The 72,089-nt window shown below is 35.4% G+C and overlaps 1 pseudogene; it reads right to left on the bottom strand.

Annotated features, from left to right (window-relative positions):
• Nucleotides 1–33,080: 33,080 nt before the first annotated feature.
• LOC141494739 (isochorismatase domain-containing protein 1 pseudogene) lies at nucleotides 33,081–33,828 on the bottom strand (annotated as a pseudogene).
• Between the last annotated feature and the right edge of the window lie 38,261 nt (nucleotides 33,829–72,089).

The raw sequence follows: 72,089 nt of genomic DNA, 5'->3' as shown, positions 1-72,089 counted from the left end.
TTGTTAGGTCTACATGCTGAAGATATCCAAAAAAGGAAAAAAGAACTCACAAGCTCAAAAATATGCATAGTAATTCTTTTTGTGGTAACTAAGAATTGGAGATCAAAGGGATGCACATCATTGTAGGAATGGCTAAACAAGTTGCGGTCTACAATTGCAATGGGATATTATTGTATGATAGGAAATGACAAGCCTGTAAAGACATATTAATTCATGCATAGCAAAGTAACTAGAAACAGGAGAATGTTGTACACAGTAACAGCAATATTGTTTGACAAATAAACTTAACTTCTTGGCAACACAATGACCGAAAACAATTCCAAAGGACTAATAATGCAGTCTACTATCTACCTCCAGAGAAAGAACTGGTATTGATTGAATACAGCCTGAAATATGCTATTCTTTACTTTCATTTTTTTCCTCTTTTATTTGAGTCTTCTTGCACAAAATGACTAATATGGAAATATTTTACATAATTTCATGAGAATAACGTATCTGATTATTTACTATCTCTGGGAGTGAATTTGGGATAGAATTTGGAACTCAAAACTTTAAATAAAAATGTTTAAAATATTTTAAAAAATAAAGAAAATTTAGAATAGCAACAAAATGAAGGAAAAATGCAAAGAATAAAGCAAAGAAAACTATTTAGGAGCAAAAAAAAAAGGATAACAATACAGAAGCCAAGGGAAACATTAAGTATGAAAAACCAACATTAAAAGAAAATTTATAACTAAAAGAAGTTGTAAGGATGAAGGGAAGTGATGATTTTGAACTAACTTAATTGAGTGGACAAAGAGAATGGATAAAATAGTTATAACTAAGTGATAGAAATTAACTAAATAAAAGAAAGTAAAGGAAATTGATAATTATATATAAATATATATGTATATTATATAATATAAGAATTGTCGAAAGAAAATTAGATAGGGGATGAGGAATGGGACAGAGACTATGGGAATAGATTAGCATGAAGTAGTTTAAGCAAAATTAATTCTGGGGACAAAATTCTGACTTGAAAAAGGTAGAATGTAAAAGGTCAATACTAAATAAGACAAATGGAGGAAACAAACATAACCTCAACAATCAGAATTTTAAAGGCGAATGGATTAAATAATCCTATGAAATTAAAAAGATATCAGATAAGTAAACAAAACCCAACACCATGGATATGAGAAACTCATCTTAAAAAACAAATGCATATAAAATCAAAATGAGTTTAGAACAATGTGTGCCATTTATTAGATGAATCCATACTATCAGATGTAACAAAAATAAAAATCACAATATCAGTAGAGATAAATAAGAAAATTATATTATGCTTAAAATAAAGCACAATTATAAAACTAGTGCTTAGTATAATACCTGGAATTTTTAAAATACTTAAATTGATTGGTTATTATAGTAAATTATATTTATATGACATTTTAAGATTTGCAAAATGTCTTCCTTACCATTACACTGAGAAGCAGTGAAAATACAGATCAGGAAACTGATATTCAGATACTTAGATGTTTTTCCAAAAGTTATACAGCTAGTGTTGAAACTAAGATTTATATGTCAACATCCTGCCTCCAAGACTGCTCTTTCCACTATCCCATGCTGCCAAGTTATGGAGGCCTTAATTTACTATGCTCCCATTAATTTCTTTATCTAAATTTACTCTGTTATCTAGTAATCTATCATTATTTCATATGCAAAATAGCAAAAACAATTGCCTGCCCCATACTTACTTCTTCACAGGGAAGATCTGAAGATTAATTAGTTTAAGTGTTTTTGTGTTTCTTAGATTAAGGCATTGAAATAAGAAAAATGTTAGTATTATTTCTTTTTCTAATTGTCATTATTACAATTGGGTTACTTTGATGTTCTTATGGTGGCATATAAATCATAATGACAGTCCTCAAGACTCATTAACAGCAGGTATTTAATAAATACTTGCACATTTAGCTATCCATGATAGTGTAATTTTGAAATAGGATAAATGACTATTTAAAATAGTTGAACTAGTCAATTCATGTGACTTTATTCTTTTTTTTTTAGGGTTTTTTTTTACAAGGCAAATGGCTTGTCCAAGTCCACAAAATTATGTAATTATTAAGTGTCTGAGATTGGATTTGAACTCAGGTCCTCCTGACTCCAGGGCTGGTGTTCCACTGTGCCACCTAGCTGCCCCCATGTGGCTTTATTCTTAAAATGTAGCAAGTGAGCAAATCATTTAAGTTTCCTTAGATCTATAAATTGTGGAGAAGGTGCCTGTTTATAATCGATAGAGTAAGTTCCTCATGGAAAATCTTTACAGCTCTACACAGACTCTGTCACCTCTATTAGTATTCATGATGTTTTATATGAATACAAAATGCTTTTATTTACATATATGTTCACAAACACATATGTTTATATATGAATGTACATCCATAGACATGTATATGTGTAGCATATATTTATGAATATGTAGAAATACTTACTATAGCTATTATAAATATGTCATATAACACACACATACATATATGATTTTAAGGACACCTTGTTATAAACTTCTATATTTATATGTGCATATGTATATATTCATAAATATAGATAAAGATACATTCACATACACACAGACACACACACACACACACACATATCCTCCTCCCCTATCCTCTACATATTGTATGTGAGAACAAACCCCAAAATCTGAAATAGTTTTAGAAAGAAATTTATTAGGCCATTGGCAGAAGAAAGTGATCTGGGAAGGAGATGTAGCTCTCTCATGTCCAGATTCTGGAAGGTTTATATTATATAGTATTTAAACAAAAGTGTCTGAACATAAGCCATAAGTGCAGAGTTAATCAATTTTACTGAGAAAACAATTTGAAAGCAAGATAGATTGAGATGGATATGAATAGATGTAAATTATTCAAAAAAAATTGTGGCAAAGCCAAAACACAAAGGAATACAAAGCCTAAACTTGGATGGACACCAAACCACATCTGGATGTGGGGATCCAAAACAAGGATGCTTTGAATGGATCCAGGATCTGGGGGAACCCAAATTTTTTTGTAGACAGCATTCCTAGAGAGTCACTGGGGTCAGGTGATAGTTTGGGTGCAGACAACCTTTAATCACATAAGGTTAGATTCAAAATGTATAATAATTTTCCAAACAGTATAACAGATTATTTTTCCTACAACACACACTACATACATGTATATTGATTTAGGGGACATTCTTTGTATTTAGACATCTATAAATACATATACACACATGCACATATATACATCTGTTGTTTAGTTGTTCAGTTATCTGCAAGTCTTCATGACCCCAGTATATATAGCACACCAGCACTGTCTACTGCCCACTGGCAAAGATATTAGAGTTGTTGACCATTTTCTTCTCTAGGTGATTAAGATAAAGAGAGGTTAAAAGTCTTGACCAGGGTCTCACAGCAAATGAGCATCTAAGATTGGACTTGAATCTAAGTCTTATTGACCCCTGGCTTAGTTCTCTGTCTCCTGAGTCACTTAGCTGTTTCTATGTATACACACACACACACACACACACACACACACACACACACATGCACACATATACATATATGTGTATTTATGTGTATATATACACAAGGAATGTCCCAAAAGTCAATGTAGTTTTTAAAGTAGTTTTAAACTATTAAAGCTTAAAATTACTTTTGGGACACTCTCTCCTCCCCCAAATACATATAAATGCATATATGTGTGTGTGGATATGTTTATATATGTATATGAATAGGTATAACTATATATATATATATGTGTATATATATATATATATATATATATATATAAACACAGTTTATTAGCTGAGTTATTAAAAAAAATTTGAAGCTACCTGAAAAAAGAGAACTGTATGAGGACAGTTGTATTTGAAAGGTGTTATATGAAAATGGTCTACAACAGGCTCAGTCTACGGGCCATATAAAGTCCACAAAATCATTGAGTCTGGTGTGCCCAAGGCAATCTCAGGCTAGACTAGAAATTCAATAAATCTCAGAACTTTTTAGGGGTGAATTAATTAACCATTTGACCAACTATAGTAGATTAATTTTATGTTGATAATTTTGTATGGCTTGCAAATGATGTTATAAAAATTCAAAAGACCATTGGTAGAAAAATGGTTCCCCATTGCTGTCTTAGAAGAAGGGAAAAAAATTAGAATTTTTCAAAAAAAGAGATTTGCAATATAATCCCCAATTTTGATTCAAGGGGTTGTATGACTTCCTCTTTTAATTGTGGCCATATTGCATATGGTAGGATTTATAAATGTATGGTGATCTAGGTTTACACTTATATAGATTCTTCTAGAAAATGTTAACTTGCTTCTATTATGTAAATTAGAAACACAGGCACAATGTTGCCTTGGCATGGCCCATGTTGTTCCCTTGGCTCCTGTGCAGACTGATAAATGAAACCTTGAATGCCAAAAGAATGATTACTGAAACGTGATGCTGCCAAGATTAAAAAAAAAAAAACAACAACCTGGATATACTGTTCCTTCCAACAGTAAATATTAGTGAATTTTGCTTAGGGCTACTGCTTTAATAAACTTAGGGTATAGTAGGGTGAAGAGGAGGAAAGTTCCTTGGGTTGACATGTTTTCTTTTAGGACAGTTTGGATAGAACTATTAAAATCAAAATTTTGCTTACAAACACACATGCATAGATGTCTACATACTGAAAATATCCACATGTATGCTTAATTCAGGTTACAGTGTGACTGTATTTCAGCATTCCTGAATACTTCAGGGAGTAGGCCTAGGGTATGTGTAGGAAAGCCACTATACCACAAAGCATTCTATATAGGCTGGCATCATGAAGAACCCTGGACTTGGGTCCTTAGTGGTATGCAGGAAAGCACCAACCTTGCCCTCTGTCTCCTTGTGGATGAATGGAAGGATTTAGACTAAAAGACATCTTTAGCCCCAGTTTAGATATGTGGTCCTATTGTTTAGAGCTAGAGGATCTGAATTCTAATCCCAGTTTTGTCACCAACTACCTATGTGTACCTTGGCAATCTTGCTTAATTTCCCTTTATTTGGTTTTTCTTCTTGGAAAATGAGTGAGATGGATTAGATGATCTCTGAGGTCCCTTGGAACTCTAAATTGATCATTAGTGTCTCAATTTCCTTCTATGAAAGATGATTGTGTTGGACTAAATTATCTCTGAGGTTCCTTATAATGTAAACATGTCTGATTCTATGACATGTAGGATGCTTACATATTAGCATCTCTAAAATCATTTGACATTATAGATAGTATTTCAGATATTCCCAACCTTTATAAGTATGCTCTTAAAGGATCAAATGTGACAATAAACCTGACTCAACTGATGCAAAAATTGTGATATTGCCATTGAAAAAAATGTTGAAATACAATTTCAACAGCCTAACTCCAAAGACTTTCACTAATACATAAAAGGACATAGCTATGCCACCTAAATTGAAAATTGGATAAGAACAAAATAGGTGTATTTCAATGATGTTAAATGGAAATGAAAATTTTCTAGACTTTCGCATCTGGCAACAAGGCTGTGTCCTATTCCAGGAATTGATCTTTCTCTCTTTTGAGATCTCTGACCCTCTATGAAGGTCTTATACAAAGTGACAGGACAGCTACAATAGGAAGCTAGAAGGCAAAGTGGATAGAATGTTTGGTCTGGAGTCAGGAGAACCTGTGTTCAAATTCATTGTCAGACTCTTCCTAGCTCTGTGACCCTGGACAAGTCGTTTAACTTCTGTCTCAACATTCTCCTGTTAAAAAATGGATATTAGTGCTCATCTCTCATGGTCATTGTAAAGATAAAATAAGAATATTTTTAAAGAATTTTGCAAACCTTTTCTTTTGACTTTTTTTAAATTTATTTTTTTTATTCTTATTTTGTACAAATGTTGCTTTACATTAATAAAATATTTTTGTTTACAAGTAAACAAAATACCCCTCCCCCCATGAATATAGATAGACTTGCTTGGACGAAAAAAGTAAAGGTGAGAGAAAAAAACTAACGCTGAAAAAAAAATAATAGTAATAATTACAGGTATGGCCAGGTGGCACAATGGACGAAGCACCAGCCCTGGAGCCACGAGCACCCGAGCCCATATCGAGCCTCGTAAACTCAACAATCACCCAGCATGTCACCTGATCCCCACTGCCCTGCAAAAACCAAAAAAGAGGGAAAAAAAGAAAAAAGAAGAAAAAAGAAAAGAAAAGAAAAATAAAAGACCCAAAATAAAATAAAATAGTAATAATAGTAGGGGTGGCTGGGTCGCAGACAGAGCATTGGCCCTTGAGCCAGGAGCACCTGGGTCCAAATCCGGCCCCAGACACCCAAAGATCACCCTGCTATGTGGCCCCAGGCAGGCCACCCAGCCCCACTTGCCCTGCACCCTCCTCCAAATAATAATAATAATAATAATAATAATAATAAAAATGTGCTTCAGTCTTTGTTCCAACACCAACAACTCTGTCATGGGTGGATCACATTCTTTATGATAAGTCCATCACACAAGTTATTTCCATATTTTTCCAATGTTGCCATTGCTGATCACAACTCCCTCCTTTCTTATTTCTCCACTACCATGTACTATATTTTCTTTCTCCTTTCACTCTGATTCTGCTGTAGGGTCACTGAGTGGCGCAGCAGACAGATCTCTGGTCCTGGGGCCAAGAAGCCCTGAGCCCCCATACCACCCCTTAGGCCCAGAATTCACCTGGCCCCATGGTCCTGGGCAGGCCTTCCAATCCCAGCCCCTTGAAGAAGTAAAAAATAAAATGTGTTATATCTGACCACTCTCCCCCCATAGTCCATCCTCTCCTCCTTTATTCACATCCCCACCCCTTCCCCCTGCTCCCCCCCTCCTTCTTACTCCAGATGCTTATACCCCATTGAGTATATATGCTGTTTCCTCTCCTAGCCACCTCTGATGAGAGCAAAGGTTCCCTCATTCCCCCTTCCCTCCCCCCTTCCATAATCATTGCAATAGGTCATTGTAATAAAAAAAAATCTTATTGTGCGAAATACCTTGGTTTATTCCCCCTACTTTTTCTTTCTCCCATTCCATTTCCCTTTTTTCTATTGACTCCATTTTTTGCACCATATTTTATCTTCGAATTCAGCTTTCTCCTGTGCTTCAACTATAAAAGCTCCCTCAACCTGCTCTATTACCTGAGAAAGTTGATATGGGTATTATCAGTGTCATTTTTCTATGCAGGAATACATGCAGTTCATCCTCATTAAGTCCCTCATATTTCCCCCCCTCTCCTCCAATATCCATGCTTTACCTGAGTCCTGTATCTGAAGATCAAACCTTCTGTTCAGCTCTGGCCATTCCAAAAGGAACATTTGAAATTCCCCTGGTTCATTGAAAGTCCATCTTTTTCCCTGGAAGAGGACATTCAGCCTTGCTGGGTAGTTCATTCTTGGCTGCATTCTAAGCTCTTTTGCCTTCCAGTATATTGTATTCCAAGCCCTATAAGCTTTCAATGTAGTTGCTGCTAAGTCCTATGTGATCCTGACTGCAGCTCCACGATATTTGAACTGTGTCCTTCTGGCTGCTTGTAATATTTTCTCTTTGACTTGGGAGTTCTGGAACTTGGCTATAATATTCCTAGGGGTTGGCTTTTTGGGATCTCTTTCTCAGGGGTGGGGGGATCGGTGGATTCTTTCCATTTCTATTTTGCCCTCTGCTTCTAGAATATCAGGGCAATTTTCCTGTAGTAATTCTTTGAAAATGATGTTAAGGCTCTTTTCCTGATCATGACTTTCAGGTATTCCAATAATTTTTAAATTATCTTTCCTGAGTCTGTTTTCCATATCAGTTGTTTTTTCAATGAGATATTTCACATTTTCTTCTAATTTTTCATTTTTTTGGTTTTGAAGTATTGATTCCTGATTTCTGTTAAATTCATCAGTCTCCCTGAATTCTACTCTTTGTCTGAAGAATTTGTTCTCCTCAGAGAGTTTTCTTATCTCTTGTTCCATCTGGCCAGTTTTGCTTTTTAAAGCATTCTTCTCCTCAATAACTTTTTGAACTTAGGTCCATTTGACCTAAGCTGGTTTTTAGCTGCTATTTTCTTCAGCATTTTTTTTTATTTTTTTGACTAAGCTGCTGACTTCATTTTCATGTTTTTCCTGCATCTTTCTCTCCTTTCTTTTCCCAGTTTTTCTTCCAACTCCCTCATTTGATTTTCAAAGTCTTTTTTGAGCTCTGTCATAGCCTGAGCCCAATTTCTGTTTTTCTTGGAGTCTTTAGATGTAGGAGCTTGTGCTTCCTCATCTTCAGACTGAGTATTTGGATCCTTCTTGGGCTCATTTGCAAAATATTTCTCAATAGTCTTCCTTTTGTTTCTTTGTTTGTTCATTTTCCCAGCCTGGGCCTTGTTTTGGGGTGCTTCCTGAGCTTTTGGGGCACTCCCACAAGGGTCTCAGTGTGTTTGGCTCTGTCCTCCCTCCTGGTCTGTGAATGACCATATGTGCCCCCCTCTACCATGGGGCTGAGGTGGGGGGCTGCTGTTCTATGGGGGGGCCTAGACTGAGATCAGGATCTGAATGTGGTCAGAGCCCCAAAGTCCTGTTCCAGAGGCAGAGGACAGAGCTCAGCAATCTCTCTTCACTTCCCTCCCTCAGCTCAATGGGCTCATGCCCTGGGGGCTCTTGCTTACCAGCTCCACCTGCTTCTGTTTCTGGATCTGGGCTGGGGTGGCCATGCTGCTCTCTGTGTGCCCTGAGTGCTGGGCTCCATGTGCTCTCTCTGGCAGAGGTCCCCCGCTGTTCCCCCACTTTGTGCCTGGTGCTCTTTGGAGTGCAGCTCAGGAGACTCCCCCGCTGCTGTGAGCCATGGCTCCCAGCGCCTTGGGCTGTCTCTGGGAGGCTGAAGTTCTTTGGCCCTGTCGTGCCACCCCTCTGGCAGGCCGCTTCTCCGACCCCAGGGAGCAGAGCCTTTCTGCTCCTTTCCAGGTTACCTTGAGTAGGAGAACTGCCTCACTGGGTCTCTTTGTGGGTTCTGTCTCTGGAAAGTTTAGTTAGAGTCCTTAATTTATGAGTTTTATCAGAGAGCTCCTAAGACTGGATCCCTTCTTGTCGCCATCTTCAGAATTTTGCAAACCTTAAGGAATTATATAAATTCTTGTTATTGTTACTATTTTATAAACTCTGAAGGTTGAGTTACTAAATACATTTCAGATTGAATCTGACTCTCCTCTTGTACTTAAACCAGAGAGGAATTGATATCTCTACTTTGTACTTCAGCTTGTCTGACATTTATAGGTTCTTATTACTACCTAAGATTTCTTCCAATCTCAGCAAACACAGAGAAATCACTCTCTAGGTGTGAATCACCACTGGATTCTGGGTTATTCCTCTGTTATAAGCTTCAGCTGGAGATGGACAAAAGTAGAGGTCCTTGCACAAATACAAAGACTGTAATTCCCAAGAAGGACCACTAGGGGTCCCCTATTAATAGCTTTGATTCTAGCAAGGTGTGCTTACATTTATTATTATTAACTATGACAGGCTATAACTAAGAATTTGCAAGGTGTAAGAGACCACTCATTAGATTCTGAGACATCTATTTCTACATTGGATCAGCTGTTCTTCATTTAAAACACCAAATATTCAGGTGAAGATTTTTGGCATGTTGGTTTTTCTATGTAATAAACAGCTGGAGTATAGCCATAAACAGACCTAAGATGATTTGCTTTAGCTTCCGACCAAGCTAAATTAGGAAGTGTTTTTCTTTAAAGTTTATTTTTAAAGCCAAAAACCTTGAAGAGGCAGACATGAAAATGAGCATATTCTTCATGAGATTGACAAATGTGTGAAATTTCATAGAAATCCATTCTTGCGGTTTCATTATGCAAGGGATTAATGTTTAATGCTCGAGGTCTGCAGGGCCCGGCTAATATGAAAAGATACAAAAGGCTATTGTGCGGGGGAGGGAAAAGAAAAATCCTTTCATCAGATATTCTGAGAACAACAAAACAGGGTAACTAAGTGAAAAGTTAACTCTGAAATGTTCTGTTTGTCCAGGCAATTTCCTAGAGATGGATGAGATTTTATCATCACATACTTGCCGAGGCTGTTCATCTGTCATCTGTCATCAGATTTTTCAACACTGATGTACTGTAGGCTATGCCAGTCACTTGACACATTATAGAATGTCTTGTTGTCTTTTTATACTCATAGGATTTTGAATGGGAAAGGACCTTGAAGATCATTCAGTGTGACTCTTCCTCAGACCCATCATTTTGTGAGTGAGGAAACTAAGGAAACAAGGATGAAAATCCTTGTCCATGGACTCAGAAGTTACTATTTGCTAGTTACAATTACTCGGGAGTAACAAACCAAAACAGCATCTGTACCTAGCTCCTCTGACTCCTGATATGGTGTCACAGTGTTAGGAGCTCTTATATGTGTTTTTATGTCCTATTTCCCGAATTTGATTTTAACTTTCTTGAGGGCAAGGGATTGCATTTCTATAATGTTTTAAATATAGTTAACTGCTAAATAAATTTTTATGGATTATTTTGTGCCTTCAGATAATGCTACTTCACATAGCAAAGGACAAGATGCATGGTAGTTGTCCAAATATTTATTGAATAAATAAAGTGAGCATAAGACAGAGATAGGAAAAAAATCTAGATTTGATTCAAGAATGTCTTTGAAAAACTCAGTTTACCCCACCTGTAACATGAGAGAGAAGAAGCATAACTTCTATGTGTCTATTGTAGATTTTAGGTACCAGAATTCATGATCCCAATGGGCAACAGCAGAGATTCAGAAGAAAATTAAGGTTGGAGCCATACCACTACTGTCCATATAGCTTTCCATATAGATTCCCTCAAAGATAGAGTGAAAATAATATAGATATACAATGTATGCAGTACTGAGCCTGGAATCACAAAAAACAGAATTCAAATCTGGCCTCAGATATTTACAATTTGTGCAACTCAGAGCAAGTCTGGCTCCATTTTCTCATCTATAAAATAAGAATTATAAGCACTTACCTTCCAAGAATGTTATGAGAATCAACTGAAATAATAATTGTAAAAGATTTAGTAAAATACTTAATGTATAATAAGGATTATATAAATGTTAGTCATTATTGTTATCATGATCTCTATTTTGTCTGTCTACTGGATAAATAGCCAACTATTTTTATCCATACATAATTATTTGTCGATCATCTATCTATCTATCTATCTATCTATCTATCTATCTATCTATCTATCTATGTATCTATCTATCCCCATCCATTCATTCATCCATCCATCCATCCAACCAGCCATCCAGCCATCTATCCTTCCAACCATTTATCAATCTATCTAACTATCCATCATCTATCTATCCATCCATCCATCTATCCATCCATGCTGTCCCTTGAGCTTTAATAGCATAAAGTTACTCTACAAATACAGCTTAAGATTTAAACTTTAACAACTTAAAACTACAATTGAGACCTTTGGGACACTCTATTAAAACTTATAGCTTACTAGTTTAAAAACTATTAAAACCTAAAACTGCAATAAGAATTTTGGGACACCACATATAAAAAATATTTATAGCATAACTTTTCCAGGCAGCAAAAACATGCAAGCAAAGAAGGTGCTTATTGATTAGGGAGTGGTTGAATAAATCATGTTATAGGAATATAATAGAATATTAATGTATTGTAAGAAACAATGAATTCAAAGAATCATAGAAACTTGCAAAAATCTCTGTGAATTTACATAAAGGGAAGTGAGCAGAACCAAGGCAAAAAAAATGTGTACACCGGTTACCAGAAGATAAAAGAAAACAAAGACAAAAAGTTAGAATGCTGAGTAATGAATGCTTTGATTATCCGTGACTTCAGACTTTATATGTCCAGAATGATCATACAATCCATTTGGACCTATTGTGTCTGAATTGCAATAGGAGGGGTACTGGGGGTCAGCGAAGGGGACAGCAAGATTCAAATCTCTTCTCCACTTTTCCTTATAATGTCATTTTAGATCTTCCACTATGGGAGTAAGATGAATGATTCTCTTCTTTCTCTACAAAGATTTAGTTTCCAATATCTCAAAGTTTTGGTTACCCAGAACATCACTGCAAGGCTGAAACTTCTCAGAAAATCACCCTTCTCTAAATAGAAGGCAGGAACATGAGACCACACTGTGTAGGAAATTTAAAAAACAAAAACCAAAATCTTTTCTCTACATATGCAGTTGGAGTTAAGTATCATTTTTCATGAACTCTGCTTTTAGAGTAAGTGCATGTCTGTTTCTCCCATATGAAGGGAATTTATCATTATCCCAATTTTCAGCATTTCATGTGCTGGGAATGTTCTCTCCTTTCTTTCATTTTAGGTCAAGTATAACCTCATCCAGATCCCATTTGTTTATGGTCTCAGATAATCATTTATAATTCCTGGTTGATAAGACTCTCCTTCAACAGGATTCTGGTTTTCTGAACTCCAGATAGTCAATAATCATCTTGGAGGTAGCTCCAGTACATGAAAACCAATCAGGAATTCTCTTTGTTCTTAAATCAAGGTACCATTGAACTTGCCTGACCTTTCTATGAAAAGGTAACTTTCTGAAACCTTCTAACAAAAACTCATAGCTAATCTCATTAAATTGATTAGCTCATCAAATTGAAGACTCCCTTGTCCATCTCTGTGTTAAGCAAAGAAGTCTGCAGAGGCTTAGGTCAGCTCCCATTTCTTTTATAGCATTATATTCTACTCTTCTATCAACACAATGAACACTCAGGTGGGCAATTTATGTCATATTCTTTACTCATTGTGTGTGCAATGCAATTGAATAATCATTTATTAAGCATTTACTATGATCAAAGTATTGCACAAAGATTCATGAATATCAAGACAAGACAGGAAGTAGTCACTTTCCTCAGGAAATCATTTAATTAATCAAAAAGTATGGACATATACACTGGCAGAGACAGACACTATGTTCAAATCCTCATCATACAAATGCAAAAATTGAAACAACCCCTACTCTCAAAGATCCTGGATTCTGTCAGGAACAAGAAATAGAGACACAATAAGTATACACGGAAGAAATAAAAAAGATACTGGCACAGTGGATAGAGAGCAGACTTTGAAGCCAGGAACAGGTAGCAGATTCAAGTCTTCACTTTTACACTTATTCTTTGAGATTGTATATTGCAAAGATGCTTTCCTGTTTAGGTTATAGGAGTTTTCTTTTCTGAGAGTACTCTAATGAAATCATAGATCTAGTACTAGTATCTACAGCATAAATACAAAGAGAATGAATATAAGTAAATACAAAATATTTGTGGAGAAGGCCCTCACACTTGAAGGAAATCAGGAAAGGCTTCATGTTGAAGGTGGTGCTTGAGTGAAGACTTGAAAGGAGAAATTGAAAATTCTGTTTTTATAAGTTAATATGACTGAGCTCAAAGTTTCTCTTATATGGATCTACTATATATCATTGAATCATAATGATTAAATTTCAAGATATTTTTAGAAAAATTTATTTATTTAAGGCAATGGGTTGTCTTTCACAAGTTCACACAGCTAGGCAATCATTAAGTGCTTGAGGTTGGATTTGAACTCAGGTCCTCCTGACTCCAGGGTTGGTGCTCTATCCACTGTGCCACCTAGCTGCCTCCAAGGTATTTCTAATTAGGGACAGTTTTATTAGTATTCAAGTCTCAGAAAACTGACAGCAATGGAACTTGGTTCAATTTGAATGACCCAATTTGGTCATTAGGGAAACTATTCTAATGTTATCAAATGATTTGCAGTTGCATTTTCTGGAATTTTTCTCTGCTCTATATATATATAATTGTGCCTGATGTGTGAATCTGTTGTAACATCCTGAAAATGGAAGCAATGTCAGATTCAATTCCATCCATCTATATCCTAGATTGTAAACTCCATGAAGACAGAGACATGTGTCTGAACCACAGAAGGTATAATATTTTTCTCTGTTATTTTTCCCTTTTATTCTGGATATTGAGTCAGCTGTTAGAAAACTGCCGTTTCCTATATCCAAGGAAACTAGTTGTATAGTTAACTATATTTGGAGCAAAATGCCCCCTCTGGGTTACATGGTAGGTTTTGACTCCAATATTCCATTCTTCTGACACGTGGATAATTTCTTATTGACATCTGGAGGCGTTTTGTAGAGAAGTCAGAATGTGAGAGTGGAGTTCCACAATGCAGATCTAAAAGGAAGTTTTTGGCTGTAATTTGTGGAATATTTGTGAAGCTCTTTGGGATCCTTCTGGATAAAGGACTCTCTATAAAACTAACTTATTATTATGATTACTGCTGGTAGAACTGGAGTTACACATGTGCATCGAGAGGACAATATATCCTCTTTGTGCCCACATAAACTTCCATTTATCTATACAAATATCTCTGAAAAGAGCAAAGCGGAAATGTCTTCTTTCCAGCTGGGGAGCTGTTCTGTTGTTGCCGCACAATAAATTGGGTCACCGTCCAGCTTTGCATCCAGCACCTGTGCAGCCCAATAATGGGGAAATGAGTACTTCAAGAGTGACGGTGGCAGTGTGTAGCAAACCTGTGCCAGAGTTAGCTGTGGATAGCTAATAAGGAGTCCAGGAGAGCTGATAATTCAGATTGCTCCCTTTGTAGCTCTAGTCTGCAAGAAAGACATTATTAAAAGGAGGAAAAAAAGTGTTCTTTTAACTCTTACTTTTGAACTCCTTCCATGCTATCTGAGTATAGCAGTTTTAAAAGACTGAATTTTTATAGTTGATGCCAATTTGGGAGAAGGAAATGTCCCTATGCTTGGTATCACTGTGAACTACACTGAATATGGAGGGAGAATTTAGTGAGAATAAATGGGATGGTATGAGATTGGCTAGGATGGAATTTAATGATTGACTGAAGCTATTCTTTAATAAGTCCTCATGCAGATCTACCTATTACTTACCTCTAACATATGTCTTGGTTTTCCATAACAAAATATTGCTAAAAATTTGACTGTCTTTTCATTATGACATTTCCTCTCTCTGTCTCTCTGTCTCAGTTTCTATTTGTGTCTTCTCTGTTTCTTTCTTAACTCTCTCTTTGCCTCTTTCTTTCTCTTTCTTCTCCTCTCATTTTCTTTTTCTTTTATATTCTTAATGCTAGCTTCTTAATTTTCCTTTCTGACTTTGTGAAAAGAAAACGAGGAGTGCACTTTATGACAAACATTACTATTGGCAAGTTTAGAGCTACAAGATACCAAGGGAAATATATAAGTCTGCAGAATTCAGGATAACGAGAAAGGGTGATAAAATAAACCAAGGAGGAGTTTATAAGATGGTGATGATGATGATAGGGAAGGAAAGAAGATTATGCTTAGGATCATATAAGTAGCTATGAAGGGGGAGTCAAGGCAAAATTTAGAAAGACAAATAAATAGTTACTTCTAACTTCCCAAGATGAATAATTGCACTATGTCAAAGACTTCCTGTTAAGATAAATAAATATAAAGTGGCAACTAAATACCCACCTTCTCATTCAGGCCTTTACTATTTTTAATTAAGTGCTGATGAGGTGTTTAAATTTTTTTCAGATTTTCTTCACATTGTGTTATTCCACTCACTACTCTTGCATTAGGGGCCAGGATGATTGCTTTATTTTTGTGAGTGATGGAACTGAAATGTATGCAAACCAACACATAAAAGGGATAGGTTTTTAGGGACACCAGCTGAAGTTGCTGCTTTATGATGTAAAATTAACCAGGAAGCAATCAACAATGGGTAATTGCCCTGGAGGTGGAAGATTGCTACAGTAAAGTTTTCAATCTGGTAGTGCCAGGGGGTACTAACAAGGCATACTGAAAATAAAAAAAGGAATCTTGCCCTCTTCTTCGTGACTTGTCCTGGATTCCCTTTAAGCCAGAAATTCTTTTTTTTCCCTTTTAAAGTTTTATTTATTTTGAGTTTTATAAATTTTTCCCCTAATCTTACTTCCCTACCCCCATCCCCCACAGAAGACAATTTGCCAGTCCTTATATTGTTTCCATGGTATACATGGATCTAAATTGAATGTGATGAGAGAGAAATTATATCCTTAAGGAAGAAAAATAAAGTATAAGAGATAGCAAAATTACATAATAAGATATCAGGTTTTTTTTTCTAAAGTAAAGGTAATAGTCCTTGGTATTTGTTCAAACTCTACAATTCTTTCTCTGGATACAAATGGTATGCTCCATCCCAGATAGCTCCAAATTGTCCCTGATTGTTGCACTGATGGAATGAGCAAGTCCTTCAAGGTTGATCATCATCCCATGTTGCTGTTAGGGTGTAAAATGTTTTTCTGGTTATGCTCATCTCACTCAGCATCAGTTCATGCAAATCCCTCTAAACCAGAAATGCTTAACCTGGAGTCTGTGAACTTTTTCTTTTAATATTTTGATGATCATATTTTAGTATAATTGGTTTCCTTTGCATTCTATGAACTTTATTTTGTGCATCTAAATAGTATTCTGAGAAAGAGTCTACAACTTCATCAGATTGCTGTAGAAATTGTGATATTTAAAAAAGGCTAAGAACCACTACTTTAAACTAAGAGAGTAGAGGGGAGTCTGAGGGAGGTGATGGAAAGAAGCAGGATTAGTTGGCTTTTTACTTTCTAATAACAAAGGAAAAGAAGGCTTTGAGTGCCCCCAGAGAAGACTTTGGCTTGTTGCAACTCTCACATCCCTTAAGTTGTCCAGGGGTATTAAAAGTCAGTGGGATGGATCTACTGTCTTCTGCCATCCCCAGGATATGGATATGAATAGAGGAGGAGGAGGGAGTGGAGATAATTCCAGCAATATAAGTTACATGTCAAGAAAGAAAAAGGAGAGGATGGAATTGGTAGAAAAACTGTGGTGTTAGAGATGGGCTAAAATTATGAATAATCTAATAATGTAATGATGATATTAATAGTGATAAGCATAACTAACTTATTTGTTCTATGGTTTGTGCTACTATGGGAGAGGTCCTCTGTATATCTCTAAGTATTAAAGGAAATATACTTTGGTCCAAACTGCATTAGCTTCTAGAGTTGGCTGAATCTGTGGTCTCAGGAACATGGGTATTCTCTCCAGTGAGGTAGTTTCCAAGTCTTCCCCTTCTCATACCTTGAAGTTCTTGTTAAGGTTGGTTCTCTCAGAAGTTTTTTTATCTTTCCACTACTACTTGCTTTTTAATGATGTATACTTTTCATATCTAATCTTTAACTATCTTCCTCTTAAAGATTTGATAAATTTATTTTTATGCTAAATATACTCCATATGGTAGAGGTCTTCATATTGCTCTCTCTATATTATTGAGGTACAGGCTATCTAATTGCTAAACTTGACTCCTCTGCCACATGCTCAATCCACTTCTTTTCCTTTTATATTACTTTTTGATGATAAAACATATGTCTAAGCAATTTTTGCTGTTGTTATGTAGCAGTTTTCTTATTCCCCCCTGCAATCATTCTTTTACTGCCCTTTGGGTGATCTACATTCTTAATCTTTCAGAAACTCCAACTCAAACAGCATCATTAGAAAAATATAAATATTAAAAACATTTTCCATTATTTCAGGGAGCAGGTCAGGTCATTTAATATACTGCACAATTAACCAAAGTCAGCAGCCCATTCTCTGACTCTTATTCAATTCTGGATGTCATATACATATATATAGAATATGTGTGTTGATATATATCCATAGAATAAATATATATATATATATATATGTACAACATATATATATGCATATGTGCTTATGGAAAAAGATATATGCATGTCTCTCTCTCTCTCTATATATATATATATATATTTACATATATATGTATATGTATATGATTATTGACCAGTTCTCTGGATTATCCATAATAGCATGAATAACAGACATTTTTCATCCATTTGGTTATTCCTATGTGAATAATTAGGGCAAACACATTGGAATGATCTTAAATCTCATTGAGGAGGATCTGAAGAGTATTGTGACTTGATATTTAATATGTAAAGAACTACAGCTAGAGGACCTCACCATCTATAGGGAATGCTCATTCCATTTGAACTCTATATTGAACATAATCAGTAATGAAGAGGTAGCCCTTAAGTGAGCATACTTATCTCAGTATTATGCCTGTTGGTATATTAAGCAGGGATCATTTAGCAAACTTATCTCTGGTGAAAGATCTTACAAAATAATTTATTTAAGCATCTGACATAGACTTATTGGAAAACAGTCTCTAAATCAGCATTTTACTCTAATGAATAAATGACTTTTTATAATCAACAAACAAGTACAACAGTCTTTTATATTCTAGACACTTTATTTATGATGATGAAGATAAGATATATTGTAGAATATTACTTATAAAATGCGCTCTGTTACATTTTTCATATCTTCATCAAGTACATCTCAGTATGAGTGTATAATATTTCCATAAAGAAAATATCCAGATTGTTTCAATATGATACAGAAAAAAAAGAATGATTTGAGAATTAGAGGAACTCAGTATAAATCCTGCCTCTGATATTTGCATAACCTTGGACACTTGACTGTAAATGAGGGAGTAGACTAGATAAACTCTGAAGTTTCTTTCTGCTCTAAATACATGATTCTATAGACTATTTTTCATAATAATAAGGTAAAAGTATGATAGTGTTTTTCATATTTCTTGAGAAATAGATACACACTATTCTCAAAATTATGTCAACTCTTGCACTTGACATCTTTTCCCTCTTTTATTCATTTGTTTTGCCATTTAAGATGCATTCTTTAATGCCATTAGGATGATTGGACCTAATTGTGCTTCATGCCAAGTGTTTTGTAATCTTTTTTATCTTTTCACTACTACATGTTTCTTTTCATGATGTATACTTTTCATTTCTAATCTTCAACCATCTTCCTCTTAAAGATTTGATAAATTCATTTTTATGCTAAACTGACATTGCTTTGGAGAGATATATTTCTCTGCTTGGCAAAGGAGATCAAATATTTATTGACTAAGGAGTTTTCTAGATTCTTTTGTTGTCCTCAAAATGGCAAATGATTTACATCAGATAAAATTCATTAGGAAACAGTGATTATCTGAGATAATAATTTTAAAAAAATCTATTTCTAATTTAAGTGTCAATATTTGTTTACATAATCAGAATAGAATTTCCTAATAGTGCAATTTATCTATGATAAGAGCTAGCATATGTGAAGCACTTTTAAGTTTGAAAAGTGCTTCACATATGCTATCTCATTTGATCCTTGCAACAACCTTTGGAGCTAGATGCAATTATTACTCCCATTTTACATTTGAGGAAACTGATGAGACATTAAGCCATTTTCACAGGGTCACAGTCTTTATAAATGTCTGAGACTGAATTTAGACTGACATATACATGACTCTAAGGTTAACACTCTATCCATCATATCACACTGCTTCAGGTCTTTACTTTAATAATGATTTTAAAATTTATTCTAAGAAATTGATGTTCTGTCTATTTATAAGCAGGTGAATCACAAAAGATGTATTGGTATTGAACTTCTTTCTTGTTTTAAAGTGTAAGATTTTTTTTTGCATCTTTTGAGAAGATCATTTTCATGGTATATAGTCATAAGGTTTTTATATAATACGTAAGTTTGGGACTTCTGTTTCTTTTTTTCCAAACCATATTTTCTTTCATTCTTTTTTACTAAATATTTTATTTGCTTTTCAAACTACATACGATGATAGTTTTAACCAACTTTTTTTTTCAGGCTTTTGAGTTTTACAATTTTTCTCCTTCCCTCCCTTAGCCTCCCCTCTCCCTGACAGAAAGCAATCTGATATAGTCTTTACATTTGTAACCATGCTAAACATAGATTGAGAAGAATCAGATCCAAATGGAAGAAAGAAAACATTAGAGTATCAAAATGATATAGTACTTAAGACCACTTTTAAAAATTGAAGATAATAAATGTGATCTTCATTTAAATTCCACAGAACCTTCTCTGGATTTGGATGATATTTTCCATCAGAAGTCCTTTAAAATTGTCTTTGATTATTGTATTTGATGATCATGGTTGATCATCACCCCATGTTGTTGTTGATGTGTATAATGTTCTTCGAGTTAATCCCATCCCTCAGGATTTTTTATATAACAATAGTGTTCCATCACATACATATACCACAATTTATTCAACTACTCCCCAATTGATTCAGGCACTCCTCAATTTCCAATTCTTTACCAACACAGAAAAGACTTCTGTGAATATTTTTGTACATGTGGGATTTTTACCCTTTTTCATGATCTCTCTTCAGAATAAAGACCCAGTATTTTCTGGATCAAAGAGTATGCACATTTTTATTTCACTTTAAGCATAATTCCAAATTGCTCTTCAGAAAGGTTGGATCAGCCAAATCAAATTTTCTAGGATATTTTTCAATATTTTTCCCCTATACTCACTTTTGCATTGGAGTCACTAAGTATTAAGTCATATATTGATTTGATTTGGAGGGTCTTATCAAATTTGTCATAGAATTTTACTTTTTCATCTACTACAAAATATGTAAGTATGTAAAGATTCAGTTATCTGCATGATCTTTTTTTAAATATATTTCATGACCATTGACAAATAAGACTGCCAAGTGTACCATGAAATGTTTCTCTTTGCCTTTAGTAAAACCAAATCCACCAGTGCCTATGTGGAGGACCATTGAGTCATCTTGCCATTCAGCTGCCACTTACTTTTATGTTCTGATTTCATGTATAGAGGAAAGTGTCAATATATAGACAATTCAGTTCATTCACTAGGCCTTGTAGAGAGCATTAAAGGAGTGGAGACTATTCCTGTTTTTATAGATAGATTCAGGATTGACTATTGCTTACTCTTAGTGTATACTAGATCACCAAAAATAAAAAAAAAGTCTCACAGAGTAGCAATAATACAATATTTGTCAAAAATGTAAGCTGTAATCTTTAGAATGTAATCCTCTACCACACTGAACCTGGAGAAGGGGAAGAGGGCCGTAAATGATAGAGAGACATTTATACATTTTTTCCTCCATACCTTGCCATAGCCAAATAATTTATAAAAAAAAATCACCAACCGTAGGTGAGACTCTTCGCTATTAACTTGAGTATTTCTTAGGAAAGAGGTATAGAAACCTTTCCCATATAGTAGAAACTGTTGGAGTTTTTGTTTTTCTGACATAATATTTGAAGATTCATAATTATCTCCATACCATAATGAGCATCAGAGTAGGTCTTGTCAGAGAGTACCTGAATTATAACCAAAGAAATTAAATAATGAGTTCTTTTTTTATGAAGATTGATTGTGATTTCATATTATATGGCTTGATTTTCTAGATCATGCTACCATTAAGATAGAAGATTTTATTCAATCCTTGAGACCTCTCAAACTTTTCAAAATAGGACACAAGAGGCAAAGTGATTTTCAACTGTTTCTAATGTCCAACAAACTGAAAATTTTAACAGTTCAATGAACTCACTGGAGAAAAGGCTAATCCCTAACATCTAACACTTATTCAGTGTTAAAGTTTTCCCTAGCAGCCACCATTCTGTGACAGGACTAGAAGTCCAATTTTTTTACCAAACTCTACTCTTTTCTTCTCTCCCTGCCCCCACCATTATCCCCATAATGCCTACCTTTGTGTCATGGAGTTGTTAGTCCAAGAAAACAGGGCACATCTTGTCCCAGGGATTACCATTTTTTGTTATAGTAGTACTTCGCTAGATGGGAACTGAGGAATAGAGGGAAATGGGATAGAGTGCCAAAGGAAAAGAGATCAGCATCTAGTTAAAGTCAGTTATATTTCCCAAGAAGTCATACTTCAGAATGTATGTTGAGAATTCAGGGCTAGATTTTTTTTTCCTTTCCTATTTATTTATTCTGTTCTTTTTTTTTTCAAAAAAAATGTTTTCATTTATGATTTGTTGAAATATATCTCTGAAAAACTAGAAGTTAATTGGGATTTAAATAGAGCTACTTGATGATGCCTTGAAACTAAAATGGTTTACACTGATTGGCCAATATTAGGTCCCATCTCAAGTCTCACTTGCTCATTATTTAGTTTCTGATAGCTCAGAGTAAGCATGAATAGCAATTGTTTCTGTTCTGTCCAGAAACTCTGAAAGTCTGAAAGTCCAGATGGATTCTTTTGTAAAGACAATCAAGGCCATCTTTGGCCTCAGTTTTTACCAAGTTTTAAATGCCCAGCCCATTTGGGCTTCAGACCAACTGAGGCTTAGCAAAGATCTTAGTTTAAAAACCCAAGGCTTCCCACTGCATCTGGGAGCATCTCTAGACATCTTGACCCTTGTCTTTTATTGGACTCCAAAGACTTTGGAGGAGAGAAAGCTGATGACTTTACATAGCTCTGTCTCATCTCTTTTTTTTTCCCTTTGCAAGGCAATGGGGGTTAAGTGACTTGCCCAAGGTCACACAGTTAATTAAGTTTTAAATATCTGAGGCCAGATTTAAACTCAACACCTCCAGGGTAGGTGTTCTACATACTGTGCCACTTAGCTGTCCCTCTGCCTCACTTAAAACTGATTCACTTGCAGTTTAGAACAACAATAACACTTGGATGCAAAGACTGAAGTTGGTGATAAGTGAATTCATTAGCATGGAAAGAGTCTGAGGAAGCATCAAGGTCTAGTACTCAGAGAAACCACTATTAAAGAAGTGAAATTCTAAAGTAAGGGATAGAAGAACATTAGGAATACATTGTCAAAGACCTCAGGAAGAAAAAAATGTAAGTTAGAGATCTTAAACACAAACAGATAACCAACATGAAAGATATTAATAATATAACATAATATAGCTTTCAGAATGTCTGAGTCCAAAAGTCTTTAAATAAATATTTCAAGACAAAGGAAAATGCATCATCAACAACACAGAAAAACCTGTGGATTTCCAAGAGAGCACAGCAGGATATTTCTGAATGGTTTCAAAGAAAAATAAAATCTAAAAAACTGAATCTATAGTTTGAGCAGCAATAATCAGAAGAATAGAAGAATCAATGTTGGCAAATTCCACCATATAAACAAAAAGAAAATGCATGTGAATGAAAAATACAGAAAAGTGAAGGAAAATTAGAAGATAAGCAAAAAGCAATAGCATTAAAATATTGCATGATCTCTATATAAAGTATATTGATCTTAAAGACTGAATATATAAAGACAATTAATCTTCCAAAAGAATATCAGAAGTTGAAAATCCTGAACACCATTAAAATAAGAATACTTTTTTAGAGGTCCTGAACATTGAAAATAAAGTGTCATTTGAAAGATTGATTGCAGATAACCATTGATTTCAGTGGATGGGGCACTGACCTTGGAGTCAGGAGAACCTGAGTTCAATTCTGGCCTCAAACACATAATAATTACCTAGCTGTGTGACTTTGGTCAAGTCACTTAAACTCATTGCCTTGCAACACCCCCCCCCCAAAATAAACAAAAAAACAACAAAAACAAATAATGAGCAAGACAATTGCTGAAATTCTTGTAAAGACAAATGTGAACCATTACAAAGTGAAGTGAGCAAAGTAAGGAGTATATTGTACACAGTAGCAGCAATATTGTATAGTGAATAACTGAATGATAGCTATTTTCACCATCCAAGACAATTCTGAAAGACTTATGTTGAAAAATACTATATACTTCCAGATAAAGAACTAATAGGAAATATTGATTGAAATATTCTTTCTTAAAACTTCAATTTTTATTGTTTTCCTTTTGTTCTGTTTTTTCAATATGGATAATATAGAAATATGTTTTGCATAATTGAACATGTGTGAGCTATATAAAATTGCTAGCCTTCTCAAAGTGGGGAAGGGTGGGTGTAAGGGAGAGTACCAGAAGCTCAAGATTTTAAAAATGTTTTTAAGTTTTAAATTTTAAAAATTATTAAGTATAATTGGAAAAAACAAGCATTTTTGATTTAAAAAGCCAATAAGAAATGAAGACAGTTCTTGATCTCAAGAAACTTACATTTTAAATAGGGGAGGCAGCACAGAAGGAATGTTTTAGTTACAAATTAGGTGGAAAAGTCTCAGGGTCTTTGGAGCACAGCAGCAATGTAGATGTTAATTCTTCTTCTTTGATATTATTAGTTAATATCATTTTCTCCCCTTAGATCTTGGATTCAGGATTCAGGGCAGTTCCTATTAGAAAAATTGGGGAAGATGGAGATCAAGATGGTGATTTGATTTGCCTAGCAGATACTTCTTCCAGTATTCATCTTTTTTTTAGCCCAGCTCAACACTCAGGCTAAAGTGGCCTCTCCCTGTACTTTGATAGCACGTCTTCTCTAAATTGTTCACTTTGTGAACTTTGAATGGGTAATATTGCTAGGTTTTTTCTGTTTTTAAATTATTTAATCTTAATAACTTTGAATTTCTCTGAGAGTAGGCATCATATTTGATAATTCTTTGCATCTTTTTCTCCTCCAACCCTTCCCCATCAACTCAGTACCTAAAACAAGAGTTTAAACATAGTAGGATTTTGGCAAATATTTATCAATTGTTCCTTCCTCTGACTTTCCGTCTCTTTTTATTTCCTAATATTTGTCGACTGTACTTTAAAATGCACTTAACAAATTATAATTTGTGTAGTAGTTATTTTGTGTCTTATTACTTGTATATATTTTAAGATTCTTGAGCCATCATGTTTACCTTTGAATTCTATCTTTTGCTCTCCATCCTGGTACAATGCTCTGTACAAAGAAGAGTCTGATTAATAGGATCAAAAAATCATATAATTTGAGCTAGACATGTTCTTGGAAGCCAGAGAATACAACTTCATTTTATAGAGAAGAGGGATCAAAAGTCCCTTTAACCATGCATCTTGGGCTTTTTGCCTCCTGATAGACACAGTGTGTCCTCTGAAGGAAAGGCTTTGATAGGCCATGCTAGACATCTTCTATCAACTCCAAAGCAATCACATCCATCTGTGTCAGGATAAGGTACACTGCACCTTCTGTTGCAGTCAGTTCTCCCAGCTTGGATGTGTAGGACCTCTGGTACAAAATGAATAGAAGTAATTTATTCTTTGACTTCAGGACTTTCAAATCTTGCTGTACCTGCTCTTTGAGGTAATAAGAAGAGAAACAGAAATTGGCGGGGAACAGGACTTCTTTCTCCTACAGTACAGTTTTTTTAAAAAAAATTATGTATTTATTTTCATCAATATGCACATGTACATTGTTAAATTGCAAAATTTCCATCCACCTTCCCTTCCCACTCCTTCCTCTCCGTGGCGATCAGTAAGGTTAGCATTGTACATACATATTTTGATAAACATGTTTACAGATTAGTAATTTTTAGTATGATGAATTAGGAGTAAGGGGAAAGAGATACATTTTTATACAGTGTTCATCAGATTCTGAAGGATTGGGTTTTTTTTGGGGAGGGAGTTTTGCTTTGGTTTTGTTTATCTTCCTCTGGATGGGGATAATGTAGTCCATAGCCAATCTAATACAGTTGTTCTAGCTCAATAGACTGCTGAGAGGAGCTGCTTCCATCAAGGTTGTTGATCTCACAATCTTGTTGTTGTTGATGTGTACATTGTTCTCCTGCTTCTACTCCCTTTGCTCACCGTCAGATCCTGTAATTCATTCCATGCTTCTCTAGAGTCTATCCATTTGTGGTTTCTTATAGGGCAATAATATTGAGCAGAATTTATATACCATAACTTGTTTAGCCATTCCCCAATTGATGGGCATACCCTCAATTTCTAATCCTTAGCCACTACTAAAAGAGCTGCTATGAATATTTTGGAACATGTAGATCTTTTTCCCTTTTTATAATTTCTTCTGGATATAGATCTAATTGGAATTGCTGGGTTGAAGGGAATGAACAGTTTATTGCTCTTTGGGCATAGTTCCATATTGCTCTCGAGAAAGGTTAGATCTATTCACAACTCCACCAGCAATGCATCAATGTCCCTGTCCTCCCACAACTTCACCAACACTGATCATTTTCCCTTTTTCTCATCTTGGCCATTCTGATAGGTGTGAGGCAATACCTCATTGGTGTTTTAATTTGTATTTCTCTAATCAATAATGATTTGGAGCACTTTTCCAATATCATCATCTACAGCTTTAATTTCTCCATTTGAAAACTGTCTGTTCATATTCTTTGACCATTTATCAACTGGGGTATGGTTTATAACCTTATAAATTTCATGCAATTTTCTATATATTTTAGAAAAGAGACATTAATCAGAACACCTAGTTGTAGAAATTGTTTCACAGCTTTCTTCTTTCCTTCTAATTTTGGCATCATTGATTTTATTAGTGCAAAAGCTTTTTAATTTAATATAGTCTAAATCATTCATTTTGCAGTTTATAATGTGCTCTAATTCGTGTTTGGTTATAAATTTAGAGTCTTTCCATAGATCTGATAAATAATTTCTAGGTTTATTAATTTATTTATAGTATTACTCTTTAAGTCTAAAGCCTGTACCCATTTTGACCTTATTTTGGTATAGGATATGAGATGTGGATCACTGACTAGTTTTTGCCATACTATTTTCCAGTTTTCTCAACAATTTTTGTCAAATAGTGTGTTCTTGTCCCAGAAGCTGATGTCTTTGTATTGATCAAATAGTAGACTGCTGTAGTTAATTACTGTGACTTCTTTAGAACTTATTCTAATCCACTAATCCATTACTTTATTTCTTAACCAATACCAGGCAGTTTTGATGACTGCTGCTTTATAGAATAACTTTAGCCCTATCAATCAAAATTACAAAAAATTACTTTAATGAGTTAGAAAAAGTTGTAAGTAAATTCATATGGAGAAATAAAAAGTCAAGAATTTCCAGGGATTCAATGAAAAAAAGCGCAAAAGAAGGTGGCTTAGCCCTACCTGTTCTAAAATTATAGTAAAAAACATCAGTCATCAAAACTGTTTGGTATTGGCTAAGAAACAGAGTGGTGGACCAGTGCAATAGACTAGGAGTAATAGCCAGAAATGATTATAGTAATCTACTGTTTGATAAATCCAAAGAGTCCAGCTATTGGGATAAAACTCTCTTTGATAAAAAATGCTGGGGGAAAATTGGAAGTTAGTATGGAAGAAACTTAGATTAGACCAACAACTCACACCATATACCAAGATAAGATCAATATGGATACAGGATTTAGACATAAAAAAACAATATTATAAGCAAACTTGAAGAACAAAGAGTAGTAGACCTGTCAGATCTATAGAAAGTGAAGAAGTTTATGATCAAGGAAAAGATGGAGAATATCACTAAAAAGAAACTAGATGATTTTGATTGCATTTCTTTAAAAAGCTTTTGCACAGATAAAACCACCAAGATCAAAAGAAATGTAGTAAACTGGGAAACAATCTTTACAACTAGTATTTCTGACAAAGAACTCATTTCTAAAATATGCAGAGAACTGAGTCAAATTAAAAAAAAACCCAATTCATTTCCCAATTGACAAATGGTCAAAGGATATTCAAAGGCAATTTACAGATGAGGAGAACAAAGCAAGCCATAGTCATAAGAAAAATTGCTCTAAATCATTATTTATTAGTGAGATACAAATGAAAGCTTCTCTGAGGTACCACCTCACACCTCTCAGACTGACTAATATGACCAGAAAGGACAATGATCATTGTTGGAAGGGTTGTGGGAAATCTGGTACACTATTATATTGATGGTAGAGCTGTGAACTCATCCAGCCTTTCTGAAGAGCAGTCTGGAACTACACCCAAAGGGCAACAAAAATGTGTATACCCTTTCATCCAGCAATACCACTATTGGATCTATACTCTGAAGAGATGATGAAAAAGGGTGAAAACATCACTTGTACAAAATTGTTCATAGCAGCCCTGTTTGTGGTGGCAAAGAATTGGAAATTGAGTGAATGTCCATCAACTGGGGAATAGTTGAACAAATTGGTATATGTACATTATGGAACACTATTATTCTATTTTACAAACAAGGAGGGATAGGAATTCAGAGAAGCCTGGAAAGACTTGTATGAACTGATCCTCAGCAAAATCAGCAGAACCAGAAGAACACTGTACACCATAACGGCAACATGGGGGCAATGATCCACCTTGATAGACTCATGCATTCCATCAGTGCAACAGTCAGGGACAATTTGAGGCTGTCTGCAATGGAGAATACAATTTGTATTCAGAGAAAGAACTGTGGGGTTTGAACAGAGACCAAGGACTATTACCTTTAATTTAGGGGGAAAAAATGGATATCTTATTGTAAAGACTGGCAAATTGCCTTCTGTGGGGGTTGTAGGGAAGGAAGTAAGATTAGGAGAAAAATTGTAAAACTCAAAATGAATAAAATCTTTTAAAAAAAGAATAGTTTTAGATCTAGTAGAGCTAGGCCACCTTCCTTTACATTTTTATCATCAGTTTCCTTTCTATTCTTGCCCATTTGTTGCTCCAGATGCATTTTGTTACCAATTTTTCTATCCCAGTAAAGAAGTTATTTGGTAGTTTGATTGGTAAGACACAGAATAAGTAATTTAATTTGGGTAGAATTGTCATTTTTATTATATTAGCTTGACCTAACCATGAGCATTTCACATTTTTCTAATTATTTAGATATGCCTTTATTTACGTGAGAAGTGCTTTATAATTGTGTTCATACAGTTTCTGGGTTTGTTTTAGGAGGTTGATTCCCATGTGTTTAATGTTATTTATAATTATTTTAAATGGAATTTCTCTTTCTGTCTCTTGCTCTTGGTCTTTGTTGGTCATATATAGAAATGCTGATGATTTCCATGGGTTTATTTTATAATCTGCTACTTTAATAAATTTGATTGTTTCAAGGAGTTTTTTAGATAATTTTCTCAGGTTCTCTAGGTATACCATCACATCATCTGCAAAGAGTGAAAGTTTTACTTCTTCTTTGCCAATTCAGAGTCCTTCAATTTCTTTTTCTTCTCTTATTGCTACTGCTAGCCCTTCTAATACCATATTGAATAGTACTGGTGATAATGGTCATCCTTGTTTCACCCCTGATTTTGTTCAAAATGCTCCAAGTTTATTCCCATTACATATAATATTTGTTGATGATTTTAGATAGATACCATTTATTATTTTAGGAAAAACTCCATTTATTCCTAAACTTTCTAGTGTTTTTTAGTAGGAATGGATATTGTATTTTGTCAAAGGATTTTTTCAGCATCTATTGAGATAATCATATGATTTCTGCTGTTTTTGCTTTTGATATATTTAATTATGTTGAAGTTTTCCTAAAGTTGAACCATCCCTATCTCCTGGTTTAAATCATATCTGATCATGGTGCATTATTCTAGTAATGATTTTCTGTACTCTAATTGCTAAAATTTTATTTAAGATTTTTTTGCATCAATATTCATTAGGGAAATTGGTATATAATTTTCTTTGTCTGCTTTGGTTCTTCCTGTTTTAAGTATCAGTACCATGTTGGTGTCATAAAAGGAGTTTGGCAGAACTTCTTCCTCTCCTGTTTTTTAAAAGTAGTTTATATAGAATAGGAATTAATTGTTCCTTAAATGTTTGGTAGAATTCGCTTATAAATCCATCTGGACTTGGAGACTTTTTCTTAGGGAGTTTATTGATGGTTTCTTGAATTTCTTCTTCTTAAATGGGGTTATTTAAGTAATTTATTTCCTCTTCTGTTAATCTGGGTAGTTTGTATTTTTGTAAATATTCATCTATTTCATTCAGGTTTTCCAATTTATTGGCATATGGTTCATAAAAGTAGCTCCAAATCATCTCTTTAATTGCCTCCTCATTGTTGGTTGGTTCACCCTTTTCATTTTTGATACTGGTAATTTGGTAATCTTCTTTCTTTTTTTGATCAGATTACCCAAAGGTTTGACTATTTTATTGGATGTTTCATAAAACCAACTCTTAAATTTATTGATGAGATTAATGGTTTTCTTGCTTTCAATTTTATTAATCTCTCCCTTGATTTTCAGAATTTCTAATTTAGTATTTAATTGGGTATCTTTAATTTGTTCTTTTTTCTAGCTTTTTTTTAGTTGCATACCCCAATTCATTGATCTCACTTTTCTCTGTTTTAGTCATATAGTTATTTAGAGATATAATATTTACCCTCAAAATTTCCCTGCCTGCATCCCATAAATTTTGGTATGATATTTCATTATTATCATTTTCTTGGATATATTTATTGATTATTTCTATTATTTGCTTTTTGATCCACCCACTATTTAAGATAAAGTTATTTAATTTCCAATAAGTTCTTGGTTTATTTTTCCATGATCCTTTATTACATGAAATTTTTGTTGCATCATGGTCTGAGAAGTGTGTATTTATTATTTCTGTTTTTCTGCATTTGATATAATGTTTTTGTGCCCTAGTACTTGGTCAATTTTTGTATAGGTGCCACGCACTGCCAAGAAAAAGGCATATTCTTTCCAGTCTCCATTAAGATAGCTCCAGAGGTCTATAATATCTAAGTTTTCTAAGATTTCATTCACCTTCTTAACTTCCTTGTTATTTTGTTGTCAGATTTATCTAGTTCTGAGAGAGGGAGATTGAGGTCTCCTATTATTAAAGTTTTGCTGTGTATATCTCCTTGTAATTAACTCAACTTTTCCTTTAGGAATTCAGATGCTATACCATTAGGTACATACATGTTTAGTAATGATATAGCTTCATTACAAATGGTGCCTTTTAAGATGTAGTTTCCTTCCCTATCCCCTTTAATGAGATTGACTTTTGCTTTTAGTTTATCTGAGATTAGGATCATTGTTCCAGATTTTTTTTATTTCAGTTGAGGCATAATATATTTAATTCCAACCTTTTATCTTTACCCTCTGTATATCTCTCTGCAACAAATGCATTTCTTGCAAACATGGTATTGTAGGATTCTGGTTTTTATTCCATTCTGCTATCTGTTTCTGTCTTATGGGACAGTTTATCCCATTTACAATTACAGTTATGATTACTAATTCTGTATTTTCCTCTATGCTATCTTCATCTATATTTTTCTCTTTTCTTTTCTCTTATTCTTCCTCACCAAAATTTGACTACCTTTTGAGTTTTCTTTTAAAAATTTAACTTTGCTTATTTTCATTTATACCTCATCTTCCCTTTTATCAGTTCCTTCTTCCCTTATCTTTCCCTTTCCCAGTCCCCTCACTTCCCTGAAGATTAGTTTAGTTCTTTAAACCCAACCAAGAATGTATCTTATACCCTCTCTGGGATAAATCTATTGTTTAGAATTTACTCAGCATTCACATTCTCGCCTCTCTCCCCAAAATTATAAATCTTTGTGCCTCTTCCCTTGGTGTTATTTATTACTCTAATAATATTAATCAGGTATCATCCATCACTATTTGATTATTTGATTGCTTGATAAGCTCATATTGTTATTAAGTTATTAAGATAGGTTGCTTGCTTGCTTGATAAAGCAGCATTGACTCAAATTGCATCAGCTTATAATTATATTCATTTTTTACATTACCACTTTTTCTAGTATCTTTCAAGTACTTCTCCTCATGAACCAAAATATCATCCAAAACCATATCATTTCTTGAACCATTTGTGCCCTTCCTCCCCCCAACCCCCTCCCCAGCTCCAGCCTATTTCTCTCACACATTACCCTCCCAATCCCCTTCCCCCATCAAGATTCAGGATATTTAACCCCCTGTTAAGTGAAAGAAGGCCTATTTTCTTTCATACTTTACTTCCTCCCTCTCCACTCAGGGTACTTAACACCTTGTTAAATGATAGAAGGCTTATTCTCTCTCTCTCTCTCTCTCTCTCTCTCTCTCTCTCTCTCTCACACACACACTTTACCCCTGCCCCACCACAACCCAGAGTACTTAACTCCTTGTTAAGTGAAGCAGGCGTTAAGGTAATTCCTGATCTAATTAACTGAAAGAATTTTAAATATCTCTAATTCTGTGAGGCTCTGGAGGTCTTACCTGATAACTTTACAAACATTGTAGGTTACACAAACACTGACTCAGGTCCTTGCAATTTATGGTTCCCCTGATTAGACAAGGTGCTAAGCACAGTAGGATTAAAGTGGCTCAAAGTATAATGAGACACTGAAGTTTAAAGTTAAAACCCCTGCTTTTCTTCAGGCCTTTTTTTCTTTCAAACTTTTTGATATCATCTTGAACCTATTCAATGGAGAGATAAGATCCAATTATACCCATAGCCTTTAGTCCATTCTCTTCAATTATATTTTACCCTTTAGTTATCCTAAGAGAAGTAAAGTTTTAAAGAATTAGAAGTGTTACATATCTTCCCTTTTAGGCTTGCATACAATTTTAAGGTCTTGACCAAAATGTTTTGTGTTTTTCTTCCTCTTTTCATTTACCTTTTTTATGCAATTCTTCAGTCCTGTATTTGATGATTGAATTCTCTATTCAGTTCTGATCTTTGTGTCAGGAAATTCAGTAAGTCCTATATTTCATTCATCTTTTTATCTGACAGTATATGCTGAATTTTTCAGGGTAGTTCATTCTCGGTTGTAATCCCAGGTCCATTGCTCTCCAAAATATGTTATTCCAGTTCTTACAGGTCCTGTATGAGTCTGAATGTGTTTCCTTTGTATTTGAATTTTTTTTTGCTACTTGTTAAATTCTCTCCTTTTTTTGAGAGTTTTGGAATTTGGCTATAACAGTCCTTGGAGTTTTTATCCTGGGGTCTCTTTCTGGAGGGAGTCGGTATATTCTTTCTTTCTTTCTTTTTTTTCTTTTGAAATAATTTTCCTTTAATCAGTTTACATTGTGAGAAAGCATGGAATCCATATGACATTTATATATAAACATTATGTTAATGTCAGAAGTGAAACCACTCACAGGTACTTTTTATTATTAACAAAGTGCCCAATTGAGAATTTCACAGAATTTTGAACTTTTAAGAGCTGTTAGTTACAACAGGGTCAAGAGTAATGAAAGAACAATGATGGAATGAAGGATGAAAATAACAAAGACTGAAAATCTTTGATTTTTGTAAACAAATTCTAGTACCCAAATAAACTAATCAAATCAATGTTGTGAAGACAAGCAAAAAATAGTAGTCAATTTTTAACATTTCAATTGTCGTACACCTGAGAAGACAGCACATTGGATGTTTAAGATTTTGTTCTTATATAGGGTGGATTAATAGCCAATCCTTTCAAATTCTACACTTTGGAAAGTAGACCAGATTCTGGGGCACTTGCTTTAATTAGATTCTGTATTTCCTTGAACTTTGGATGGTCTTTGTCAGCTACCAGCTGTAACAGCAGCGCTTCCCTTGTAGTAACTATTATTCCAGTAGGAGCAAGACGCTCAAGAGCAAACATCCTGTGTATCATGCTTCTTGATGAAGTGGCATCAGCTACAATGTGAACTTCAACACCTTGGCCAACCAATTCCAAAGCTGTTTGCTGAATGCACAGATGTGTAGAACTCCAAACAAGACAACACTACGGACTCCAGGAATTTCTGCTAAATCTGCCTCTACTTCTGGTATTACCATTGAAAATTTAGTCTTCGGAAGTACAAGTTTAACACCTGCTAAATCAATTTCTTGTACAGTACTGCCAAGGCCCTTGGGGTACTGTTCTCTTACAATAACTGGAATTCCTAAAATCCGTGCCCCTTGCAACAATCTTTGTCCTACACTAATGATATCACCAAAATACTTGATGGCTGGTCTGAATCTTGCATATCACAGCAAAAATACAGTGCTTGAAGGTGTAAGGTTTCCCAGTGTGGTGAGCTGGATCTGCAGGGGCACCAGGCGAACTTTGCAGCGCTGGCTCACCAGGAGGCCCTTGGACAGGTCCATGTACTGGCCCCACTCCCCCGCGAAGAGCGGCACCACGAATTTGCGGTGCATGTCTATCTGGTCGCCGTACAGGCTCAGGAACTTCTGGGTGAGCAGCTCGTGGCCCGTGCCGTGGCACGCTGGCGGGCCGGGCGAACACGGAGAAGCAGAAAAGCACGGGCACAGCCCCGCCGGGGGGCAGGGGTCCCGGGGGCCCTCCCGCACCATGTCCCCGGGCAGCCCCGGCTGAGCACACTCGCTGGAGCTTCCTCCTGTCAAGCCCGACAGGAGCAGACAGCTCCTCCTTTTCCCCTGTGTATTCTTTCAATGGTTATATTGTTATCTTGTTCTAGTAGATTTGAACAGTTTTCCCTTATAGTTTACTGCATGATGTTTTCCAGGTGTTTTTTTTTGATCTAGGCTTTCTAGGAATCTGATGATTTATAGATTGTCACTGCCTGAGCTATTTTCCAGGTCATTCATTTTCCCTAAAATGTACTTTACTTTTTCTTCAGTTTTTTCATCCTTTTTATTTTATTTGATGGAATATTGTAGTCTTGTAGATTCATTGGTTTATATTTGTTTAATTCCACTTTTTAGGGTTTTATTTTCTTCAGTTAGCTTTTGTGTTTCCTTTTCAGTTGGTTATTTTTACTTTTAAAGGAGTTGATTTCTTTGGTTAATTTTTCATAATTTTCTTGCATGATTCTCATTTCTTTTTTCCATTTTTATTCTCCCTTTCTTCTTTGGTTTTTAAAATTGTTTAAGCTCTTCTATAAGCTTGTGAATTTGAGTCCAATTCATAGACCCTTTTGAGACTTACCCTATGAGTAATTTTTCAGTGATTTCTTCTTCTGATATGACATTGTTATCATCTTTAGCTGCAAAATAGTTTTTATAATGAGTGCTCTTTTAGCATTTTTTATCATCTTTGTTATTTTACCTCTGCTCCTGGGGTATAGGGAGTATAGATCCAAGCTATTTTTTTTTTTTGCTGGGGCTAGTGTTTGAACCCTGACTTGCTATTGGTCAAGATGTTGCCTTATGTCGTATAGGCCTTGCATTTGCAGAGGTTTATTACCTTCTTTATGTCCAGATTCTGCCTACATACTGGTTTGTTCCCAACCCAGTCCTGTTTTTTGCCCCAAGATTCAGACTTTGTTTGGGGGTTGGGAGTCGTATAGCTGACTTGCTATCTAGCTGCCAGGACCTCTGCTATTGTTAAGCTGTTGGGACCTGGATTGCACTGTGGCTAAGAGTTTCATGCTGGCTTCCCCACTCTCCTGCCTCCTGGACTTTATGTCCCCTTTTCCTCCAAAGAGACAGACCTCCACTGAGGATCCTCCATGATGTTTGCAGTTGAAAATTTCTTTGAATCTTCTTTTTTTCTTGGAGGGATCTGTAGTGTGAATGTCAGAGTAGAGACTTCATTTATCTTTGGTAGGGAAAAGCACTGGCAGCATGCTAGCTTCACACCACCATCTTGGCTCCACCCAAGAAAATCTCCTACAGGATAGTTTTGATCTCCATCACATACTGTATTCGTTTCCTGATTTATCTCAATCTTTGGAGGGAAGAGAAATACTGAAGTAGGAAAAAAAAATCTATCTCATGCAAACTCCATTGTGAAAAGAGATATTCTCTACTGAAAGATAAATATTCTCACACCTGGTGATACTCTTCACATTACAGTAATTCTGATACTTTATAGATCATCTTCCAAACTCTATTTTCCACCTCCCAAAACTCAACTTTCTCATCTCAAAGTTTCATTTAAACACTACCCAGGCCCTCTGGAAGGTGTACTCCATAGGCAACAATCTTCCCTTTATTATAAATCTTTTCCTATCTGTTCCTTCCAGTGTTAACTATTACTTAAACCTGTCTCCCTTTAATTGACTTAGCAACAGTGGTCATCCTTTCCTTTCCAAAATTGGCTCCACCATCTCTCATTGTCCTTGGTTCACTGGTTGAGTCAGGGAGTTGGAAATAACCCTTTCTCTGCAATGTGTCTTCTAGAAATGGTGTGTCTTCACCATCTCTCTCATTGAAAGCCCCTCTTCATTTGAGGTTCATACTATTCAGATTTATTGCTCAATGAAAATCCCAAAAGCTATTGTCCCCAGACCCCCCAGGCCTCACCCAATCTTTAATGAGCCCAGTACATAGAACATATATTTTCCCCTTCTCTTCCTAAGAGATTTCCAAATACATATCAATCTCCCTCAAAATATCTAACTACTTATTTCCTAAACTTACTCTTTCCATAAGCAATTTTTCTAGTCAACCTCCACTACATATTAGGATAGCTTGATCTTGCCATCACTCACCAATGCACCACTTCCATTTTTTGAGAATTCTAAAATCCCCTTAAAGATAAAGAAAATCATCCAACCATTCTTGCTGAGGTCACTACAGATTTATGTTGCTTAAACACTGTTATGCTATCACTGTTGCTCTCACTGGGCTCTCACTGTTGCTAAGCAATCTTTCAATGCCTCCCTTATCAACTCACTCTTCCAAATCTTTACATCTCTCCTCCTCAATGCTAATCTGTTTTATTTCAGTTGAGAACTTTGCCATATATTTTACAGGAAAAAACTGAGATCATTTATCATGAACTCTCTTCTCTCCTCTACCTCATCTCCTATCATTTAGATGTCTTCTTACACCCTCTCCTACTTCATCCTTGTTTCACATGGTAAAGTGTTTTACTCTTTATCAAGCTTTATTTGCAAAGGAATTCTTAAAAAACTGAAAAGTTATTCTTTATAAAGTTAACTTTTCAATTTTTTAAGAGACTACAAATACATCATGTCTACCTAGAAGATTGCTTCCCCACCATCATCCCCACTTTTTCATTTATGCTCAGTTTCTCCCTATCTACAGTTCATTCCCTATGCCTACAAAGATGTCCATGATCCCCCTCCTTGAAAAATAAATCTCAATTGATCATTTTAGTCTCACTATCATTATATCTCTCCTGTTCTTTGTAGCTTAACTCTTCAAAAAGACTCTGTACAAAAGGTGTCTATTTTCTTTCCTCTCACTCCTTTCTTAACTCCTATTATCAGTTTTCTGTTCTTTTCCCATTGATGCAGCTCTCTTTGAAGTTATTAATATTCTCTTAGTTGCCAAATCCCATGTCCTTTTCTCAGTCCTCATTCTTTTTGACCCCTGCAACTTTGGACATACTCTGCTCTTTGATTACCTTTTTCTCCTTGATGCTTTCTAGTTTCAGGATACCAGTCTCTTCTGGCTTATCTATTATTTATCTGTTTATGCCTACTTAGTCTTTGCTGAATTCTCATTGAGATCACATCCTCTAACCATAGCTGTCCATTATTGTTCTATCCTGGATGCTCTTATTTTCTCTATCTATATTACTTTCCTTGCTGGTCTTATCAGATTCCATGTATTTAATGATAAACTCTATTCTGATAATCTTCAAATATCTCTGCTCAGTTTCAATTTCATATCTCTAACTGCCTTTCAGACATCTAGAAGTGGATGTTCAGTAGACATCTTAAACTAAACCTATTTAAAAACAGAATTCATTATCTTTCCCTACAACCGATCTTCCCCTACCTTTTATATTACCAAAGAGGGCAACACGATCCTCCTTATCCCTCAAGCTCACAAATCTAGACATCAACCTGAAGTCCTCACCATCTTTCTCCTTCCATATCTAAACATTTGCCAAGGCCTGTGGATGTCACCTCTGGAACATCTTTCAACTATACCCCCTTCTCCCACCCTGACACTGCTACCACTATAGATGCCTTCATTAACTTAGGACTGAATTATTATAGCAATCAACCTTTCTCAAGTGTCTCTCTCTCTTCTCCAATCTATCCTGCATTCCACTGCCAAAGTGATTTCCCTAAAGCACAGGTCTATTGGCTCTTTATATGTATTTTTGCATGTTGTGTCCCTCATTATTAGAAACTCCTTGAGGGCAAGAATTGTCTTCTACCTCTTTATATCCCCAGCGTGTAGCAAATTAGGTGCTTAATAAATGTGGATTAATTGATTTAGTTATGATGATGGGGCAGCTTGGTGGTACAGTGGATAGAGGACTGGTTTTGGAGTGGGGAGGATGGGAGTTCATCTAGCCTTAGATGCTTGATGATTACAAGTTGTGTGACCTTGGACACATCATTTAACCCTGATTGCCTCACATTCAGGACCATCTTCAGTCATTCTATTCCTTATTTGGCCATTTGACCCAGAGGGCTCTGGAGGATAAAGTGAAACTGGTGACTCACAACTCAAATCCAATTTATCTGCTTCTCATGGCATCACCTCCCTGGTGTTATGGTCTTCTGCAAGAGCAAAGATCAAGCATCATCATTGCCATCATCATCATCATCATCATCATCATTTTCAATTGATTGGTTGCAGATGAAACTGATATTGAAAGATGTCAAGTGACTTTCCATATGGCTAGGAAGTATCTAAAACAGAAGTGGAGGCAGTATTCTTCCTGCCTCCAAGCATTGTACTCTATTAACTATTCCACCTAGCTGCCTCCTAAAAATGTTTATTGAATTAGATTAGGGGATAATAGTAACTGGGGCTGGGAAGGACCTTAACAGTTTATTTAGTCTATGAGGTTTAAAAAAATTACATAGTCTACATCTTAACAATACTATGATTGGTTGATTGATATATTTATTTTAGGTTTTTTGTAAGGCAATGGAGTTAAGTGGCTTGCCCAAGGCCACACAGCTAGGTAATTATTACATCTTTGAGGTTAGATGTGAACTCAGGTACTCCTGACCTCAGGGCCTGTGCTCTATCTACTGAACCACCTAGCTGCCCCCAGCAATACTATGATTTAAGAACACAAGTGGTGTTTACTTTTTGTCCTGTGCCCTTATATATGTTATTTTTTCATTTATTCTAAATAATAATAATGATATTGATAGCAGTTTTTCCTTATTAAGGCAACGAATTGAAATACATTTCTCTTTGGTACTGTGGTTCAGAGCCTGAATTTTATATTACTACTGTATTGAAATAAGTGACAATAGCATAAATAGCTTTTTCTTTTTTAGAAAATAAATTTGTCACCTCTGGTCAGTTTGATTAAAAAAAGGAAGAAGAAAACCAAATTGCCAGTATAATAAATGAAAAAAGTGAACTGACCACCAATGAGGAGGAAATTAAAGTAATAATTCAGAATTATTTTACTCAACTCTATGACAATAAATTTGACAATCTAAGTGAAATGGATGAATATTTACAAAAAATATAAGTTGCCCAGGTTAAATGAAGTGGAGATTAAATACCTAAACAACCCTATCTCAGGAAAAAAGAAATTCAACAACCCATCATTAAACTCCCTAAGGAAAAATCTCCAGGTCCTGAGAGATTCACAAGTGAATTCTACCAAACATTTAAGAAACAATTGTTTCCAATTCTATATAAACTCTTTGGAAAAAATAAGGGAAGATGGAACTCTGCCTAACTCTTTCTATGACACAAATATGGTGCTGATACCTAAACCAGGAAGAGTTAAAACAGAGGAAGAAAATTATAGACCTATCTCCCTGAAGAATATAGATGCAAAAATCTTAAATAAAAATCTTAGCAAAATGATTACAAGTTATCACTAGGATAGTACATTTTGACCAAGTAGGATTCATCCCAGGAATGCAGGGCTGGTTCAATATTAGGAAAACTGTTAGTATAATTAATTATATCAACAACAAAACTAACAGAAATTATATGATTATATTAATAGATGCTGAAAAAGCTTTTGACCAAATACAGCTCCAATTCCTACTAACAACACTAGAGAGTGTAGGAATAAATGGATTGTTCCTTAGAATAACAAGCAGTATCTATCAGAAACCATCAACAAACATTATATTCAATGGGGAGAGAGACTAGAGGCATTGCCAATAATATCAGAGGTGAAACAAGGATGTCCATTATCACCACTACTATTAAATATCATATTAGAAATGTTAGCTTCAGCAATTAGAGAAGAAAAAGAAATTGAAGGAATTAGAATTGGGAAGAAAGAGGCAAAACTCTCACTCTTTGCAGATGACATGATGGTATACCTAGAGAATCCCAAGAAATCATCCCAAAAAACTACTGGAAACAATTAACAATTTTAGCAAAGTTTCAGGATATAAAATAAACCCTCATCAATCCTCAACTTTTCTATATATGATTAGCAAGATACAGCAGGAAGAGCTAGAAAGAGAAATCTCATTCAAAGTAACCTCAAACAATATAAAATACCTGGCAGTCTATTTGCCAAGGCAGACTCAGAAACTTTTTGAAAATAATTATAAAACACTTCTCACACAAATAAAATCAGATTTAAATAACTAGGCAAACATCAACTGCTCATAGATAGCTTGAGATAATATGAAAAAGAACAATTCTACAAAAACTAAACTACCTGTTTAGTGCTCTACCAATCAAAATTCCAAAAAAATTACTTTAATGTGTTAGAAAAAGCTGCAAGTAAATTCATATGGAGAAATAAAAAGTCAAGAATTTCCGGGGATTTAATGAAAAAAATTGCAAAAGAAGGTGGCTTAGCCCTACCTGATCAAAAATTATGTTATAAAGCATCAATCATCAAAACTGTCTGGTATTGGCTAAGAAATATAGTGGTGGACCAGTGGAACAGACTAGGTGAGGTAGCAGGAAATGATAATAGTAATATGCTGTTTGATAAACCCAGAGTCCAGCTATTGGTATAAAAACTCTCTCTTTGATAAAAACTGCTGGGGAAATTGGAAGTTAGTATGGAAGAAACTTAGATTAGACCAACACCTAACACCCTTTACCAAGATAAGATCCAAATGGATACAGGATTTAGACATAAAAAACAATAATATAAGCAAACTAGAAGATCAAGCAGTAGTTTACCTGTTAGATCTATGTAAAGTGAAGAAACTTGTGACTAAGAAAGAGATGGAGAACATCATTAAAAACAAACTACATGATTTTGATTACATTAAGTTAAAAAGCTTTGGCACAGGTAAAACCACTCTAGCCAAGATAAAAAGAAATGTAATAAACTGGGAAACAATCTTTACAAGTAATGTTTCTGACAGAGGGTTCATTTCTAACATATACCTAGAACTGAGTCAAATTAAAAAAAAAGCTATTCCTCAATTGACAAATGGTCAAAGGATATGCAATGAAAATTTACAGATGTGGAGATCAAATCAATCCGTAGTCATATGAAAAATTGCTCTAAATCATCACTTATTAGAGAAATGCAAATTAAAGCTTCTCTGAGGTACCACCTCACACCTCTCAGACTGGCCAATATGACCAGGAAGGATAATGATCATTGTTGGAAGGGTTGTGGGAAATCTGGGACACTATTACATTGTTGGTGGAGTTGTGTACCCATGCAACCTTTCTGGAGAGAAATTTGGAACTATGCCCAAAGGGCAACAAAAATGTGCATACCCTTTGATCCAACAATGCTACTACTGGGTCTATACCCTGAATAGATGATGAAAAAGGGTAAAAACATCACTTGTACAAAAGTATTCATAGCAGCCCTGTTTGTGGTGGCAAAGAATTAGAAATCAAGTAAATGTCCTTCAATTGGGGAATGGCTTAACAAACTGTGGTATATGTATGTCATGGAATACTATTGTTCTATTAGAAACCAGGAGGGATGGGAATTCAGGGAAACCTGGGGGATTTGTATGAACTGATGCTGAGTGAGATGAACAGAACCAGAAAATCACTGTACACCCTGACAGCAACATGGTGGTAATGACCAACCTTGAAGGATTTGCTCATTCCATCAGTGCAACAATCAGGGACAATTTGAGGCTGTTTGCAGTGTTTGCAATCTGTTTCCATAAAAAGAACTGTGGAGTTTGAACAGAGACCAAGGACTATTACCTTTAATTTAGAAAAAAATGCTGGTATCTTATTGTTTGATCTTGCCATCTCTTATAGTTTATGTTTCTTTCTTAAGGATAAGATTTCTCTCTCATCACATTCTATTTGGATTAATGTATACCATGGAAACAATGTAAAGACTGGCAAATTGCCTTCTGTGGGGTTGGGGGGAGGGAATTAAAATTAGAGGAAAAATTGTAAAACTCAAAATAAATAAAATCTTAAAAAAAAAGAAAATAAATTTGTCCCCCTCACTAAACCCATTTCCTTACCTTACATTGAGCAAATAAAAGCAGAACTAAGAAACAGAGTCCTCAATACATAGTTGCATAGTTTAGAAAAATAAATGCCCATAATGGGTTTTCCAAAAATGTATGTAGTCCTCTTCGTTAAGCTTATAACTTCTGTTTTGGGAGGCAAATAACATGTTTCATTTTCATTTTTTTTTAGTTTAGGAATTCTAAACTTTTTTGTGTCCTAGATACTTTTGGTATTTTGATGATTTCCATGGACCCTTCTCAGAACAATGTTTTAAATGCATAAAATAAAGCACATAGGATTACAAAGAAAAAAGATTTTTCAAAATGAAATAAAGGAAGGAAAGAAGGAAGGAAGGAGGAAAGAAGGAGGAAGGAAGGCAGGGATGGGGGGAGGAAGAAAGGGAGGAGGGAGGAGGAAGGGAGGAAGAAAGAAAAAATATGAAAGGATTTGAGAGAGAGAGAGAGAGAGAGAAGAAGGGAGGGAATGAGGAAGGATGAAAGAAGAAAGGAATAAAAGGAAAGAAGCAGAAAAAATAAGTCCACAGATTTCAGCTTAAAATCTTAGTCTTTAACTTACTTTATTTTACAGATAAGGCTGTTGATATTGCTCACTTGTTTAGTCGTGACTAAATTCATGTCCCCATGAACCATTGAACTCCAAACCCTACTATCTTCCATTGGCCCTTGAAATCTGTCAACATTCATGCTTGTTGTTTTCATGATACTATCTATTCATCTCATTCTTTGTTCTCAAGAGGACAGGTTCTCTAAGTAAAGGTGACCTTGATATGATTTCTCTCTCATCACACTCAATTTGGATCAATGTATAACATAGAAACAAAGTAAAGACCTACAAGTTGCTTTCTGTGGGGGGGCAGGGAAGTAAGATTGGGGGAAAAATTGTAAAACTCAAATAAAATCTTTAATAAAAATAATTTTTAAAAAGGTGGCCTTGAATGATTATATCTGGGATATTGTTGAGAGGGCTAAGAAGCATTTGGATAGGTGAGGATATCTGGGAAGAAATATGTTCTTGCCATTTTGAGGGAATATAAATAATGCAGATGTTCTGAGTTTGGGGAGAGCATCATAGATGCCTTTTCTATACTTCATTTTTCTGTAAAGAAGACACCAATGTCTAGTTTATTATAGTTTCTTTTCTACTGTGGAATGCACATAGTTTTGGAGGAGCATGTTATCCGAGATGATAAAATGTAGCCTTTAGGAGAATCTGGAAGGGAAGACAAACTTCCTTATGGCTCCATTCACCATTCCTGTAACTTTTCAGAACAAAATATCTCTATTTGGCCACCATTCCTATATATTTTGTCTTCCCCACTAGATAATAAGCTTTTGAGGGCAGGGAATGTTTTGCTTTTATCCTCAGGATTGAGCTTATTAATAAATATCTCTTCAAATGTTTATTATAATCAATTCCAGGGAGTTTGTTTTCCCATTTATGGTTTTAATTCATTTCATTTATTTTCCTTTTAGTTTTCATCGCCCTGTTTGACTCTTTTATTTCTATGAGACATGAAGCTAACTGGTCATGAGCTGATTATTTCCTTCAAGGCCATACCTATATATCTTGCTAAAAATGTCACTGATACTTTTTTCTTCTTAACTAACATCTTTCAAGATTCTTCTAACCATCATCTACACTGCAGCCTCTGACTCGGGTTCTGTATCAGTGATGTATATTCTGGCATTTGGCTTGATTTCTAATATTCCCTATTTTTCTTTTCTCATCTTGACCCTGACAAACCAAAAATCTAAAAGGAAATAAACATCTTCCACTTTTAATGGCCTTTTGTGTTGTGAGCAGAATTTTGGGGCATAATTAGGTATGAAAATAAGGTCAATTAGACATTATGGATTTCCATTTTCCTCATTTGGTTCTACTTCATAGTTGAATATAAACTGGGAACAAATGCTTGCATTTTTAGGAAACAGGACTATATCACAACTTCAGGAAAAAGAGACCTCTTCCAAGAGTGTACTGTGCTTCATTTGTTTTTTTGGTCATTTGGTTTTTACTAAGAGAGGTGAAAAAAAGAATTACTGCCTCTTCCCTTGCTTGCCAATAAAGAAAGTATGCTGGAGATGTCATTGAATAGACAGACTCTCAGCACTCTGCTCCCCAAAACGTTCTGAGAAATGACAAAACTCTGATGGTCATTTCAAAAATACAATTCAACAAATATTTGTTAAATGCCAGATGACTGTGAACAAAGACTAAAATGAAGCAATCCTTGTCCTCAAGGGTCTTGCATTTCACTGGCCATGGAAGAAAATGTATGATGAATTGAAAATGGTATACTGGAGAAAAGAAATTATGGGTTTAAATATAAAAACTCATTTCTTTATAAACAACTTCTTAGAATACAGTGGAAATGAGTGGTTTTTGCATTCAAATAATCAACCTACTATGTGCTAGGTTCTGTTAATTTCTGGGGATATTAAGACAAAAAAAGAAATGTTTCCTTCACTGTACTTTTCATCACTAAATTCACTCTCTGTTTTAACTCACACTGACTGTTGTAAACTTCTTAAACTACTTTCCCAACTTTCCCAACCACCAATTACATATACATGCAATTAAAAGGCATCATGTTTCTCTGTGCTTTTGATGTTTTTAAAAGAGAAAAAAGAAAAATGGATGACAATTAATGGTTTTTATATGATCTGAAGGAAACCTGGGAGTCTTCTCATTCAACTCTCTTGTTTTACAGTTGAGGAATCTGAAGCCAAGAGAGGTTAAGAGATTTGCCCAAAGTCACACAGATAATAAATATAAGAGATGGAATTTAAACCCAAAACTTCTGATTTCAAATCTGACACTTTCAGTTATATTTACTTTGAAATGCTATATCCAGTTATAGTAACTTTGAAATGCCAAAGTAGCAGAATTACTCTTCAGTCTGAATTAACTGACCTCTTTATTTAATCGGCAAGTCCTTTTGGTATAACATTCACATGGCCTGATTCATCCTTAGAAGTTATTGTTACACGACCTTCATGTAAAAACAGATATGATATGAAGAAATCCATTTTAATGATTTAGTGATATCTTAAAAGTTATTTTTACTGCTGTTGAGTCAATTTGAGGGATGAAATTAGAAGATATTCTTTCCTTATGGAATGTTTTCTATTTTTTCTTTTACTATATTTTATTTTTTCCCTTAGGCCAATGGTAGTGCCTTTGAATGTTAGTCACAGCATGCTCATAAAAACAGCCACCCTCCAATAGCAAACTTTCAGGCCAAATGATTCTCATTTTAGGTATCAAGAAATGAAAGCACTGGGGCGATAAAAGTGACTTCTGTTCAAGGGTAGGACTATGGCTAGAGCTCAACAATCTGGGAGCAAAATATATGAATTAATTTTTGAATATTGCCTTCTGAATATAGAAGATGGTATTTTTTAAAAAAATTATATTAAAAAGTCAAAACTTCTATTTGTCCAATTTCAGTCATTTAAGAAAAGAATAATTTTCGATAAGGACATATTGCCTTCATGCCAGACTTGAATGACATTTATCCAATATAGAAACTACATCAAAATCAGTTAACTATAGAAGTATCAAAGTTATGTGAACAATGTTAGTTTCACAGTCCTGAGAAATCATGGATCTATGAACCTTAGTTGACTAGGAACTTCCTCAATAACCTCTTAATTTGCCTTCAAATGATATTGCAATTTCTCTATAATTCTGAATTCCAAAATCCCATTTCTCATCATAATCTCATCTTGCCTTTCTTGTAGCTTTATTTATTTAGGATCTTTTCTTTATCATACCCTATGCTTGAATCTCTGATAGGATCATAGGATTCAGAACTGGAAGGAGACTTACACATCATCGAGCCCAACACTCATTTTCTGTAGGAGGAAACTAAGACCCAGATAAGTGATTTGCTCAAGGTTACTTAGAGAGTAAATTAAAAAGTTAGGATTCAAGCTTAGTTTCAAATTCAGTGATCTTTCTATTATTAGGTTGTCTCTAGCAGCTTTTGATAATCATAGCCCCAGAATTAGTCATACTATAAAAACTTGACTGACAAATTAATTCTCAGCATAATAATGCCTTGAGTCGCTCCTCTAAAGAGGTGTCCTGATGCTTGTGTGGAGACTGATGCTTTGTATGAAGATGTGTACCTTGATTATTAATGCCAATTTCCAATAAATAAAAAAAGAAAATATGCTGACCAAGAATTTGCAGCACTGACATTTAAAAACTTTCCTCCCCCCACTAATTGACATTGGTATCCTTCACTTCAGTGGACTTTAACATCTGAGTCAGCCTTCTATAATTCAGCATCCAGCCCTATTTCTAACTATATGACAGAAAGTATGTCAAGCATGGGAGATTTGAAGAAAGGCAAGAAGTCATTAGCCCTAGGGAAAACCTAGAAAGATCTTCTGCCAGAGGTCTTAAAGGAAACTAGAGAAGTTAGTAGGCAAAGATGAGAGGGGAGAAATTACAGGCATGTGGCACACAGCTAATAATGTGCAGTAAATGTTCTCTGACCAAAAATAAAAACCAGTAAGCAATGATATTTGGATTTTTATCAATTAACACTTTTTCTGTATTCTATTTCCAGGTATGGTATTTTATTAAGATTTAAAAAAAAATGTATTATCCTTTCATCGAAGAATGAAATATTTTTCAATTATTCAATCACTATATATATTCTCCTGCTGCTGCTACTGCTCCTACTATTTCTACTACCACTACTGCCACAACCACTACTATCACTACCACTAATACCTCTACTACCACTACCACTACTACTTCTATTACTACTACTACCATTACTACTACTACTACTACTACTGCTGCTACTGCTCTACTATCACCACTCACCACTATAGCAATAACAACAAAATCTCTCAGACTCATTTCATAATCATTTACTTTGATTTGTATGGAATATGTGTTCTTTCAAAGTGGTTAATCTTCTGCAATAATTTCTTCTAATTTTTTATTTATTTTCAATTCTCTCTATTTCATTCTCTCTCTCTCTCTCTCTCTCTCTCTCTCTCTCTCTCTCCATCTTCTACTGCAGAGAAACTTCTGTGTCTAGTCAGCTCGTAGTTCTTATACTTTTTTGCCTTCTGGAGAACAATTTGGAACTATTACTCAAAAGCCTATAAAATTGTGCCTACCATTTGACTGAACAATACCAGTAGTAGATCTATATACCAAAAAATTTAAAAAATGAATTTTTAGCACAAAATTGTTCATAGATGTTCTTTTTGGTAAAGAAGTGGGAATTGAGGAGATGCTTATCAATTGTGAAATGGATGAAAAATTTGTGGGATCACATTGCATTTCTTGATATGTGTGTGACAGTAGAGTTAAATAACTTTCCCAAGATCACATAGCTACTAAGAATCAAGTGTCTGAGGTAGGATTTGAACTCAGGTCCTCCTGACTCCAAGGCTGATGCTCTATCCACTTTGCCACTTAGCTGCCCCTCGTTGTTCTTTCTCTCTTTGTTTCTTTGTTTCTTCCTTCCTTCCTTCCTTCCTTCCTTCCTTCCTTCCTTCCTTCCTTCCTTCCTTTCTTTCTTTCTTTCTTTCTTTCTTTCTTTCTTTCTTTCTTTCTTTCTTTCTTTCTTTCCTTCTCTCTCTCTCTCTCTCTCTCTCTCTCTCTCTCTCTCTCTTTCTTTCTTTTTCTCCTTTCCTTCTAACTTTCTTCCACAAAATGACTAATAGAGAAATATACTTTATATTATTACATATGTATAGCATATCTTAGGGAGATAGGAGATAAGAAGGACAAAGGGATCAAAATTTAAAACTCAATTTTTAAAAAAAATAAATGTTTTTTATTTAATTGGGTGAAAAATGAAATATTTAAAAATAAGGAATATATTTTAAAGAGATTTTTTTAGGTTTTTGCAAGGCAGATGGTGTTAAGTGGCTTGCCCAAGGCCACACAGCTAGGTAATTATTAAGTGTCTGAGACCAGATTTGAACCCAGGTACTCCTGACTCCAAGGCCTGTGCTTTATCCACTGCATCACCTAGCCGCCCCTAGCCAACCCCTTTAAAGGGATTTTTAAAAGTCTATGAGATAAGATCAGAGTATAAAAAACTGAAATTCTTTTTGAAAATTCATTTTTTCCCAATTACTGTAAAGATAATTTTCAACATCCATCCATTTGCAAACTTTTGAGTTCCACATTTTTCTACCACTCTCCCTTCCTTCTCTCCTCCCCATGGCAGAGAAAATCTGATACAGGTTGTTCACGTATAATCATGTTTAACATAGTTCCATATTAGTCATGTTGTGAAAGAAGAATTAGAACTAAGAAGAGGGGGAAGAAAGAAAGTAAAACATAAAATAAGTTTTTAAAAGTGAACATAGTATGCTCTGTGCATCTTTCAGATTCCATATTTTTTTTTCTTTGATTCTGGATGATATTTTCCAAAAGAAATTTCTTAGGATTGTCCTTGGTCAATGAACTACGAAGAGTAGTTGGATCCATCATATTTGATTCTCTCATGCTATTACTGTTAAGTGTAGAATGTTCTCCTGGTTCTTCTCATTTCACTCAGCATCAAAAACTGTATTACCTGTTCTAGGTGCAACTTCCACAAACAAACACAAAGGTTTACAGTTTGAGGCACTGGTTTGGTCTCCCCTTGACAGTAATTCTTTTTGAACCCTACTGAATCCTCCTTTGACAATGACTCAACATGAACTACCTGCTGCCATATTGTTAGAGGTAGAACATACTAATTACAATTAGCCATGAAAAGGAGTAAAATTTCCAGAAGTGAAGCCAAGTAGAGAAGAAATTACTTTTGTACCTAAGAAATAAAAATACTTGAAACCTCTCTGGAGTCAGTCCTTTCCCAGTGGAGTTTACTAAGAATAGGGCAGCTAGGTGGTACAAAGGAAAGAGCACATAAACCGCCCCCCCAGCAAGAAGATGAGAAATCTCAAGAATAGTGAGAGAAAAAAATGTACTTCAGTCTCTGTTCAGATTCCAGTGGCTCTATCTCTGGGTTGAGATGTCTTCTGTATCATAAGTCCACTAGAGAAGTTGCTTCAATCTTTCTCCCACAGTCGCTATTACAAGCTATATTTCCATTCGCTCTATTCCACACCACTTTCATTTATTTTATTCTCTCTCTCTTTCTCTCTTTCTCTCTCTCTCTCTCTCTCTCTCTCTCTCTCTCTCTCTCTCTCTCTCTCTCTCTCTCTCTCTCTCTCTCTCTGTCTCTGTCTCTCTCTCTCTCTCTCCTTTCATCCTATCTCTGTCCAAAAGTATGTTGTATCTGAGCACCCTCTCCCACAATCTTCCCTCTCTTCTCTCACCTATTCGACCCTTCCTCCCCTTCCCCATTTCCTCTTATACCATCCCTTTCTTCTTCTTTTTCTATAAGGTAAGATAGATTTCTATACCCTATTAAATGTGTATGTTATTTCCTCTCTGGGCCATTTCTGATGAGATTGAAGGCTCACTCATTTCCTCTCACCTTCCCCCATTCCACTCCATTGTAAAAGCTTTTCTTGATTCTTATGTGAAATATCTTAGCCCTTTATACCTCTCCTTTCTCTTCCTCCCAGTACTTTCCTTTAGCACTCATTGACTCCATCTTTTTACTATATTATACCATTATATTCAGCTCCTTCCTGTGCCTTATCTACATATCCTCCTTCTAACTGCTCTTATAAATGAGAAAGTTCATATGAGTTATCAATATCTTCTTCCCCTGCAGGAATACAAACAGTTCAACATCATTAAGTTCCTCATCGTTAGTCCTTCTCATCCATCCCCACTATTGTTCATCAGAGTCATGTACTTAAAGATAAAACTTTCTGTTAAACTCTGGTTGTTTCAATAGGAAAGTTCGAAAGTACCCTGTTTCATTGAAAGTTCATCTTTTCTCCTGAAAGAGGATGTCCATTTTTTTGGGGTAGTTAATTCTCAGTTGCATTCCAAGATGTTTTGCCTTCCAGAATATTATATTTCAATCCCTATGAGCCCTTAATGTAGATCCTGACAGATCCTGTGTAATCCTAACTATAGAGCCACAGTAATTGAATTGTGTGTTTCTGGGAGCTTTTAGTATTTTCTATTTGACTTGGGAGTTTTGTAATTTGGCTATAATATTCCTGGAAGTTTTTCTTTTGGTATCTCTTTCAGGAAGTGACCAGTGAATTCCCTCAATTTTTATTTTACCCTCTTCTTCTAGAATCTCTGGTCAATTCTGCTGTATTGTTTCTTTAAAAAATGAAGTCTATGCTCTTTTTTCTGGTCGTGACATTCAGGTAGCCCAATAATTTTTAAATTATTTCCTCTGGATCTGTTTTCAAGGTCAGTTGTTTTTGTAATGAGATATTTCACATTTTCTTCTAATTTTTGGCTTTTTTTGGAAGAGTTTTATTTCTTCCTGATTTGTTGCAAAGTCATCATTTCCTTCAGTTCCATTCTGCATTTGAAGGAGTTATTTTCTTCAGAGAGCTTTTTTTAATTCCAGATGCCTATACCCCATTGAGTATATATGCTGTTTCCTCTCCTAGCCACCTCTGATGACAGCAAAGATTCCCTTATTCCCCCTTGTCTCCGCCCCCTTCCATATCATTGCAATAGTTCATTGTAATAAAGAAAAATCTTATTATATGGGATATCTTGGCCTATTCCCCTCTCCTTTTTTCTTTCTCCCATTTTATTTCCCTTGTGCTTCAACTCTAAAAGCTCCTTCTACCTGCTCTATTAACTGAGAAGGTTCATATGAGTATTGTCGGTGTCATTTTTCTATGCAAGAATACATGCAGTTCATCATCATTAAGTCCCTCATATTTTCCACTTCTCCTCCATTCTCTCTATGCTTCACCTGAGGCCTGTATTTGAAGATCAAACCTTCTGTTCAGCTCTGGCCATTCCAACAGGAATATTTGAAATTCCCCTGGTTCATTGAAAGTCCACCTTTTTCCAGAGGACATTCATTTTTTCTGGGTAGTTGATTCTCGGTTGCATTCCAAGTTCTTTTGCCTTCTGGTATATTGTATTCCAAGCCCTATGAGCTTTTAATGTAGTTGCTGCTAACTCCTGTGTGATCCTGACTGTAGCCCCATGGTATTTAAATTGTGTCCTTCTGGCTGCTTGTAATATTTCCTCTGACTTGGGAGTTCTGGAACTTGGCTATAATATTCCAAGGGGTTGGTTTTTTGGGATGTCTTTCTCAAGGGGGATCAATGGATTCTCTCTATTTCTACTTTGCCCTCTGCTTCTAGGACAACAGGTCAATTTTCCTGTAGTAATTCTTTGAAAATGATGTCAAGGCTCTTTTCCTGATCATGACTTTCAGGTATTCCAATAATTTTTAAATTATCTTTCCTAAATCTGTTTTGCATATCAGTTGTTTTTTCAATGAGATGTTTCACATTTTCTTCTAATTTTTCATTTTTTTGGTTTTGAAGTATTGGGTCCTGATTTCTCGTAAATTCATCAGTCTCCCTGAGTTCTATTCATTGTCTGAAGGATTTGTTTTCCTCAGAGAGTTTTCTTATCTCTTTTTCCATCTGGCCAATTTTGCTTTTTACCATTCTCCTCAATAACTTTTTGAACTGTTTTATCCATTTGACCTAATCTGGTTTTTAGCATGCTATTTTCTTCAGCTTTTGGGGGGGATTTCCTTGACTAGGCTGCTGACTTCATTTTCATGTTTTTCCTGCATCTCTCTCATTGCTTTTCCCAGTTTTTCTTCTAACTCTCTCATTTGATTTTTGAAGTCTTTTTTGAGTTCTCTCATAGCCTGAGCCCTATTTCCATTTATCTTGGAGTCTTTAGATGCAGGAACATGTGCTTCCTCATCTTCAGACTTAAGTATATTGATCCTTCTTGGGATCATAGATAATGTATTTCTCAATGGTGTACCTCTTGTTTCTCTGCTTGTTCATTTTCCCAGCCTAAGCCTGTTTTGGGGGTGCTTCCTGAGCTTTTGGGGCACTGAGGCTCTGTCCTCCCTCCTGGTCTGTGAATGACCATATGCACCCCCCTCTACTATGGGGCTGAGGTGGAGGGGTCCCTTGCTGTTCTATGGGGGAGGGGGCTAGACTGCAATCAGTATTTGAATGTGGTCAGAGCCTCAGAATCCTGTTCCAGGGGCAGAGGACAGAACTTGGCAGTCTCTCTCTCTTCACTCTCCTCCCTAGGTTCAATGGGCTCATGCCCTGGGGGCTTCTGCTTACCGGCTCTGCCTGCTTCTGTTCCTGGATCTGGGCTGCTCACTGTGTGCCCTGAGGGCTGGGCTTCATGTTCTTGCTCTGGCAAAGATCCCCCCCCCTGCTGTTCCCCTAATTTGTGCCTGTTGCTCCCCAGGGCGTAGCTCAGGAAACTCCCCGGCTGCTGTGAGCTGCAGCTCCCAGTGCCCTTGTGCTGCCTCCAGGAGCCTCAAGTTCTTTCGCTCTGGTGGGCCAACCCTCTGGTGGACCACCCCTCCAACCCTGGGGAGCAGAGCCTTTCTGCTCTTTTCCAGGTTACCTTGAGTAAGAGAACTTCCTCACTGGGTCCCCCTGTTGATTCTGTCTCCCGAAAATTTAGTTAAAGTCCTTAGTTTCAAAGATTTATGAGAAATCGCCTAAGACATGATCTGCTCTTGTTGCTATCTTGGCTCTGCCCCCAGAGTGCTTTTTTATCTCCTTTTCCAGAAGGCCAATTCTGCTTTTTATGGTATTCTTCTCATTTGCCTTTTGTTTTGCTTTTTCCATTTGGCCTAAACTGTTTTTTTAACATATTATTATTTTCTTCAGTATTTTTTTTGTATTTCTTTCACCAAACTGCTGATTTGGTTTTCATGAACATCACTCTCATTTCTCCTTCTAATTTTTCCTCCACCTCCCTTAGTTGTTTTTCAAAGTCTTTTTTGAACTCATCCATAGCCTGAGCCCACTTTCTATTTCTCTTAGAGGATTTGGATACAGAAGTTTCCAGTTGTCTTCTGAGAATTCCATGGGACCAAAGTAATTTTCCATGGCCATATTCTTCTTTTTCTTTTGTTTCCTCATTTCCTCAGCCTAAGATGTATTTACTACCTTCCAAGGCTTTGGGAAGTTTTGGGGATACCCCACTGGGATCCTTATTCCTTCAAGGTCTTATGCTCTCTTGCCTGTTCTTTGATATGTAGATGACCACAGGCTCTCCCCTCTCCACTGGAGCTGTGAAGATTGTACCTATTCAGTGGTCTTAGTATGGAAGCCCGAACTGAAACCTGGATCTGAGTGTGGGCACACAGCTGAGTCCTGCCCCAGGGAAAGCAAGAGATTTCTGCAATCTTCCCCTAACCTCTTACTGTCTGTGGACTGCAGACTCCCTTCCCTGATTCTCATCACAGGTTCTCACCACAGGACTCTTCTGAGGCAGGTACTCCTGCACTCTCATGCAGCAGAATTCTTTCACTGCCCCTTCAAGCTGTTCCCAGTGATCCCTGGGCTGCACTGCAGCTGTGGCTTTTTTCCAACCCACAGTCCTGGTGAAACAACCTTTCCCATGCAACTTCTAAGTTGTCTTGGACTAGGAAATTGTATCACTTAGTCTTTCTGTGGGTTATTCCCCTCTCAATTTTGGGTAGAGTCATAATTTGACAGCTTTTGGAGTTTTTTGGGGAATGAGTTTCAGGGAAATCCTGCCTATGCCACCATCTTGGATCTACCCCTATGTTTCTCCTTAATGTTTTGGGGATGTTACATTAACATTGTACTTGAATGATTTGCCTCTCTGTTTAGCAAAAAAAAAAAAGATGAGATTGACTGAGATAATATGGAGCTCTTTTTTGTTTTCTCTTTCTGAAAATTATTTTTCTATAAAATATACTTCTCCAAGAAATAATATTAGAAACTAGGCTGGATGGCATACACCTCCCAGCAAGGCTAAATCTAGTGGATTGCTTGAATTCTGAAGTTCTAATTTACTGTTCAATCATTTCAATCATGTCTGACTCTTTTTGACTTCATTTGGAGTTTTCATGGCAAGGTAACTTGAGTGAGTTACCATTTTCTTATTCAGTTTGTTTTACAAATAATAGGGGCAAGTAACTTGTCCATTTAGTGTCTAAGGCTGGATTTGAAATCAGGTCTTTCTGATTCCAGAATCAGTGCTCTAGGCTCTGTGCCACCTCTATTGGACAAAATGGGTTAAAATTGACCTAAGCCTAGTACTAACATGGCGAACCCCCATAATGGGGGACCATCAGGCTACCTAAGGAGAAGCAAACTGTTCCAAGACAGAAACAGCAGATCAGTTTCTGTGTTGATTAGTAATGGTGTTTTCTTTTCTTTTTTTTTCTAATTTGATTTTTTACTCAATGATCTGATTATGTTTAGGCATCTAATTTTTAAGTGACTCCCATTTCAATACCATATTTTTTTTTCTTAATAATGGAGTATCTACTTCAGCACTGGCATGAAGACGAAATTAGATAATATCTATGAAGTACTTTGTGAACATTGAAGCAGTACACAGATGTCAGGTTTTTTTTTATTATTTCTGTTAAGAAAAAGTTAGTTTTAGGAGTGGCTAGGTGGCACAGTGGATAAGGCACTGGCCTTGGAGTCAGGAGTACCTGGGTTCAAATCCGGTTCAAATCCGGTCTCAGACACTTAGTAATTACCTAGCTGTGTGGCCTTGGGCAAGCCACTTAATCCTGTTTGCCTTGCAAAAACCTAAAAGAAAAGTTAGTTTTGACTTTTTAAATCCATGCTTGCCATATACAGTTACTTTTACTGTAGAAAGTATCCATGCTTCCAAGGCAGTCATACATTCTTTTTATCTATTTTGTATCTTGATCTCAAACTATCTTTTTTCTGTGAATTGTTATTATCTCCTTTGTCCACTTTTGTTTTCAATATATGAACAAAATATTATATAGTAACTGTTTGTAGAATTGAAATTCTTCATAGATTTCCTCTACTTCATCTTCTGCATCAGATGTTACTATATAAGATATAATTATCTTCATGGTGGTCTTTTTGTTTAAACTCATCATTTGCACTGCAGGTGGATAAGATAATTCCTTTTTGTAACTGAATAGTAATTGAAAACAATTGTTAGAATATGATATCTTCTATCTACAGGCTTATTGAAAGCATCTTTGGAACAACTCCAGTAACGGACAGGATGCTGCGGATAAAGTATTTCTTCCTGTTCATTTCCTTTGTTAGATCTTTATATTTTGTGAGTTTTTAATTCATTGTAGTTTGGTGGATCTAAATATTCAGTATTACAACAGTAATTACAGTATTACAACTTTTTAAAAAGTTTTTCTTAGATATATCCTTGACTCATTGTTATCAACATAATTATCATTAATTTTCCTAGTTTTGTTTGATCATATATTGTGACTCTTTCCCCTTTCCTATTTACTAGTTCCTCTGTTTTCTTCATAGCACCTTGTAAAGGGCTTAATTTCATATTTTTATTGAAAGGCTGCAAAACCTTAATGAAAAATCTTAATTATATGAAATACAAAATGAATTTAAGGAAAGTGATTACATCATAACCAATAAAAGTTATTAGGGATATACAATAACATACAGAAATTTAGTAGGTGTTTTGGAAATAAGACCAATTAAAATATAAGGAGGCCATATGTAGACTTATAATTCAGAAGCATTTAGTTGGTTGAAACCTTGAGAAGAAGCTGGAAAGCAATTAAAGGGTAAAAAGTAATATAATTTCCTTATGCTAAACTGACCCAACTTGTGAGAAACAGAGATACATTGCTGTCTATACTAATAGTAGGTTGAAAAGCAAGTTGTTACATTAGAATACTATTTCCACCAATCCTTAAAAAATAGTTGGGTAGAATGTGAGACAGAGCTGTTAAAACATCATTTTCTCCTTCCCTCCCACTCTCCACCCCTCTTTCTCAGTACGCGCTAGGCCTTTTTGAAATTTCAGTGATTATGCTTTTTGTGAGTAGTTATATTTTTACTGCTTGAAAGGTTTGCAGACCTTGCTTATTCTGTGGTTAGGAGTAGCTTCTGCAAATCATCAATGCTGCTGCTGTCCAAGTACTTGGCTCATATAGCCCTTAATGGGGACTTAAAGCTCTGACACTAGTTTGACAATAGCTCTTTCCTATAGGACTTTTCAGGAAAGCCATTAAGTGTATCTGTTGAACAACATGTTTATGTACAGATGATGAAGTTAAGGAGGGGAGAGAACCTGAGGTTATAAAATATAACTTTTTTTATAAATTGGTAAAAATAATGTCATTTGATCGGGGTGGGGGGGGGAGACAGGAAACAAATACTCCCCCAAACCACCATTGAGCTGAGTGTCATTGATTTTGTTGATGAGATTTGTTATTCTAGTCCAGTCAAGAAACAAAATCCATTGTGGGAGGTTGTTAGGAATCATAGCAAACACATTTCACCTCTGATATTCTCAGATAAATCCCAGAACCTGACTTCCTTCTTACTGCTAAATGGGTTCTAGTTACTCTTTTGATCCCATCCTTTTTGTTTTTGTTTTTGCCAGGGGTTAAGAGACTTGCCAAAAGTCAAACAGCTAGGTAATTTTTAATTGTATGAGGTTGGATTTGAACTCAGATACTCCTGACTCTAGGGTGCTCTATCTACTGCCACCTAACTGGCCCTTCTGATCATATTCTTTCAGAGCAGACAATGAAAATGTAGCATTTAACACAAAGTTGAATGAAACATCATGCAATAAAGAGATTACCTCACACAGGAAAGTTATAGATTTTATTGCATGCCTTAGAGGAAAACATGCTCAAAACATGTCCAAGAATGGAACCAATTTGTCTTCACATTTTTCCATTAGTATAAACTTTGGAATTAAAATGACCAGAGGTTAGTACATTGAATGAATGAATTTCCCATTAAAATAAATGAAAAGTATGTATTTATTGCTTACCATGTGCCAATCTCTATAATAAACACTGGAGATTCAAAAGGAAAGACTGTTATTACCCTCAGGGATTTTATATTCTAATGAGATGAGGTAATACTTATAGGGGAATGATAACCATGTAACTTTGTAAAGTTTACTGGGATGAAGGAGCCAGAGAGGGATAGATTGATGCTCCTTTCCCAGGAGCAATGACAGTTGATTTGATTGGGTCCATAACTGAAGGTGGAGGGGAAAGGGGATAAATACACTTTGATCTGGACCAGAAGGAGGACTCAGGTGTTTAGTGTTCTAAGTATAAATTTTGTTTGGTAAGTCAAATCACCAAACATCTATTATGGTCTTGCCATGTGGTGGGCTCTGTGAATCTTTCTCCAATGTTCTAACACTTCTGTTTGTTTATGCTCTTGTCAAAATGTGCATTGTCTCTAACACATCACAACTCATCTTTGCTTACCCATCCTGTGTGACTATTTTCCATGTCATTCCATAAATACCACAGAGTGTTCACCTAATGATCTAGGAGTCTCCTTTCCACTATTTTGACCTTTCATGGTTACTAGTGAGTATACAGACTATTTTCAGTTATTTCTCAAGCTTTCTCTGTAGAATAAAATCTGTTATTTCTATTAACTCATTAGATTGCATAACAACCCTGTGAGGTAAATATTACTATCTCTATTTTAGAGAAGAGAAAACTGAAGCTAAGAATGAGTAAATGACTTAAGGAGCATGACTACATCATAATTTTTTAAAAAGAAGTAATCAGAGGCATACAATAGCATACAGGAATTCAGGTGGTGCTCTAGGGATTTGGCCACAGTAATCTCTTCACAAGGAGAGTCATACTCATAGGACTTCCCCTTTGGAAGAGGTTCAGGTTTCAGAAGCAATTAGTTGGTTGAAACTCTGAGAAATATTTGGCTGAAAACTAGTAAATGTCTCACTCAGGTAAATGTAAATTCAAGAATTACAGTCTCTAAATTCAATCCTCTAACTCATGTACAACATATTAATTAATTATAGCTGGCATTTACACAGAGTTTTAAAGTTTACAAAACATGTTTTTACATTGTTTTCTATAAATTTGATTCTTACAAATGTTATTTCTGTTTTATAGATGAGAAACCTGAGACTCCAAGAGACATGAACCCATAATTCTAGAACCATAGATCTAGCTATACATGGTCACATAAAAGGTGGTATTTAATGATCTTTCTATTATACCATGATTTTCCATAGAATTGTTGTAAAATGGTGTAGGGTGAAAAGAACCATCAGCTTCCTGAAGTCAAATTGGTCTTCCAAAGAAATCAGCTATGTTTCTTAAGATAAATAAATTATAAGCTATTTTAGAGTTATTTTGAGGATAAATGAAAATGTTTAAATAACTGATGTTTCCAAGTGAACAAGTACACATGGGGGGGATGACTTTGGACTAGAAACATATTGGATGGGCTACTGCAGGAAGCCTATCACTCATCCAAAGCACTTTCTGGTCGATTAGGGACTCTTAGCTTTTACTGTGCTATTGGTAGTCTGGTGGTACAGTTACACTGGTTGCCCTATTATTTATTTTTTTCCTAATTTACATTTTTATTTATTTACACATTACTAAAATAGTTTTCCTGGAAGAATAAGCATAATCCCTCCTCCCCCACAAAAATTAAAAAAACCTCACGAGAAATAAAATGAAAGAGAGGGAAAAATGTGCTTCAGTCTGTGTTTTGATACCATCAGCTCTGTCTCTGGGGTTGATTGCATCCTTTATCAAACATCCATCATAGAAGTTACTTCCTTATTTTTCCACAGTTGCTATTGCTGATTGTATTTCCCTCCATCCATTTCTCCACATTATCAATTACTTTATTTTCTCCCTTCTTTCACTCTGTCCTTCTTCAAAAGTGTGCTGTGGGATAACCGAGTGGCATAGGAGACAGAGCACCAGCAAAAGGCCTCAAGCCTACATCCCACCCCAGAGACCCAGCAGCCACCCATCCCTGTGGTCCCAGACAGGCCATCCAATCCCACCACTTTGCAAAAAGTAAAAAAGAAAATGTGTTATTTCTGACTATCTTCTGCTATGATCTACTCTCTCCTCTATCCCCTACCTCCCCATCTCTTCCCCCTGTTCCCCTTTCTTCCATCTCATCCTCTCCTTTTTCTTCTAGATTTCTATGCCTTATTAAACATATATATATATATATATATATATATATATATATATATATATACATATATGTGTATTATATATATGAATGATCAAACCTTAAGGAACATGACTACATCATAATATATTTAAAAATAAATAATCAGGGGTATATAATAACATACAGAAATTCAGTTGATGTTCTAGGAATTTGGTCACAGTTATCTCTTCACAAGGACAGACATACTCATAGGCCTTCCCCTTTGCAAAGGGTTCATGTTCATGTTCATTTTTATATACATATATATGTATATATATATATAATATATATATACATACATACACACATACACACATACATATATATAATATTGTCTCCTTTCTGAGCCATTTCTGAAGAGAATAAAGGCTCTCTCAATCCCTCTCACCTCCCCCGCTTCCAAACCAATGCAAAAGCTATTTCTTGACTCTTTTACATGAAATATCTTAGTCTATTCTACCTCTCCTTTCTTTGCTCCCAGTATATTTCGTTTTTACCCATTAACTCCATTTAAAAAATATACCATACCTACAAGTTTGGCACTCTCCTGTGTCTCTATTATAAAATCTCTTTTTACCTGCTCTAATAAATGAGAAGGTTCATATGAGTATTATCTATATCCTCTTCCCATGCAGGAATACATGCAATTCATCATCATAATTTACCCTTCTTGTCCATCACCTGAATCCTATACTTGAAGTTCAAACTTTCTGTTAAGTTCTGGTCACTTCAACAGAGACATTTGAAATTCCTGGGTTTCATTGAATGTCCATCTTTTCCACCGGAAGAGAATGTTCAGTTTTGCTGGGTAGTTGGTTCTTGGTTGCATTCCAAGCCTTCCCAAATATTATATTTAATATTTCAAGTCCTACAAGCCCTAAATGTGGATGCTGCTAAGTCCTGTGTAATCCTGACTGCAGTACCACAATATTTGAATTGTTTTGTTCTGGCTGTTTGTAATATTTTCTCTTTGAATTGGGAGTTCTGGAACTTGACTATAATATTCCTGGGGGGGGGTTAAATCTCTTTCAGTGGAGATCTGTGGATACTCTCAATTTCTATTTTGCCCTCTGTTTCTATGGTATCAGGACAGTTTTCCCTGTAGAAATTCTTTAAAAATGAAGTCAAGGCCCTTTTCCTTTCAGGTAGCCCAATAAATTTTAAATTGTCTCTTCTGGATCTGTTTTCCAGCTCTGTTGTTTTTTTTCAGTGAGATATTTCATATTTTCTTCTAGTTTTTCATTCTTTTGACATTGTTTTATTGTGTCTTGATTCCTCACAAAGTCATCTGCTTCCATTAGTTCCTTTCTACATTTGAAGGATTTGTTTTCTTCAGAGAGTTTTTATCTTCTTTTCCATCTGGCCAATTCTGCTGTTTAAGGCATTTTTATTCTTACCTTTTTTACTGTTTTTTCCATTTAACCTAACATGTTTTTAATGTTATTTTCTTCAACATTTTTTGGATCTCTTTGACTAAGCTGCTGACTTGGTTTTCATGTTTTTCCTGCATCTCTCTCATTTCTCTTCCCAATTTTTCCTCTACCACCCTCACTTGATTTTCAAAATATTTTTGAGCTCTGAAATAGACTGAGACCAACTTCTATATTTCTTGGAGGATTTAGATGCAAAAGCTGCAACTTTTTCATCTTGTGATTCTGTGTTGTGGTCCTCCATGGGACCAAATTAATTGTCTATGGTCAGGTTCCTTTTTTTCTGTTTACTCATTTCCCCAGCCTGTGCCTGGTTTGGGGTGCTTTCCAAGCTTTTGAGTATTATTGGGATGCCCCTGCAAGGACCTCAGTTCTTTAAAGTTCTTATGACTGCTCTCCTGTTCTGTGCTCTGGTCTGTGGATGACCACAAGCACCCCCTTGGCCCAGGAGCTAAAAGGAGGTACCTGCTCTATGGCAATGGGGGGGTTCCCAACTGACACCAGGGTCTGAATGTGGACAAAGCCCCAGAATCCTGTCCCAGAGCCTGAGGAGAGACCTTTACCCCCACTCCCTTACCTTCCATGGGCTGAGTGCTCTGGAAGCAACTGCCAGGTGGCTCCTTGCTGGACAGCTCCATTGGGCCTGCTTCCATCTCCTGGAATCTGGGCTGCACTGAGGGCCACAGCTATGCTGAGGGCCACTCTAGCTCCCATTCACTCTGGCAAAGGTTTCTGCACTGATTTTACAAGTTGTGTTTGGTGTTCCCTGGATTGCCAGTTCAGGAAATTGCTTCTGCTGCCAGGAACTGGTCCTCCCTTGGGACCCAAGTGCCCAGGTGCCCATGTACTCAGAGGGCTCTTCCTCAAAGACTGGAGCTCCTTCATTCCAGCGTGGTAATCCTGGCTGTACTGCCACCCCCTCCATCCCCATGGAACAGAACTTTCCCACAATTTTCCAGGGGCTGGAAGAATTTGGGCTGGAGAATTGCCTCACTGGATCTTTCTGTGGGGTCTATCTCTCAGAAATTTTGTTAGAGCCCATAATTTTAAGGTTTTTGGAATACTTTGAGAGAGCTCCTAGGAAAGGCTGTTCTCATGCTGCCATTTTGGCTCTGCCCCTGCTTTGTTATTTTTCAAGAAACTCCATCACCTTTTCTGGGATTTTCACAGGCTGTCTTCCATGAATGCAGGCAGAAATCAAGCAGGTGGCTAGGGGCCAAGCCAAATTCTAAAGGAACTTCCAATTGAACTTCAGGAAGAGTTGAAAATGGGAGCTTTAACATTTCTAACTCCTGGTTTTCTTAGTTTCCTTCAAGACCTGTATCCTAGCTTCTAGAAGAGGCTGAAATCCTAGCTTCTAGAAGAAGCATTTCCTCATGGTCTTTAATGCTAGTGCCTTCTCTTGTTGTTGATTATTTCCATTTTATTCTAAATAAAAGTTGCTTGTACATAATGAATTTGCCTATTGTCTCCCCAGTTAGACTCTGAGCTCCATGAGGAGAGGAAATGTATTGTGCCTTTCTTTGTGTCTCCAGATCTTAGTACAATGTCTGGCAACATGGTAGGTGCTTAACCAAATATTTATTCATTGATTTACTGGTGAAACCTATAGACTCCATGGGGGGGAAATGCTCTTTTACAAATTCATAATTGAAAGAAATACTAAATTTCAGTCAGAGGTTAGTGAAAATAATGATGTGATTTTATTTGCCATCTAAATTCATAGTCTCCCAGAACTCTATCAATAGATCTCTTAGGGGTTCATGGACCTAAGATTAAGAATCACTAATGTAGAAGGAACATCCAGAGGAGAAGATTAATAAATAGAATAAAGGGGAAGATAAAAGTCAAAGAAAGCAAAACTTTATAGTAGATTATAGTACTCAAAAAACATTTTTCTAGTGACTAGGTTTCATTTTCATCTATAGAGTAAAACATTCTCTCTCCCCCCACTCTCCCCTTCTCTCTATATACCTATACACACACACACACACACACACACACACACACACACACACACACACACACACACTTTTTTTTAAATACACACATGTACATACATACACAAAATATACTGCCTTTAGTTATTTCTTTTGGTTGTTTTATGGAAGGCTCATTCTTAAATATAAGTTTTTTTTCTAATTGATTCTTTAAGTCCACATACAGTTTTGTTTATTTATTTCCCTCAGTTTTTAGATATTCTGAAATCTAATGACACAGAGGAAGTCTTAGTGGAGAAGAACAGTCCCAGTCCAAGTATGCTTGTCCTTCTAGTTGGATTGCTTCTATCTGACTGACTCGTCAGTGGTGTTAGATTGTAACTATCCAGAAACCTTTAGGAAAAGCAAAAACCTTATGATCTGAGGGTTATTTCATTGTGATCTTTAGTGGAAATGCAATATACATGACCCAAAGGCTGGAAAGCATCCCTTTAAGAAAGACCAAGAAGGAAAAAAATCTGAAGGTAAGGGACAAAATATTCTGTCTTTTATCAAATGGGAAAGGTAGGCTTTTAATTCTGCTCTGAAATTTCAGAGGTAGAAATCCAGCAGGTGGCCAGGGGCCAAGCCAAATTCTAAAAGAATCTTCAATTGACTTTTAGAATCCCTTCAGGTAGAGATGAAAGTGGGACCTTTTACATAAACCAAGTACCCACAATGGCTTTATTACCACCCTGCTCCTTCACACTGTAGATTACATGAAGGCCTAGAGACTAATTTCAGCAACAGCCACAATTTACTAGCTCTAGTAGCCCTCAGATGAATAGTTTCTTGTAAAATCTGTGGCAGCTTTATCCTACCGGAGCACAAATAAATCAGCTCTTATTATTCCACATTCATTTAATCCTGGGACATTAGTCAGTGAGACCTTTCTGCAGCCTAATAAACAGCAGCAGCAGCAGTTTTTCTTTATGAGAGTAGTTGTTCATCCTAAATTAAAGCCGGCATTAGGGGAAGGCAGAAACTTTTGCCGTATGATTTAAAGATATATAATATGAGACCATAATAGTGTATGGAAACTGCACCCGCGTGTATAAATATAGCAGGGTCATAATTTTGCTGTCTGTGGATTACTTTAGAACATGTGGCTTATTTTATCTATCTGTCTTTGAGTTTCTTTTGTTGTCGGGGATATTGTTAGTCTTTCTCTCACAACTTGGCTCAAGTGTCCATTTATTCCATTTGGAGATTCTGGAGGTAGCAAGGTTCAATCAGGAAAACAAACAAACAAACAAATGAACCCTCCCTTCTTTTTTTGTTTGTTCACTCAGAGGATAGTAATTTTCCTCCTGAGTTTGAGAGACTACATAAATGGAATGTCAAAAAAAGTGTCCATATAATTTACCTTTCCTGTGCCATTGTTCTTATCAAAATTGAAGCCACATACTAAATCAAGACAAGAGAGAATTTCCTTTTCATGCTGTCATCTGGTGGTGGTGGGGAGGATCATATATTGTGGTCTTCCTTGATGGTTATGGAGAGATGGACAAGGCATCATTATGTATGTGGGAGAAGTGATTTTAAGTTTTACAGATTTTTTTATAATTCTATGCATGTAAACAGTGTAGATTCAGAAAGATCTGGATTATAATTCTGCCTAACTCTGGTACAGATCATTTAATTTCTTTGAGGTTCACTACTTTTCTCACCTTAAATTGGTTATCATAGCTTCTACTTGAGTGATAAAGTAAATGGGAGAGAGGGTATTTTGTTTAATTTAATATTTGTTTAAGAGTAAACAAGAATATTTTATTAATGTATAAAAAACATTATTTGTAAAAAATGAGAATAAATATTAAATTAAAAAAAGAAAAAAAGAAAAGAATAATAAAAGAAAGATTCTGCCCCCCCAAAAATGAATGTTGCAAACAATCTTTACATATAATTTGAAAAAAAAAAGAAGTAATTAGTAAGAATCTCAGACTTAAAGTAAGAGTGTGAATATGGATGTCATTTAATTTCTTCCACAGTGAATAAAAAATGGATGGGGGAAAAAATAGCTTCCACTTTATAGGTATATTAGGAGTATGAGATAATATCTGAAAAGTGCTAGGCAAATATCCAAGGCATTATTATAAATGTCAACTCTATTTCTTAAATTTCACATTCTAAAGTGGTTCTAGATAGATAGATAGATAGATAGATAGATAGATAGATAGATAGATATTGACCTATCTTGCTCCCTTCCAAGTTCTTTAGGATAGGAATCACTCATTCCTCCCTCTCTCTATTTAACATGGTAGAATGCACAGTTGTGGGAAGTACAAATATAAACCAGATAATATTCCTGACCTCAAGGAACTTATAATCTGATGGGGGAATTTAGAATATACTAAAGATTTTCCTTTTTAATCCTGATCTTTGATTTCATGTAAGCTCTTTCCACTAAACTAGTTCAGGCAACACTGATATAATTTTTACCTAATTACTTGAGATGCTAAGAAATGAAGTGATTTGCTTATTATCAGAGAGTTCATGAGATCATCCTGGCTTCCAAGCTTGGCTATCTATCTGCTACCCAACAGATCACCTCTTGCTCCCTATCCATAAAAACTACAAAATTCTTCAATATTAAACGAGTGAGACATAATTTCTTATCTTTGTATTCTTCTACGCATGAAATGTTTGAGATGAATTATTATCTGCGACACTGTAAAGCATATTAGGATAATTGGTTTTTTGTTTGTTTGTCTTCATTAGTTTAGGGAGGGAGGAAGGGAAGAAAATAAGGTCATGGGATCTTTTGTAGACAGACTCTCTCCCATCAGGTTCATGGACTCTGCTAGAAAAAAGGAGAAGACTCCTGACCAATCAAGTTTCAGAAAGGTGGGTTATAGAAATAAGGGGAAAACAATTAGCTTTACATGCATCTCCTAGAATAAAAAATGTAAAAATTAAAGCCCTCTACTGAGTATTTCTTAGACAAAAAATACCTTATTAAACAATGTGTAAATTAAATGTTTAATAGCTCAAATGTGCACTAACAATATTTCCATTATTTGTTGAGAACAAAAGTTGTTTTTCCTTTTTATTTTTGAAGTAATTTCATTATTCTAGATTATTTCCAATCTGGAAAACTCCTAGGATGAAAATGCTTTCCACTGATACAGATTGGTAACTCACCTGTAATTTGTAATCTTTAAAACTTCCGAGGGGCCCTGAAAAGTTAAGTGGTTTACTCATCTGATGTGTCAGAGGCAAATTTGAAACCAGGTCTACTTGACTCCTAAGCTAATCCTCTATCCATTATGTCATATAAAACATAAACTTTAAAAAACTCCAAATTAGGGGCAGCTAGGTGGCTCAGTGGATAGAGCACTGGGCCCTGGAGTCAGGAGTACCTGCGTTCAAATCTGGCCTCAGATACTTAATAATTACCTTGCTGTGTGGCCTTTGGGCAAGCCACTTAACATTAGCCTTGCAAAAACCTTTAAAAAAAAAAGGAAAAACTCCAAATGAGTAATTTGGAGTTCTAAATTGTAGCTATCAAATTTATTCATTCTTCATTAATTAAAAAGTAAACTTTAGTCTTTCACTGAAATATATTATCAAATTAAAAAATTGTATTCACAAGAAAATTAATAAGATAATAGATGGATTCTAACCAGTACTTATTGGAATTACTTAGATCTGAAGAGAAGTAGAATTAAATCTATGGAGATTCCCAAATCTCACTTTAGTCTTTGAATTATATTTTCAGTATGTCTTTAATGTGTGTGTGTGTGTGTGTGTGTGTGTGTGTGTGTGTGTGTGTCACAAATTCAATCCCTGTATGGACAAGTCCATTTTGCTCTGTTCTGTGACCATATCCCAAACCCTTACTATCTGACTTGTAAATATGAATTAGAAATAGTCACAAAAATGATCAGGTAGATGGATGCATACAAACTCATCAATTTCACAAGAAAATCAATTTAAAATATATCCTCTTCTAATTGTACACCTTCATTTATAGAGTTATATCAGAAATTTTTGGGGGAAATACCATTGATTTTATCAGTATGGATATACTATCTAATATTGTATATTCAAGCAACACCTGGCTATCACACTTTCTCATTCTTTACAAATTCTGACCATCACTTTCCACATGTACTACTGGGATGATCCATTCAATGGATTCAAAGGGACTTCCTTTGTTTTGTTTTTTTTTAATATCTTGAGGTTGCCATTGTAATACTTAAGAAGTCCATTTGATTATCTGCTTGTGATTATATGAAAAAAATTACTTATTTTTCCAGTCATGTATGTGTTTAATTATGTCTTTTTATTCCTCTTTTCATGTACAAATGATCATTAACAATAAGTTACAGTCTATTTTTTGCCCACCCTATATCTGTCTATTACTCTTTGGTTTATTGATAATTTTGATATTACTGAACTATGGCATTTCATAATTAGTACATATAATAGTCTTGAGAGAATATTATTTTTGATTTTAATGGTACTAAAAATGGGGGTTATTGCAAGGTCTGCATGGTTTTCCAAAGGTGATTCAGTTTAGTCTCTTTATTATATTCAATTATGGACCCAAGTCCATGTGTACTGTGCTTTTCCAAGATTTTAATGGTCTAACTAAAAGGTTGCCTGTCCAGATATATGTCATCAGTTTGGCAATATGTATTTTCTATCTATCATGTTTTTCTCTTCTGCATAATCAGACCAATCTAAGTCTGTCTGTCCAGATATATGTCAGCAGTTTGGCAATATGTATTTTCTTTCTATCATGTTTTTTCTAGTCTGAATAATCAGACCATTCTTCCTGTAGCATGCCTCCAGAAATTGATACACTTTGTAAATCTATTTATGAGAGTATTTAGAAAGCCACACTATCAATAAAGAATCCCTTTTTGAGGGTGGGGAAGAATAGTATAGAATATGCCTCATTACACTATTGGATACTTTTCATAACAATATTTTTCTCACTTGAGGTCATTTCTCAGCAGGTTATTGAACAAGATTATCACTAAAGTTACATATATCATAGGTTTTCATATAGAGGTGTTAATTTTTTTTTGTATCTCCTTGATTCCTTGGCAGTATAGTTATATCTTTCCCCTTTTGTAATAATATTTTTAAAAATTATAATATAAAGCAAATGCTGTAGTTTAATGAAAACAAAGATACATCTTTTTTTCCTAACCTGGTTCACAGTTCCCCTCCTCCAGTCTATCACTGGACCTCTGAAGAGGTCCATGGATCCCAAGTTAACTTGCCTTATTCCATAGTTTTTAACACATACAAGGGAGGCACATTGTCTGAAGAGAGTATTCAGTACTCAGATCTGATACACATAGTTCTACAAAGAATAAAATGGTAACTGAAATCATTATTGATAAATTACTATATAAATAGGTTATTAGCTCTTTGAGCACAGGGTCATGCCTTATACTTTATATATCATTCAGCACCTTGTACACATCTCAGGACATAGCAGTGCTTAATAAAAACTTTTTGTGGAATATAAGTAGGTAAGAAATTTTAGAAAAAGTCACTGCATCTCAGAAAACCAAATCCATTCTCAGTAAGTGTATGACCTTGGGAGAGTTATTTTCCTCCATTTGCTTAGGTCTGCATCTCATCACATGAAAATTGGATTAAAATAGTAGAATTTTATTTTTAAAGTGCTATATAAATAATTGTTATTATTATTATTATCATTCATCTAATTTATTCCTCCTTAAAAAATGCATCATTTGCATATTAGGACCTTTAACCCTTTATTCTTCCACAATTAGAGTGTGAGCTTCTTTAAATCCTATTTAGATCCCTAGTACTTGTCACATTGTAAGTATGTATTAAATGATTTTCATTCATTCATTTATTCATTTTTAGTTCAATAAAATTTTGGTACATAGCTTAGAGTTTAAAAACTTAATTATTTAAACTATCAAGACTTTCAAATGTTGACTTATACTTAACTAGAACTAGGCAAGTAGTGTGGCGGTTTTCTGAATAATTACTACAAAAAAGGGAGTGGACTTTTTTGTATAACATATTTGGAAACAGAAGTACTTATATTACCCATATGAAGAATGAAGCTCTTATTATGCACCAAGAATTTGCTGGGTTCGGGTAATACACAGGAAAGGAAGATTGGTCTATGCTCTGAAGAAACTCACATTGTAGTAATGGAAACAATACATTGAGGAAGTTTTAATTATAATAGGAAAACAATGACTTTCCTCTGCTATGCTAATGTAAACCCAATGTCAATGATTACTAGCATTGTTTTAATCTGTACATCAAGAAGGAAAAATAGACATTGTGTCTATGAGACACAAGAGCAAGCACTTTATATCTAGGATCAAAACAATTTTCTGTTGTGGTTATTCAATCATCACATTAACATATTTCTAATATAAAACTATCAGTCAGAAACAAATAACCAATGAGCTTTAGTTTAATTGTCTGTACTTTCATTTCAGAATCTGCGTAACTTTTCTTGAATATCCATATGAATTTCTTAATGAAAATTATAGCTTTCATACATCTCTATAGGTGTGAGCTGGGCTTATTGAATTGAGAGAAAAAAAGAAGAGAAAAATAAAGTAATTGTTGGAAAGCCTTTTTTGTAAAGTGGCTAACCGACTCTAGATCCAAACAAATTTTTTTTTGAATCTAGACACTGTAGTCCTTAATGAAGACAAAATTGTCCCCATACAAGTTGATGTCCAGGAAAAAGGATGCTGTGGTCTAGAATAATAGTTCTGGGCAGACTCTTTGTCAATAACTTGGGTTAGGGTGATCACAATAAACTCTCTTCCATCTCTAAAATGCCATGAAACTGAAACCATCAAAATAGAATGATTTGACCTAGGTCAGATAAATAGTGGCAAAACAGAATAGAAGACAGATTTTGTTGTTAAGAGGTAGCTCTTAAGAGATTGTCTAGGCGACTGCTCTCAGTTTATAAGTGAGGTAAGTAAAAAGTCAAGAGAAGCTGTAATACCCTGAAGGTCATAGAATATTAAGGCTTAACTGATTAGAATCCAGATCTGACTCATAGATCCAATGCTCTTTCCATTACAACACTTGTTCTATACGCAATTTCCTGATTTCCCCATCCTATTCAGCTTCAGGAGTATCATTCTGTCTCCTTGATTGAGTCTTAAACATGTGAAAAGTATTCCTATTTCTATATCAGAATGCCCTAGGAAGGTAGGTAGTGTAGTAGAGTGGGGCAGGCTTGGTTCTAAACTGAAAAATAGGGCTAAGGTTTCATTCTTGCCTTTGGTATTTAATGTCTGTGAACCCTTCAACAAGTCACTTAATCAATCAATAATTATATATTAAGCTCTTATTATGTACCAGGAGCTCTAGGGCAGGAGATGAATGAAACAAACACCAGTTTTCAAAGAGATTATATTATAATAGAGTAAGACAACATACCATGTATATGGTATAATGCATATATGTGTATGTATATACCATTATCTATCTATCTATCTATCTATCTATCTATCTATCTATCTATCTATCTCTCTCTCTCTCTATATATATATGGTATATACATATACACAGTGATTCTGCCCTCATTTTAATCGAAAGTTTATATCATCAAAGATAAATAAGAAAAAAGTTCACTGTAGTTAAGATGGTAGACTAATGCTTGCTATAAAAATACTTTCCTTATATAAATACAGTTTTAAAAATTTATAGCTTTGTAATTAAAAAGAAAAAGAATCAACTCTTATTTGTGCCCATTAATTAGCAAAGACATTTGTACAGATAAACCCAAATTGCTGAAAATTTCAAAATTATTTATGTTGAGCTTTCACTTGATGTATATGATTTTTATTTTAAAGTTATATGTATTAGAACAAAAATGCTTAGATTTAAGGAACTCAGAAATGTCTTAGTCTAAAATGTCTATTTATATGATATCTCTATCAGAGATTCAGCAAATATTTGAATATTTTAATTCATTCCACAAGCATTTATGAGAACTTGCTAAGCGTTAAGATACTATTTTAGATTTTGAGAATACAGAGATGGAAATGAAACAATCCTTGTCCTCAAGGAACTTATATTCTATTGAGTGTTTCCAATGGTGATTTCGACTGAGGTCAATCATAGGAATTAGTGTGCTTTTCCTGAACGTATACTGACTAGGCAGGATTATGGAATACCATGGAGTAAGGAAGAAGTAGAGAGGGTAGAGTTTAATGAGTTTGGAATGGAGGGAAACTGGCTTGAAATTAAGCATATAGGCCTGATAATCCCTGACTGAGAGTAATGATTTGCTTGTAATGGTAGTAAAGATAATGGGAGGTATGTATGTATGTATGTATGTATGCATGTATGTATGTATGTTATACATACATACTCGAATGTATGTACCTTTGAGTGTCCTATTATGTACATATCTGTGTATTGTTAAACACTTGTGGTTTGGTGGTCCCAAGAGATACTGGGATTACATTCTTCCAGATTTATCCAAGCTTTTTCATCTTTTACAATGCATGCAAATAAGAGTAGTGAATTTCAAATTTATTACATAACAACAGCTGGTATTCTGTATGATGGTTTCTTGGAGAATACTTGGCAATAAGCAACAAGAGAAGTAAAGGACTTCAGTATAGAAGAGAGATTGCTGACAATGCTTGGTATTTTTGTCTTAATTAGCTGCCAAAGAAGATAGACAAATAACTCTTCAGAATTACTAAGTGATTATTCAGGAGTCTTTCTTTTTAGGTCTAATTTATTTTTTATGTCCTTTCTCTTTCAGCATTGAAGTAATCACTAGATGACCTCAAGTAGCATTAAATCACGTAAGCTTGAATCCTGAATTTAGAAAATCTACTCCATTTTTCTATCCCTTGTGACTGAGAATACTGTAACATTCACAATAACTAGACAGTCAATCATCAATCATTTCTTCAAGACTCTTCATGACCCCATATGGGATTTTTTGGAAAAAATCCTGTTGCTGATTTGCCATGCTAGTAAGTGTCTGAAGCTGGATTTGAACTCAAGAAAATGAGTCTTACTGTCTTCAGACCTGACACACTCTCCACTACACTACCTAGGTACCCCAGTCTTTGATCCATTCTGCTACTATGCCCCTAGGACTCTGGGGTGTTACACTCAAATTGCTGTTGTATTGGAAGAACTTAGGGATTTGTCAATCCACCTTATCATTTAGCCTCAAGGGCCCTGGGGCCTTTCTTCTGCCTTGAAGCTGAATCCTATTTCTGTCATCTTCTGTAATTAGAATGTAAACTCTTGAAAGTGGGGACTATTTTGTATTTTGCTTTTCCTTTAGTGCCCCAGTTTTCAATATAGTGCTTGGCACAAAATGACTGTTTATTACATTCTTTTCTATCCAATATATTTTTTTTTTTATTTTGGAGAGAGTAGATGAAATTCAGAGAGGTGATTTCACTCAGCTAGTCAGTAAAACAAGGATAAAACCAAAGGCTTTGGATGGTCTTCATCTCACATGCACAAAATCTAGTTGTCTATCCACTCTTTGATGTTTCTATACATCACCATGCACATCATCTCCTCCCAGACATACATTATTAGAATGTAAAGTACTTGATGGCAAGAACTCTTGGAAATTTTTTTCTTTTTTCCCTCCCTCCTTCCCTCTCTCTCTCTCCTTCCTTCCTTTTTTTCCTCCCTCTTTTCTTCCTTTCTTCCCTCCTTTCCTCCCTCTCTCCCTCCCTTCCTTCCTT

The sequence above is a fragment of the Macrotis lagotis genome, chromosome 8, assembly GCF_037893015.1.
Source record: "Macrotis lagotis isolate mMagLag1 chromosome 8, bilby.v1.9.chrom.fasta, whole genome shotgun sequence".
NCBI classification, from domain to species: Eukaryota; Metazoa; Chordata; class Mammalia; order Peramelemorphia; family Peramelidae; genus Macrotis; species Macrotis lagotis.
Note: the sequence above shows the minus strand (reverse complement) of the source record. Positions and strands in the feature narration are given on the sequence as shown.